The 72,089-nt window shown below is 41.5% G+C and overlaps 2 protein-coding genes across 2 annotated transcripts; both read left to right on the forward strand.

Moving 5' to 3' along the window:
- Positions 1-16,374: 16,374 nt before the first annotated feature.
- LOC144893058 (sodium- and chloride-dependent glycine transporter 2-like) lies at positions 16,375-26,391 on the forward strand. The gene is made up of 4 exons (XM_078782680.1): positions 16,375-16,698; positions 18,869-19,004; positions 25,940-26,071; positions 26,186-26,391. The coding sequence occupies exons 1-4, from the start codon at positions 16,387-16,389 to the stop codon at positions 26,389-26,391; spliced, it is 786 nt and encodes a 261-aa protein (XP_078638806.1). The 5' UTR covers positions 16,375-16,386.
- Positions 26,392-26,891: 500 nt separating this feature from the next.
- Positions 26,892-56,254, forward strand: SLC6A5 (solute carrier family 6 member 5). Its single transcript, XM_078781599.1, has 11 exons — positions 26,892-26,988; positions 39,686-39,818; positions 40,782-40,916; positions 41,039-41,142; positions 43,009-43,133; positions 43,355-43,467; positions 44,542-44,673; positions 45,874-45,973; positions 49,037-49,137; positions 51,927-52,094; positions 53,352-56,254. Exons 1-11 carry the CDS (start codon positions 26,900-26,902, stop codon positions 53,505-53,507), a joined length of 1,356 nt encoding a protein of 451 aa, XP_078637725.1. The 5' UTR covers positions 26,892-26,899; the 3' UTR covers positions 53,508-56,254.
- Positions 56,255-72,089: the final 15,835 nt, after the last annotated feature.

A 72,089-nucleotide genomic window follows, 5' to 3' on the forward strand; every position in this document is an offset into this window, starting at 1 on the left:
GTTCTGTGATGGAACACCGAGTTAATCTTCATGTTATGTGATGGAATACCGAGTTAATATTCATGTTATGTGATGGAATACCGAGTTAATCTTCATGTTCTATGATGGAATACCGAGTTAATCTTCATGTTATGTGATGGAATACCGAGTTAAACTTCATGTTCTGTGATGGAACACCGAGTTAATCTTCATGTTCTGAAATGGAATACCGAGTTAATCTTCATGTTCTGTGATGGAACACCGAGTTAATCTTCATGTTCTATGATGGAATACCGAGTTAGTCTTCATGTTCTATGATGGAATACCGAGTTAATCTTCATGTTATGTGATGGAATACCGAGTTAATATTCATGTTCTGTGAGAGAATACCGAGTTAATCTTCATGTTATGTGATGGAATACCGAGTTAATATTCATGTTATATGATGGAATACCGAGTTAATCTTCATGTTCTATGATGGACTACCGAGTTAATCTTCATGTTCTGTGATGGAATACCGAGTTAATATTCATGTTCTATGATGGAATACCGAGTTAATCTTCATGTTCTATGATGGAATACCGAGTTAATCTTCATGTTATGTGATGGAATACCGAGTTCATCTTCATGTTCTGTGATGGAATACCGAGTTAATCTTCATGTTCTGAAATGGAATACCGAGTTAATCTTCATGTTCTGTGATGGAACACCGAGTTAATCTTCATGTTCTATGATGGAATACCGAGTTAGTCTTCATGTTCAATGATGGAATACCGAGTTAAACTTCATGTTATGTGATGGAATACCGAGTTAAACTTCATGTTCTGTGATGGAACACCGAGTTAATCTTCATGTTCTGAAATGGAATACCGAGTTAATCTTCATGTTCTGTGATGGAACACCGAGTTAATCTTCATGTTCTATGATGGAATACCGAGTTAGTCTTCATGTTCTATGATGGAATACCGAGTTAATCTTCATGTTATGTGATGGAATACCGAGTTAATCTTCATGTTATGTGATGGAATACCGAGTTAATATTCATGTTCTATGATGGAATACCGAGTTAATCTTCATGTTATGTGATGGAATACCGAGTTAATCTTCATGTTCTGTGAGAGAATACCGAGTTAATCTTCATGTTATGTGATGGAATACCGAGTTAATATTCATGTTCTATGATGGAATACCGAGTTAATCTTCATGTTCTATGATGGACTACCGAGTTAATCTTCATGTTCTGTGATGGAATACCGAGTTAATATTCATGTTCTATGATGGAATACCGAGTTAATATTCATGTTATGTGATGGAATACCAAGTTATTCTTCATGTTATGTGATGGAATACCGAGTTAATATTCATGTTATGTGATGGAATACCGAGTTATTCTTCATGTTCTATGATGGAATACCGAGTTAATCTTCATGTTATGTGATGGAATACCGAGTTAAACTTCATGTTCTGTGATGGAACACCGAGTTAATCTTCATGTTCTGAAATGGAATACCGAGTTAATCTTCATGTTCTGTGATGGAACACCGAGTTAATCTTCATGTTCTATGATGGAATACCGAGTTAGTCTTCATGTTCTATGATGGAATACCGAGTTAATCTTCATGTTATGTGATGGAATACCGAGTTAATATTCATGTTCTGTGAGAGAATACCGAGTTAATCTTCATGTTATGTGATGGAATACCGAGTTAATATTCATGTTCTATGATGGAATACCGAGTTAATCTTCATGTTCTATGATGGACTACCGAGTTAATCTTCATGTTCTGTGATGGAATACCGAGTTAATATTCATGTTCTATGATGGAATACCGAGTTAATCTTCATGTTCTATGATGGAATACCGAGTTAATCTTCATGTTATGTGATGGAATACCGAGTTCATCTTCATGTTCTGTGATGGAATACCGAGTTAATCTTCATGTTCTGTGATGGAATACCGAGTTAATCTTCATGTTATGTGATGGAATACCGAGGTCATCTTCATGTTCTATGATGGTATACCGAGTTAATCTTCATGTTATGTGATGGAATACCGAGTTCATCTTCATGTTCTGTGATGGAACACCGAGTTAATCTTCATGTTATGTGATGGAATACCGAGTTAATATTCATGTTATGTGATGGAATACCGAGTTAATCTTCATGTTCTATGATGGAATACCGAGTTAATCTTCATGTTATGTGATGGAATACCGAGTTAAACTTCATGTTCTGTGATGGAACACCGAGTTAATCTTCATGTTCTGAAATAGAATACCGAGTTAATCTTCATGTTCTGTGATGGAACACCGAGTTAATCTTCATGTTCTATGATGGAATACCGAGTTAGTCTTCATGTTCTATGATGGAATACCGAGTTAATCTTCATGTTATGTGATGGAATACCGAGTTAATATTCATGTTCTGTGAGAGAATACCGAGTTAATCTTCATGTTATGTGATGGAATACCGAGTTAATATTCATGTTCTATGATGGAATACCGAGTTAATCTTCATGTTCTATGATGGACTACCGAGTTAATCTTCATGTTCTGTGATGGAATACCGAGTTAATATTCATGTTCTATGATGGAATACCGAGTTAATCTTCATGTTCTATGATGGAATACCGAGTTAATCTTCATGTTATGTGATGGAATACCGAGTTCATCTTCATGTTCTGTGATGGAATACCGAGTTAATCTTCATGTTCTGAAATGGAATACCGAGTTAATCTTCATGTTCTGTGATGGAACACCGAGTTAATCTTCATGTTCTATGATGGAATACCGAGTTAGTCTTCATGTTCTATGATGGAATACCGAGTTAAACTTCATGTTATGTGATGGAATACCGAGTTAAACTTCATGTTCTGTGATGGAACACCGAGTTAATCTTCATGTTCTGAAATGGAATACCGAGTTAATCTTCATGTTCTGTGATGGAACACCGAGTTAATCTTCATGTTCTATGATGGAATACCGAGTTAGTCTTCATGTTCTATGATGGAATACCGAGTTAATCTTCATGTTATGTGATGGAATACCGAGTTAATATTCATGTTCTGTGAGAGAATACCGAGTTAATCTTCATGTTATGTGATGGAATACCGAGTTAATATTCATGTTCTATGATGGAATACCGAGTTAATCTTCATGTTCTATGATGGACTACCGAGTTAATCTTCATGTTCTGTGATGGAATACCGAGTTAATATTCATGTTCTATGATGGAATATCGAGTTAATCTTCATGTTCTATGATGGAATACCGAGTTAATCTTCATGTTATGTGATGGAATACCGAGTTCATCTTCATGTTCTGTGATGGAATACCGAGTTAATCTTCATGTTCTGTGATGGAATACCGAGTTAATCTTCATGTTATGTGATGGAATACCGAGTTCATCTTCATGTTCTATGATGGTATACCGAGTTAATCTTCATGTTATGTGATGGAATACCGAGTTCATCTTCATGTTCTGTGATGGAACACCGAGTTAATCTTCATGTTATGTGATGGAATACCGAGTTAATCTTCATGTTCTATGATGGAATACCGAGTTAATCTTCATGTTATGTGATGGAATACCGAGTTATTCTTCATGTTCTGTGATGGAATACCGAGTTAATCTTCATGTTCTGTGATGGAATACCGAGTTAATCTTCATGTTCTGTGATGGAACACCGAGTTAATCTTCATGTTATGTGATGGAATACCGAGTTAATCTTCATGTTCTGTGCTCATGGAATACCGAGTTAATATTCATGTTCTGTGATGGAATACCGAGTTAATCTTCATGTTCTGTGATGGAATACCGAGTTAATCTTCATGTTCTGTGATGGAATACCGAGTTAAACTTCATGTTATGTGATGGAATACCGAGTTAATATTCATGTTCTGTGATGGAATACCGAGTTGAACTTCATGTTATGTGATGGAATACCGAGTTAATCTTCATGTTATGTGATGGAACACCGAGTTATTCTTCATGTTATGTGATGGAATACCGAGTTATTCTTCATGTTATGTGCTCATGGATGACCGAGTTAATATTCATGGTCATGGATGGAATACCGAGTTAATCTTCATGTTCTGTGATGGAATACTGAGTTAATCTTCATGTTCTGTGCTCATGGAATGCCGAGTTAATATTCATGTTCATGGATGGAATACCGAGTTAAACTTCATGTTATGTGATGGAATACCGAGTTAATATTCATGTTCTGTGATGGAATACCGAGTTAATCTTCATGTTATGTGATGGAATACCGAGTTATTCTTCATGTTCTTTGATGGAATACCAGGTTAAAATTCATGTTCATGGATGGAATACCGAGTTAAACTTCATGTTATGTGATTGAATACCGAGTTAATATTCATGTTATGTGATGGAATACTGAGTTAATCTTCATGTTATGTGATGGAATACCGAGTTATTCTTCATGTTCTGTGATGGAATACCGAGTTAATATTCATGTTCTGTGATGGAATACCGAGTTAATATTCATGTTATGTGATGGAATACCGAGTTAATCTTCATGTTATGTGATAGAATTCCGAGTTAATATTCATGTTATGTGATGGAATACCGAGTTAATCTTCATGATCTGTGATGGAATACCGAGTTAATCTTCATGTTCTGTGATGTGTTATGGATTCGGCCCTTCCGTGGGTGTGGTTGTCATCCACTTATAACCTTGTTGGTGATGTAGCATTATTCTTGTAGGGGTTGGAAAGGAAACGGCGGTTATTATTGTTTAAAGGAAATGGGTATTGTGGTGAAAAGGTTCAAAAGCTCTCCTAGTAAAAATGTGGCCGGAAATCGGATCGTGAGCCGGAAGACGGAGGGAGCGTAGAGGACGAGGCGTGGAGAGAAGTAAAAAGCCGATCTTGGTGGAAGCTCCGTACCGTGCAGTCGAGCGTACAGTGTGAGTGAACTTTGAGTCCTTGAAAGGAAGTTCGTGTGATAGGTGATATCGCTGGAGTGCTGTGGAGCCTGCGTAGTCGGGTATCTGCATTGAGGTTCGAGAGTATCCTTGCCTCGAAGCCCCGGCTCGAGTGAAAGCCGTCCGCCATTTCGCCACGCGCGCTGCCTTCAGTGAAGGAGGTTTTTTGTCGCGTCGGCCGGGCATTATTCCCCGGTGGGTTGCCGGGGACGGCTGTGCCAGAAAGTGGCTTTTTTTTTTTTTTTTTGTATACAACATCGAGGCTCGTGAAAGAGCTAAGCTTTTGGAGGATTATCAGGAGAGGAGGATTATCAGGATTATCAGGATTATCAGGAGGATTATCAGGGCTTTTGGAGGATTATCAGGAGACTTGCTGATTGAACCGCAAACGTGTACGTCGGAGCGCGTCTTTGGGAGGTTTTCCATTCCACCGCTATTTTGCTGGGTGTTGGACCACGTGACCTCTGGGATGCTTCGATCGTCCACGCCTCAATTGATTTTGATCGGACATTGATCCAACGATCGCTGGAGCGAATCGACTTCGCCTTGGAGGGGTGCAGAGACATTGGGGGAGTGCCATGAGTTTGGTCTAAAGGAGTAGATAAGGTGGTACCATCTTAAGATAGGGATTGTAGGGTGAATTGCTATTATTATTTGTGTCGTGATTCCGGTGTGATTTATAATATATTATTGTTTGTTCATAACCCTTGGTGTGGTTTCATTCTTGATTGATTTCAACCAAGGATAACATATCTTTCTGCCGGGGACCCCCTACTTGGGGTTTGGAGGTTTACCGAGACCAGGGGATAGGGGAGGACCCCGTAACAGAAATTGGGGGCTTGTCCAATTGATATTCGTGGGCTCGAAATTCGGTCTGCGTCCGGGATATAAAATTTCCTAAATTTAATCCGGGAAAGAATTCCCTAACATTCCCAGAATTCCCAAATTTGGAACCTTTTCCAACATTCCCAAATTTAAAAAAAAATTTTTTTTTTTAATTTCTTGTGTGAAGGTTAACAAGTGTTAACAGTAGTCACCATGGAGTTTGACGCAGAGAAGTTTGCAGTAACCCCTAGTGAAGCACAGTTCAGAGCGTTAGTAAAATCGGACCTCTTGAAATTGGCCAGACATTTTAGCTTGTAGGTCCGAACTAATATGAGGAAGGCAGAGATGCAGACAGAGGTGATACAATCTATGGTGGGATTAGGAACATGGGAAGAGGTAGCCCGGGATTGGTTACCCGAGGAACCAGAAGAGGTGGAGCTCTGGAAACTGGAGTTGCAATTGCAGAACGAGGAAAGAAGAGCCGCACAGGAACGAGAACTCCAGGAAAGGCTAAAAGCAGAGGAAAGGAAAGCAGAAGAGAGAAGAGAAGAGAAACAAGCAGAGGAAAGGAGAGTGGAACGAGAACTCCAGGAAAGGTTAAAAGCAGAGGAAAGGAAAGCAGAAAAGGAAAGAGCAGAACAGGAACGAGAACTCCAGGAAAGATTAAAAGCAGAGGAAAGGAAAGCAGAAGAGAGAAGAGAAGAGAGACAAGCAGAGGAAAGGAGAGTGGAAAGAGAACTCCAGGAAAGAAGAGAATAGGAACAAGCAGAGGAAAGGAGAGCTGCAAGGGAACTCGAAGCAGAGGAGAGAAAAGCCGACAGGGAGTTAAAAGACCGTGAATTGGCGCGTCAGCAGGAAATTAAAGTCAAGGAGCTGCAGTTAAGGAGAGAATGGGGAGAGGTACCATCCCTGCTGACTGGTTCGACACCTAGCCAGAACACCTGGGATGTTGGCAGACATGTGAGGCTGGTTCCACCCTTCAATGAAAAGGAGGTAGCCAAGTTTTTTCCACACTTTGAGAAAGTGGCTCGACTGTTAAATTGGCCTGAGGAGTACTGGTCCATACTAGTGCAAAGTGTTGTGGTGGGTAAAGCTCAAGATATTTATTTGGCTTTACCGATTGACCAATGTGCAGATTATGAGGTATTGAAGAAACACATTCTCAAAGCCTATGAATTGGTCCCGGAAGCTTACCGGCATCAATTCCGGAATGCCGGGAGGAGGGAGAGTGAGACGCATGTGGAGTTTGCCAGATTGAAAGAAACCATGTTTGATAGGTGGTGTGATTCAAAAGGAGTTGGGAAAGACTTCGAACTATTGCGACAATTGATCCTGGTGGAGGAATTCCAACAGTGTGTCCACGAGGACATTAAAGTTCATCTGGAGGAAAGGAAAGTACCAAAGCTGTATGAGGCAGCAACCATGGCAGATGACTATGCCTTAACACACAGGATGGGGTTCCACAAACCGAACTTCTCGCCCAGACCTAGCCAGGGGAGCTATGGTACATCGGGGGCGGAGAACGAAAATTCATGGGGGCGGCCTCGAGATGAAAATGAGGACCACTCTGATAACACGACTTCTAGAAATCAGAAGACTGCGGTTCCAAGACAGACCTATCGTCCGGGGGGCTTGAGGCAGGCCGCCGCCCCCATGCCTTGGCAGACCACGAGGTTCTCCTCCGGGCCGACTTGCCCTTTTTGCCATAAACCTGGACACTTGATGTCCGACAGTTATGCTGTGGGAAAGGAAAATCAGGAGCGGAGTTCGACTAGTACGACTCCAAATGCAATGGCCATTGTGAGAAATCGCCCTCGAAAGGGTTACCAACCATTTATTTCAGAGGGGTTTGTGTCGCTGGATGGAGCCTCGACTAACCGGAGACCTGTTAGGGTGTTGAGGGACACAGGAGCACATCAATCTTTAATGCTTGAAGGCATCTTGCCATTGTCAGAGGAGACGGCAACTGGTGATAGTGTTCGTTTACAGGGGATTGGTGGCTGTGTTAGAGCTCCACTTCATGCCATCCATTTGGAGTCTGATTTGGTATCAGGACCGGTCACCGTAGGTTTACAAGCCACTCTTCCTGTAGAGGGAGTATCTGTTGTTATCGGGAATGATTTGGCCGGTGGTCAAGTTTATGGTAACCCGATGGTTGTTCAAAAGCCCAGTAGGGAAAATAACACCACCCCAGTTAGGGATGGCGACAAATGTAGCATGTTATTTGTCGGGGGACTGAACTTCAAAACAAAGGAAGATGTTCTGGAGTCTGTCTTCAGCAAATATGGACCGCTTTTGGAAGTGCTGCTGATAAAAGACAGGGAGACACAAAAGTCAAGAGGGTTTGGCTTTGTCACGTTTGAAAACTCAAAGGACGCCAGAATTGCAGAAAAGGATCTGAATAGCAAGGAGTTGGTTGGTCGGACCATCACAGTAGGGAAGGCATTTCCTAGGGGTCGAGGGGGCTACAGAGGAGGACCACGGAGTAGTAGTGGTGGTGGCCGCAATCGATATTATTATGGAGGCTTCCAGAGTTATGGCAGCTCCCGAAGGAAGGATTATCAGAGCAGTGGCCGAGAAGGAGACCGCCATTCATGTGACTACAGTGACAAGTGGTCCAACCGTAATTGTTAGGAAAGTTAGAAAGAGTTGAAGCACTGAATGCTGCGGAGCAGCCGAGCCAAGATTCCTACACGGATTAACCGTGAACTCCACGTTCCTAAAGGCGTCCATGTAGTGAACTTTCCTGCACGGACTAACCGTGAACTCCACGTTCCTAAAGGCGTCCATGTAGTGAATACTTCCAGGCCTCACCACCCAACCACCATGGAACCTGGCTTTCAGCTCGGCCTCCCGGGAAAAGTGCTGTAGATTTGTTTGAATTTGGGTTTTTGAGTACTACCCCTTGACCTTCATTAAAAAGAAACAAAAAGTAAAATCAGAGGGTGATGAGATGGAGTTTGGCTTGGCAAGAGTCCAACGGGGAAATTGAACATGTAAAGGGCAGGGACAATGTCGTGGCGTTGTCCAGAGTCAATTAACCTTGGAAATCTCTGTGGGTTGTAAAATTTTGTTGCTTTATTTTTGAGATGTTTATAATTGTTGGTCACAGGAATTGGTGATTTGGGGTTGTGAGTTTCTTTTTGTTTGTTTAAAGAGTTTGCCGGCAAAGAAAGTTTCGCTGTGTTCAAACTTTCTTTCTTGAGGGGGGGAAGTGTTATGGATTCGGCCCTTCCGTGGGTGTGGTTGTCATCCACTTATAACCTTGCTGGTGATGTAGTAATATTCTTATCGGGGTTGGAAAGGAAACGGCGGTTATTATTGTTTAAAGGAAATGGTTATTGTGGTGAAAAGGTTCAAAAGCGCTCCTGGTAAAAATGTGGCCGGAAATCAGATCGCGAGCCGGAAGACGGAGAGGGCGAAGAGGAAGAGGCGTGGAGAGAAGTAAAAAGACGAAATTGGTTGAAGCTCCGTACCGAGCGGGTCGAGCATACAGTGCGAGTGAACTTTGAGTCCTTGAAAGGAAGTTCATGCGATAGTTGATATCGCCGGAGTGCTGTGGAGCCTGCGTAGTCGGGTATCTGCATTGAGGTTCCGGAGTATCCTTGCCTCGAAGCCCCGGCTCGAGTGAAAGCCGTCCGCCATTTCGCCATGCGCGCTGCCTTCAGTGAAGGAGGTTTTTTGTCGCGTAGGCCAGGCATTATTCCCCGGTGGGTTGCCGGGGACGGCTGTGCCAGAAAGTGGCTTTTGGAGGATTATAAGGAGACTCGCTGATTGAACCGCAAACGTGTACGTCGGAGCGCGTCTTTGGGAGGTTTTCCATTCCACCGCTATTTTGCTGGGTGTTGGACCACGTGACCTCTGGGTTGCTTCGATCGTCCATCCCTCAATTGATTTTGATTGGATATTGATCCAATGATCGCTGGAGCGAATCGACCACCTTGGAGGCGTACAGAGACATTGGGGGAGTGCCGTGAGTTTGGGTTAAAGGACTAGATAAGGTGGTACCATCTTAAGATAGTGATTGTAGGGTGAATTGCTATTATTATTTGTATCGTGATTCCGGTGTGATTTATAATATATTATTGTTTGTTTTAACCCTTGGTGTGGTTTCATTTTTTTTTTTTTTTTTTTTTTTGTATACTGAATTGAGGCTCGTGAAAGAGCTGACATTTACTTCACAAACAAATCAACCAGACAAACAAAATATATAAAAAGAGGGAGCGGAAGACAAGAGAATGGGAAGCACACAAACACTTGAGAGCACACAACATTTAAGAGCAGGGAGATGTGTGGGAGGGAGAGGGCTTGGGGGGAGGAGGCGTGGGAAGGGGGGAGGGGGGGGGAGTATAAAACACAAGGACACCAAAGACTTCCAGGACAGAAGTTGGTATTTCAAAAAGTGGAATTGGGGTGAAATTATCGGGGATAGAAAAGATCAAGGTTTTGGATGGGGGAAGATAAGAGATTGTGGTGAACAGCTGTTTTAAAGACCTGGAGGGTGGAGTGGGATTGAAGAGAGTGAGGGAGTTTGTTCCAGAGGTGGGAGAAAAGGGGATTGAAGGAGTGAAGGTGAGCAGAGAGTCTTGATTTTGGCAGTTTAACCATAAGAGGGTTGCAGGCAGATCTTGTGCGACCTGTAGGAATATTTGTGGGACAGAGCCCAGAGAGAGCTGGGGGGGGCAAGGCCAGAGATGAGTCGGTAGAAGACGGAAAGACCACCAACCTGCCTGCGGTGAGTGAGTGAGAGGCCCTTGGAGTTTGCTTCATCGCGGGAGATTCCAATGATTCTGAATGCTTTGCTTTCAACAGCGTGAAGACAAGCTAGGTGTGAGGCAGGAGCACCAGCCCAGAGGGGAGAGCAGTATTCCATTGAGCTGCGGATGAAAGCCTTGTATGTGGTGAGGAGCTCAGGTGTGCCAAGGAAGGACTTCGCACGACGGAGGATGCCCAGTCGGCGACTGGCTTTGGAGGCCAGATTTGAAATGTGGTTTTCCCAGGAAAGATCATGGCAGATAGTGAGACCCAAAAGTTTGAGTGACAGAACTTCTTGGAGAGGATTATTCAGAAAGTAGATGGGAGGGTTGTCCAGTCGGTCTTTTCGGAGAGACATCGTAAGAGTGTGAGATTTGTCAGGATTGAAAGACATGTTCCACTTGTTTGCCCAGTCTGTGATTTTGTCCAGGTCTGCAGAGAGTGAGGAGGCTGCAGACTGCCGATCTGAGGGATGAAGAATGGAGCGACAGAGAGTAGAGTCATCAGCAAAGAGATAGAGAGGATTTTCAAGAGAGTCGGAGAGATCATTGATGAAGACCAGAAAAAGCACAGGGCCCAGAACACTGCCTTGGGGAACTCCAGCCTGAACAGGAAGAGGAGATGAGAGAAACCCATTCAGGGCCACACGTTGACTACGACTAGAGAGAAAGTCCGCCAGCCATGCGTGGAGATTTCCATGGATACCAACAGAGGAGAGTTTGGTGAGCAGAGATTATTGATTATTGATTGATTTCATTCTTGATCAATTATTGATCAATTATTGATTGATTTCAACCAAGGATAACATATCTCTCTGCCGGCAACCCTCTCGGGGTTCGGAGGTTTACCGAGACCAGGGGATAGGGGAGGACCCCATAACAGATGGAATACCGAGTTAATCTTCATGTTATGTGATGGAATACCGAGTTAATCTTCATGTTCTGTGATAGAATTCCGAGTTAATATTCATGTTATATGATCGAATACCGAGTTAAGCTTCATGTTCTGTGATGGAATACCGAGTTAATCTTCATGTTCTGTGATGGAATACCGAGTTAATCTTCATGTTATGTGATGGAATACCGAGTTATTCTTCATGTTCTGTGATAGAATTCCGAGTTAATATTCATGTTATATGATGGAATACCGAGTTAATCTTCATGTTCTCCGCTCATGGAATACCGAGTTAATCTTCATGTTCCATGAAGGAAATACCGAGTTGATCTTCATGATGTATGCTTAAAGAATAAGAGGTTAATCGTCAGCTTTTTTGATGGAATATCATGTTGATCTTTATGTTCCACTGTGGAATTGGCATACAAATGTAATCCTCATGTTTAATCATGGAACTGATGAACACCCCACTGCAGGTTGCTTGCTAAATTTCACCAAATGTCCCTGCTGAGTGAAAATGTGAATAAACATACCCAGTAACTATACATGCAGGATGAAAACAGTGACCTAATATGTATATATAATACCCAAAAGAATGTGAGGACCTAAAATACCCCAAGGACCCCGAACACCCAACATACCCAAAAGACCTAGAAGACCATGAAGACCCTTAAAAACCCCAAAGACCCAAAAAACCCTGAAGACCCAAAATAACCCAACGATCCTAAAGACCCAAAAGACCCCAAAGACCTCAATGATCGAAAAGATCCTTAATGACCCTGAACACCCAAATGATCATGATGACCCTTAAATACCCCAAAAACCCAAAAGCCCATGAGGACCCCAAAAGACTCAGATGACTCAAAAGAACCAAAAGACCCTGAACACCTTTAAATACCCAAAAATCCACAAAGACCCCATAAAAACCCTTAAATACCCCAAAGACCCAGAGGAAGCAAAATACCCCAAGGACCCAAAAGACCCAGAGGACTCAAGACCACGAGGACTCTGAAGACCCAAAATACTCTGAAAACCCTTAAAGGCACCAACAGCGTAAAATACCATGAAGACCCTTAAAGACCATGAACACCCAAAAGACCACAAAGACCCAAAAGACCCTTTAGACCGCAAATACCTTGTAGACCCAAAATACCCTGGGGAATTTCTAAGGGCCCCTGTCTTTATGCTGTTAAAGGAGATTCCTGTCAAACTCCCAAAATATTCTACGTTATATTGCAAACGAATTCACTTAGAACAGCCCGATGAAACCCGGTTATGTGCTTGTTCTCTATGAAGGCTAATATTTCTGAGAGAGGGAAAGTGAGGTGGTGGAGGGATGAATACATATTTTTGTTGGGACAGTTTCAGGACACACCAGGAAAGCCCTTCCTGTTCACGCCACTGCAGATAGAAAGGTAATGAGCATAACACAATGACGTTTTACATCAGCATGATAATATTTATACTGTAAGCTAAAGAACAATCACATCAGAACATTCATATATTCCAAGTTTCTTCTAAGTTGCAATTTAGGGAATTCACCAAAACACTCGAATTGAAGTTATTGAGGAGCTTATGCAATGCCTTGAAGTTGTAAATGAGGAATTCAAGAAACACACTTGTGCATGTAAACGCAAACACACACACACACACACACACACACACACACACACACACACACACACACACACACACACACCATGTATTCATAATATGAAGGAACGAGAGCAGCACTCTCGGTAGAGCGCATACCTCCGCCAGGCTGAGTTTTGTATCCCACTGATAGGCCGGATCTGGATCCAGACCTGAACCAAAAGCTAATCAAAAGCTTTTGTCACCTACCCAACTCATTCACCAGGTTTAGTCAGAATTTGTCTGTTTTTGTCCACAACATTTTGAGATACCTTGCGATATATAATTTCCCCCCACCTCCCAATGCTGAAGAATCACTTAAAAATCATAGTATCCTGATCCTTATCTTCACCAAAATCGAATGAATTTGTCCTTGTTACACACCCAACCTGTCCCCAAAGTTTCATCCGAATATGTCCATAACTTTTTGAGATATCCTGCTCACAGACAGACAAACAGGAATAAAAACATAACCTCCATCCGCCTTTGATGGCGGAATGCATCATTCCTCATGCAGAGTACAATCCGAAGAGATACGATTGATTTGTGAAAAGTCTTTGGTGCTTTCAGTGAAAAATGTTGTGCATTTTCCAGGCAAGATAGAAAATGATGCGAAATGTTTGAACAACTCACCCTAAAGGAACTCAATTCCCTCTTATGGCTTTGTCCACCATTAGTTGCAAAAGCCCCGGGGTTACTCTGTTATGGTCCTCGACTTCCAATAAGAAGATGCTCCAGCTTTGACAGGATATTTCACAGATGTCATCTTCAGCAAAACAACGAATGATCCTTGGGACAGATTGTGTCGCACTGGTTGGAACGACCTTTCGAGGCCATTTTCCCCCGCAGAGCAGGGGTTGGTCCTTTTCCGGGCACCTTGGTCCCCTTTTTGAAGCAATGTTTTATGGCCGGATACCATTCCTGCCGCCAACCCTGTTAGTCGCCTTTTGCGACACACAGGGAATTACCAGTGAACTGGTACTCAATTAGCCGACCTCGGAAGGATGACAGGCCGAGTCAACCCCGCTGGCACTAATTCAGCGATCGACCGGGATTCGAACCGAGGATCCTAGGATCCCAAGCCGGCACCCTAACCGCTAAGTGTCGCACTGGTTGGAACAATGTGATTGAAAGCTCTGACTAACGTCCGGTGTTATTTCTGCAGAAGTCGAGGCATGTGGAAGAGTGAAATGACAGCGATATTGACGGTGGCTCAAAGGGGAACTCGAAAGAGCAAAATATTGCGGACCTTCACCAGGACCTGTTTTGTGAGGCGTTCGTGTGGTTTTATAGTACGTACTTTATAGACGTACTCACAATCTAATTGTGCATACTTTATAGAGGTACTGTGTTGAAAAAGGATAACGTGGAATACTGGCCACCACGAAGTGGAGTTTGTGGCTTCGTTAGCACATTCTGTGCAGACAGACACAGACAGACAGAAAGACGACAAACAAACAGATTGAAATGTAATACTCTCTCCTCTGGCGAAGATACAAGCAGGCAAAAGTCACGGACACAACACGACCAAGTGGTTGACATGAATGAAGAGGATGAAGTTTAAACCTATATATATATATATATATATATATATATATATATTTATATATATATATGTATACATATATATATATATATATATATATATATATATATATATATATATGTATACATATATATATATATATATATATATATATATATATACATATATATATATATATATATATATATATATATATATATATATATATATATATATATATATATATATATATATATATATATATATATACATATAACCATAAATTGGAGTGGGAGTAGTTTGGGGCTGGACAGACGGACGGACGGACACTCCTGTTTTATAATATATATATATATTTACATATTTTATTCCAAAATACAATTACGTGTGTGAAAAAATAATAAAAGTTGTTGAAGTTGAAGTTGATAGTCAGTGAGATAGAAGAGATCATGGGTGGGCATGGGACAAAGCTTGGGGTGACATTCTTGAAGCACGATGGAAGTTCCAGAAATGAGAAGAGACTAGGGGGAGGAAGCCATATCTGGGTTTCCCGAAGAACATGTGCGATCCAATTTGGGGTGCGAGCGGGTGAGGAACAAAGTGAAGAGAGGCCAGAAGTGAAGAGATTATAAAACTGAGATGCCATCAATATTGGCTGCGGTGGGTGAGAAGCAGGTGACATGAAACATGACTGGCTGTGAGAGATAGGCCTTGAAGCTCAAAGGATTCTACCGTTTCCAGTGATTAGCGAGAGAGAGAAGCAAAAATTGGGGGTTGGACAGCCAATCCTTGTGGAGGCAGGGTAACCATGGTTGCCTTCACTATAGCTTCACTCACAACTAATCTGTTCATATTTGTCTCCGTATTAAATTATTCCACTGGTGGCATTTAAACTCACTGGGTTGGAGTCCACCGTTGTCGTTGCTCCGCACTTGCTGATTTGCGCATGAGCATCATCTTCTTTTATTTATTCTCCTTCTTCCACAGCGCAATTCTTCAAGCCTTTATCGAATCAGCGCTTCCAAATGGGCGCATTATCTTCGTAGACCGATGAAGTTGTACGTCACGCTCTGCCTACCAACAAGGCAGCGCATTTGCAACGCGTGTTTGATGATGGACCTTCATTTGAAGACCCGATAGTTCTCTGGTTGACTGAACACCACGGGATCTGCAAATTGCATTGCGCGTTCCTCATTACACCGTTATGAAGTTTAAAAATCGTAACTCACTGTTTAATTCCGGTTAGAAAATGGACGTTATGATCTCTCAATTAATTTCGAGGACAACGTGATGTAACCTTGCTGCGGAGGGTCCGACGTAGGACAAAGGTTGAGGCAAATTGGAGGCACTGGAGCCTGACGACTTGCGGATGTGGAGGTTTTCATGAAATGTGGCTCCAGGCGACTAAACGGATGGCAGCCGACACATTTGTATCCAAATCTATGAGGAGTACCGATTACTCCCTCTGCCCTTATACTCCCCCCCCAAGTTTTCAGTTTTTCTTCCTGAGAATATCCATCTTGTCCACCCCATGCATCCTTTCCTACCCCTCATTCCTCCCCACACTCATTGCTTGTCCAAGTCTCCCTCTATTTTGTCTTTCAACTCTGCTGTTGGTGTTTACCCCATCCCTCTCTACCGTTCCTTCCTGTTGCGTCCTGATCCGTTCCGAGTTCTTGCTCTTTCACGAGCATTGACTCTGTAAACAAAACAAAAATAATAACAATGATAAAATGTATGTACAAGTTTTGTTTGGAGGACATTAACCTCACTTCCTGAATCTTACCCCTTACCCCTTGTCTCCGAGCAGGTCTAGCGTAACCCAGAGATGTTGGGAACAGATGAAGAAAGAGGTCCATCTAGTAACTTCGATCCCAACCCCGACGGTCCAAAGAACAGCCCATCGTCTTGTATGATAGACAGCGATGGCTCTGCCAGCCACCTTCCTCATGCTATGGCACATCCGGTCACGTTCTCGGAGGACTGTCCTCCGGCCGATGGGCATAGAGGATCTTGCCGACAGAAAGCCAGCATCGTGTCATGGCGTGAAGGTGGCGAGGCATGGCATGGAGGAAGTACCACCTTGACGGGTGCCCGAGGCAGCGTGACCATGTTATCGAGCATCATGACTCGTAAGATGGTGAGATGATGCGGATTGCGCCTTGCTGAATATTCATTACAGCTGTGAATCCTAAAGAGTGTGTGTGTGTGTGTGTGTGTGTGTGTGTGTGTGTGTGTGTGTGTGTGTGTGTGTGTGTGTGTGTGCGTGAAGGGTTGCTTTTGGTCATTATTTCTGCTTCACATGACATCTGAAAGCCGACACTACCACTGACAAGTCTTCATTTTTAATAGCGGAGCGGTTCATTCTAGCTCATTCAGGAAACCACAATTTTTGAGCTTGTCATATCATTATAAACACAGAAGAGGCCAGTTGAAGCTCCGTATTCAAAAAACACAAAACACCATAAAAAAATTTTGTGTGTTTATTGAATTCCCAGCATCTATTGGGCTGTTCTGTATTTCTAATGAATATTATTGATCAAAATGCCTAAATTACCACATTAAAAGAGCCACGTTTGCCATTCCATCTCGATGTACAAACCAACCAGCACTCCAAATCATTATTTTGTTCAACAGGACCATAATAACGGGATCATTGGGCAGGGATGGTTTTGTGGAATTAATGACATGGAACCCTAAAAATAAACAAACATTTATTATCATATCTGTAGTCCGAATGAATTGCAGTCAGATAGATGAAAATATAATGCGTCATTTTTGTTGCTTCGGGCAAGCGAGTGAAAAGCAATCCTATTTAGGCAATTGTGTTTATACATTGTGACATGCCTACACACCATCTGAGAGGCAATCAGCCTGCGTTGACTTATGAATGATGAGATCCTTTTGGCTGAATCATTGTCTCAAAATCGGAAAGCATGGGAAGTGCGGGGGGTTGAGGACACTGCGGTCATGTGAAGATGTCCACAACGCATCACCACAACGTGTCAGAGTACCTGGCTAATGAAGATCTTTTGTACAAGTGTGACATGAAATGTAATTTGTTTATTCAAAACGGGGAATGTCTGTCCTCATTGGATTCTTTGCTCTCCAAGTCATGATCGCAGTGGTGCATTACAAGGCACAGGCCTCAGCAGCACTTGTCACAGCTTGAAACAGGAGTCGGATCAGTTGCTGTCACAGATCTTGTAGTTATGATCTGTCTAGCAAGGAAACACCACCATGGGTCCTAGCTCCACAAGGACTTCACTCCCATTTTTTCTCTCTATCCCTATCTCTCGAGTTCAGTGTGGACCTCAATACACCAGGACCAATCGAGAAGCTTTCTGATGACCCATTGCTACTCAGGTCCGCACATGCGCTGTGCAGGGTATGATCTCACACTCATAATCAGGTGAAGTTAATCACGTGTCCATTGAATTAACTTCCCAAAGATGGACAGAATGTGGCTCCATTTCAATCCCATAATGGTCACGCTTCCATCACCAGCAGTGAAGCCACACGTCTGCTGGTTACGACTCACCCTGTACAATCGAATTCAACCGGATAACAAGAAGATAAATAGAAAGTAAACACTTAAAAAAGCAGATCTGTACTTTCTAACGAGAGGGGTGGCCGGAGGGGGCGTCGGAGAAGGGTCTTTTATTGCAGGAAAAAATAATTACATAAGAAGAAAGTACTTCCTTGTCCAAATGCAAGTACAACTACAAAGCATCTGCTTTGTACTCGAACTAATCTTAACAAAAACAACACCTCAAAAAAAAAAAAGGAAAATTTCTGAGTTTGTGTTTTCCATGTTTTCTTAATAAAGGATTGTTAAAACATTGGTGAAAAAAGCAAAATGGTAAATGAAAGAAACACAGGAGCGATTGCAAGACCCGGCCTTCCCATGCTGCCCAGCAGATGATTAGACAGCGATGGCAGCGCTGCTCGCTGCCATACGTACCTGATGTACCTGCTGCCATCGTACCGTACCGTACCGTACGTGATGTACCTGATGTACCGTACCTGATGTACCTGATGATGTACCTGATGTACCTGATGTACCTGATGTACCTGATGTACCTCGTACCGTACGTGATGTACCTGATGTACCGTACCTGCTGCCATCGCTGATGATTAGACAGCGCTGCTCGCTGCCATACGTACCCACTTATAAGGCCTATTTATACTCGTGCTGTATGGGCTAATCAAACAAAAGTTACTTTAAATTTCATTATTTTGTCGGTATTTTATAACTTTTTTCAATTGAAGTAATTCTGCTCCTTTTCGAATTGTTATTTATTTTTCAGAGTGATGCAGGAGATGAGAACCAAGCAAGGGGGAACTGGTCCAACAAGATGGATTTCATCTTGTCCATGGTGGGCTATGCAGTAGGACTGGGGAACGTTTGGAGGTTTCCTTACCTCGCTTTTCGCAATGGGGGAGGTCAGTATCTCCACAACTCGCCCCATTTTCCTTAACTTACATTCTTGACTTTCCATCCACATTATATCTGGTTTCTTCTTTCTTTTTTTCCATTTCATGATTACTCGCTTGAGAAACTACACCACCCAGCACTAAACCCTCATTCTGTCTGTCCAAAATGGAAATTGAAAGCTTGTCTTTTTTACAGCTTCCTCCCTTAATCAGCTCCAATGGAATATTACATGCCTGCTCATGCAGTTCCTCTAAGATTTGGAGGAATCATTCCAAATTTATGATTTTCCTACCCCTGCGTACAATGGGACGAGGTGTTATGAAGAAGAGTCTGGTTTTTCAACCTATAAACTATGGAGTATTATTCATTCACTGTTGAGAAGACATGGTCAACTTAGACTACACTCTGTTCCTTGTTATAGTAAATATTTACCTTTCCGTGGCTTGGAAAAAGATTGATGTTCATGACAAAATTATTTATATATATATATATATTAGCCATAGTAAGGTTGTGGATGTAATGTGAACTTTAGAATATATTCTGAATTTATATATACTATACAGTGCATTCAGAAAGTATTCAGATCCCTTCACTTTTTTCACATTTTAAACTCAACTGGACTATGTCCAGCTGAGTTTTTGTCGACACCCAGTGTTCGTCGTCCGTCTGTCGTCTGTCTGTCTGTCTGTCGTCTGTAAACAATTCGACGTCTACGCTCTAAAAGTCACAAATATTGATCAATTTTGATGAAACTTGTTAAGCAGCATCTTTAAGACATAAACTAGTTTGGGATTGCATTTGGGATTTGATGAATGAATACTTAAACCCTGTTGAACACTGTGGTGAAAATGTACCAAAGTTGAACCCAGGTGTGATGCTCACTTAAACCGCTGGGCGGTGTCTATAAGACCTCGGACGTCCGCGACTCGAGGCCACTCCTGCGACTTTATACAATGACATGTAGAATTGAATGGTACGTACCCACTTATATTCTAGGCTTGCTTGCATTGACTGATATATCCAATCTTTCTCATATGATGCCTTGATCCTGACATATATATTGCATGGTGTATTTTACAGGATGATGTAAAGATCTTATTGAGATTAAACCTATCTATGGGACGAGTTGTGGATTTGGTTGATTTTCACAACACTTAATCTCAATAAGATCTACGGAAATGGTGGGACACGAGTCTGGCGATGGCCGGATGAATGCAGATCTCAGACGAGCGTTTACCGACATTCTCCGCGCTCCTGCGAGGCCCACCTCGGAGAGGAATGACCGGCGGAGGACCCGTCGAGCTAGCTCCAGCTACGGAGCTCCGACTACTCTCGCTGCCGGTCTGCTTCGAAAGGACCGGATGCGATGGGACCTCGCAAGCCTTTTGCGGGACCGCGTCGTCAAAGCGCGAACTGCTCTCCTGAGGCCCGAACGCCGGAGCAGGCGTGACGGACTCCGGCAAGATGCCTGGAGAACGATGCTACTGGGCAACGTCCTGCGGCCGAAACCCCGTCGGAACGACGGACCCGCTTGGAGCCGACGGCCTACCCGACCAACTGATTTGCATGCCTCGGCCCGAGATGAGATGTCCACGCGAGTGTTCACGACTCCCTTGACTGTCATGCGGCACTCGGCCGGCCTACCCGACCGATCGCTGCTCGGAAGCACCTCCACGCGCAAATCGCGCGCGCGGCACCCGTCGCGTGCACTACACTGTGCCCGACCGATCGCTGCTCGGAAGCACCTCCACGCGCGAATCGTGCGTGCTGCACCCGTCGCGTGCACTACTCTGTGAGGCCTACGATTCCGATCGCTGCTCGGAATCACCTCCTCCCACGCGACGCTGCACGCTGCAACCGTCGCGTGCACTACTCCGTGAGGCCTACGATTCCGATCGCTGCTCGGAATCACCTCCTCCTACGCGAAGCCGCACGCTGCGCCCATCGCGGGCACCACTCTGCGAGGCCGGCGATTCCAATCGCTGCACGTCGGAATCACCTCCTACACACGAATCGCGCACTGCCCCATCGCGGGCACAACCCGACCAATCGCTGCTCGGGGGAATCACCTCCTACGCGCAAATCGCGCACTGCGCCCTTCGCGGGCACCACTCTGCGAGGCCGGCGATTCTGATCGCGGCTCGTCAAAATCCCACCTACATGTGGCTACTCAACGAGGCCGGCGAACTCCGCTGCCCGGAATCGCCTCAATGGAGGCTCGCTTGGCACCATTCGAGGACTCGCCGCAGCACGGATGAGTTTCTAAGGACGTCGAGCGGGACCTTCATAGCCTTTCACGGCACTCGGGCTTATGCTTATGATAGATGATCGTATACCATATGTATTCTATATGACTAACTATGTCTAAAACTCCGGACAAAACACGGCCCGAAAGCTACACAAACGAGACGCTACTTCAGGGCGTGATATGTATTCAGGGCGTGATATGTATTCGATCCTTTGACCCGAAAGCTAAACAAACGAGACGCTACTTCAGGGCATGATATGTATTCGATCCTTTGACCCGAAAGCTAACAAACGAGACGCTACTTCAGGTCGTGCAGTTTATCGCTGCCAAGCATGCTCGCCCACTCGACTCGGCGTGCTCGCCCTCTCGACTCGGCGTGCTCGCCCTCTCGACTCGGCGTGCTCGCCCTCTCGACTCGGCGAGCCGCACTTGATCAACGGGCCGAGCTTGACTTTCGGTTTCCCTCGTACGCAGTGCGCCCTAGATAATACATTTCACTCGTCGGCCGGGTTCGTATTTCGTACACCAATCTCGAGCCTGCTCGAATGCTGGTGCCCAATGGACGCGAGACTATAGATTTCGGTGTGCTACTTTACTCCTTCTGGGAATACCGCTCAGCTGGAACTCGCCGTCAAACCCGCCCGCACGCGCCCGAACCAATTGATGACGTCATCGACTAAATCACGCGTTTGCTCTACAGCGCCATTAACTGCTTCCCGCGCTTGCGTCATCAGAGTACGTCTACCTGAGTTCGTCTACCTGGGTACCTCTACAGATAGCAGAAATACTCAATCTGACCGCCCCTGCCCGAAAGTGCGTGTCATAACGTGGCGACCTTCGAGGGCGACTAGCCAACATCGAGGACTTATGCCGTTAATCGATAAGGCACGGGGCATTTGGGAGTGCACGGTGACCCCCATGAGACGGTAACATTGAGCGTTGCGCCCGACTCCCTTGTCTCCTGAGCAAGCCACGTGGGCACCGGCCCGCCGGATCGCCCTTGACTCTGGGCTTGTTGCTTCTAGGACAGGTCTCTTGGCTCGCCTCCACGACACATTTCGAGACTGAAAAGACGCCTCGCCCGGCCGCTGCCTGTTTGCGTTCCCTCTGACCCAGACTGTGAAGGTCGCTCGACTTCGGTACGCGGTGCGCGGCTGCTATCTCAAAATTAACAACGGGGGGGGGGGGGGGGGGGGGGAGGGATGGATGAGTGAGGGGGTGAGATGATGGTCCATCCATCCGGGCCATCCTCTCGGTATGTCGATCCATCCATCCGGGCCATCCTCTCGGTATATCCTCTCAGTATGTCGATAGGACGGGCCATGGATGGCCAATCCATCCGGGACGTTTTCCATTTCTCGATCTCGACGTTTTCTCAATCCATCCGGGACAATCCCTCCGGGACGGTAGCCGGTATAGCCGCATAGTCAATAGGATGGGCCATGGATACAATCCATCCGGGACGTTCTCTCGGTAGCCGGTAGCCGGTATAGCCGATCTTCTCAGATCCTCTGAGCGCTGTGCTGCAGGACGGGAATGCGGAGATTCTGCGCGCTTCGCTGGGAAGGCGCATTTCGCTCGTTTTGTGCATCGTCGTAATCTGCCATGCCGGTCGTTCGGGCAGCCTTCGGAGGGCACTCGTGGCAAACGTTTTGCTTGTAAAACTATTTGCCGGAGCTTGTAATTCGTACGCGCTGCCGTGAGAGGGCGCTCGAGTCTCGTGATTTCAAAAAGGGGACTCCGGGGTATCGTGTAACTCTCGTTATGGCTCTCGTCGGTTCTCTCCCTCGGCAATTCCATGACATGGATCTAACGTGGATCGACCATGTACCCTTGGGAGCCATAGCAGGTACAGACTTACTGTAATGGACTTACTGTAATGGCCTCCTGTCATGTAATCTTACTTACTGTTACAACTCCTAGGCCGGTACAGACTTACTGTAATTGACTTACACTGTAATGGCCTCCTGTCATGTAATCTTACTTACTGTTACAGCTTACTGTAAAGAGGCTTACTGATTTACACATCTTCCACATCGACACATCTTCCTGTAATGTGTTGCATTGCGACGAATAGACATGGCTTACTGATTTACACATCTTCCACATCGACACATCTGCCTGTAATGAGTTGCATTGCGACGAATGGACATTCGCTCTTCGACAAGGTACACCTTACATGCAAGGTACACCTTATGTAATGAGTTGCATATCGACAAGGTACACCTTGACAGCGAGCACACCCAAGGTACACCTTATCCAGCACATAGGCCTGTGAGACTAGACTATTGTGACCCACAGGCTCATGGTCTGCCGGTATCGGACATGTTTGCTAACCAGGCTATGAGTGCGCCTCGGGAACATCTGCCGTCCCTCCCTTCGCCTGATACACCCCTGCCTGAAGCGGTGAGGGCACTGAGGTGCCCCTCCGACACCTGCCTCCAGCGGCTACTCCGAAGCAGGGGACTCCGGGTTTGGGGACGTCGTACCCGGTAGTTTCCGAACCTGTGCTGGCAGGGTAATTCGCCACACTGACCGTTACGGATGGACCGACTGACCTGTAATAATGATAATGGATTTATTTCATATAGCGCTTTCCAGGAAGCCCTGAAGATGCTTTGACAGAGTGCGAAACATAAAACAATTGCGCAGAGACAAGAATCAATAGGAATATTTCTTTGACACCCCAATAATGATATAATGACTTCCTCTACCCATTAATGCTGACGCGCGCTCGCTTCCTGCCTAGTGGCAGCATAGTTCTAACGGCGGGGAGAATGTGGTGAAAATGTACCAAAGTTTAACCCAGGTGTGATGCTCACTTAAACCGCTGGGCGGTATCTATAAGACCTCGGACGTCCGCGACTCGAGGCCACTCCTGCGACTTTATGCAATGACATGTAGAATTGAATGGTACGTACCCACTTATATTCTAGGCTTGCTTGCATTGACTGATATATCCAATCTTTCTCATATGATGCCTTGATCCTGACATATATATTGCATGGTGTATTTTACAGGATGATGTAAAGATCTTATTGAGATTAAACCTATCTATGGGACGAGTTGTGGATTTGGTTGATTTTCACAACAAACACATCTATTGAAATATTCAACATATCTTGATTCAATACCATACATGTATATTGTTTGACCAAGTCTTTCTAAATAAATTCAACTCTGAAATCTGAGAAAAGTAATTGTAGTTTTACTTTTCATGCCTCACTTAAAACTCAATTTTTTTCTAGTTTCCTGTTTAAACATGAGATACCTTCAGCGTTACTGTACCTCTTTAGCACATATAAACTATATAGTTTGTGGTTCTATTATGCATATTCTAACCATATTGATATAGACCAGTTGAGTTCAGGTTCCCTGGAACCTCTTGTGTTATATTGCAGCCTTATGCTGAAATCGTTTAAATTCATTTTTTCCCTCATCAATCTACACTCAATACCCCATAATGACAAAGAGAAAACAGGATTTTAGAAAGTTTTGCAAATTTATTAAAAAGAAAAAACTGAAATATCACATTTACATAAGTATTCAGACCCTTCGCTATGACACTTGAAATTTAGCTTAGGAGCTTCCCATTCAGGCACCATTCTGTCTGTCTTGTTTCACAGAATCTTGTTTCTCACACTCTGAGAGTCCTTTAGATGCTTTTTTGCAAACTCCAAGCGGGCTTTCATGTGTCTTTCACTGAGGAGAGGCTTCCGTCTGGCCACTCTGCCATAAAGCCCAGATCGGTGGAGTCGTGCAGTGAAGGTTGTCCTTCTGGAAGTTTCTCCCATCTCCACACAGGATCTCCGGAGCTCAGCCAGAGTGACCATCGGGTTCTTGCTAACCTCTCTTACCAAGGCCCTTCTCCCCCCGATTGCTATGTTTGGCTGGGCGGCCAGCTCTAGGAAGAGTCCTGGTTGTTCCAAACTTCTTCCATTTAAGAATTATGGAGGCCACTGTGCTCTTGGGAACCTTCAATGCAACAGAGATTTTTTTTGGCTTCCCCAGATCTGTGCCTCGACACAATCCTGTCTCTGAGCTCTGCAGGCAGTTCCTTCGACCTCAAGGCTTGGTTTTTGCTCTGATATGCATTGTCAGCTGTGACACCTTATATAGACAGATGTGTGCCTTTCCAAATCATGTCCAATCAATTGAATTTACCACGGGTGGACTCCAATCAAGGTGTAGAAACATCTCAAAGATGATCAAGAGAAATGGGAGGTACCTGAGCTAAATTTCAAGAGTCACAGCAAAGGGTATGAATACTTATGTCAATGTGATATTTCAGTTTTTTCTTTTTAATAAATTTGCAAAACTTTCTAAAATCCTGTTTTCTCTTTGTCATTATGGGGTATTGAGTGTAGATTGATGAGGGAAACAATGAATTTAAACGAATTCAGCATAAGGCTGCAACATAACAAAATGTGAAAAAAGTGAATGGGTCTGAATACTTTCTGAATGCACTGTATGGTACAGAGCTGTGAATTGGAGGTTCAGGCTTTGGTTCTGGTTCAGGGGTGTGGAGGGGGTGGGGGGGGGGGGTGAGCAGTTGTGGGGAGGGTATTTTTGCCATAGGGTTGGGAAGGGGAGGCTGAGTACTTGTGGTTTGGGAAGGTGGGTTGATGATGGGGTTTGTGAGGGGGTGGGGGGAGAATTGCAAGATGCAAGACGTTTTTATGTTTGACTCACCAGGGGCCTTCCTCATCCCATACTTGGCTATGCTTGCTTTTGCTGGTCTTCCCATCTTCTTCATGGAGGTGGCAATCGGCCAGTTTGCCAGCCAGGGACCCATTTCCGTGTGGAAAGCAATTCCTGCCTTGCAAGGTTCTATTTTTCTTCCCAATATGTGGTGCAACATTGTCATTGGAAGTGAATTTGCATGAAATAACGAGCTTGTCAGAATTTCACAATCGGCTAATGATATGCAATGACAAACAGGTTGTGGTGTTGCCATGGTGATCATCTCCATCTTAATTGCGATCTACTACAACATCATTATCTGCTATACACTCTTCTACCTCTTTGCTTCCTTCACGAATGTGCTGCCTTGGGGCTCCTGTTCAAATGATTGGAACACTCCTTTTTGCCGTGCCAAGGAAAGTGCTTTGGGTATGTTGTTATTCACTCAATCATTCCATAATTGATATAATCACAGGCATTCTTTCCAAATTGATTCACTTTTTGGGGCAATGCCATTCTTTCAGTCGATCCATATGAAGTAATTATTTTGAATTTCTAAAGCTCAACTGACCTGGGAAGTTATAACGAGTTCCCTGTGCAATGGTTGCCAACCTATGGTTGTTTCTCCATCTTTTTTCAATGATGAATGTCAAGCAAGGACCATTTTAAAAGTCTTTGCTATGACTGCTGGGGTTGGAACCGCCGACCTCCCAGACTTAGAGCAGACGCTCTCATCGTTACACCACCGAGTCTGGCCATTAATTTGGACAAAAGTCAATTTTTTTTTACAGACAAAAGTTGTTGCTGGGAAATGTTGGAATTGTAATTGGAAATGAAATATATAAATGAAATGAAAATTGGAAATATATAACCTTGGAAATGGAATTTATCGAACACGTCACTTGTTCACAAAACTGACCGAGAACACTGGCAAATGCTTTTATATCCCCCCTCACAGCACAATGTCTGCACATGAACGTCACAAACACTACCACGAATATGACGTCTTGCTTCGCCAATGAAAACATCACAAGCGTCAGCGGCAGCGAGGAGTACTTCAAGTGAGGTTGGGGAAGTGGTGGGGTTAAAGTAATGCAAAGGACGCTTGCATGAACCCTCCTTTTTTCACACCCCTTGATTCCACTTTCCCCTTCCATGACTTTTGAGATCTTTTGAAGAAAATATCTTATGTATTTCAACATTTCTTTGTTACATTTTACTAAAAGATGGCTTATATAATTGCAGGCACTTGTTATTATTGCTCCATTTCACCTGCATTAGTTTGTGCGCTTGCCACTGTTGGTGCATTTGTTGGTAATGTTCACTTATGCTGTGCACATTTATGCTGGTAGAGCACTGCAAAAAATCAAAAGTTAAGACTATGACGTGAGCCAGAAAAGTTTGGATTAAAATTTGTCAAATAATTTTTCAATGTGGTACAATGTGCTGGGGAGCCCAGTGTACTTCTCAGGATCTTGGGTAATCGGAGGGGATCGTGAGGTCTCGCAAAATATTATATTTTCATATATAAACCATTTATGCATCAAAATATAAGAAAGAATGACACATATTTTGCTGACAATCGACTTGTTTTATTTTGCCGTTCAATTAAGGATATTCTATAAAAGTAAAATAAAATATTGTAGCTTAATATTGTTATTTTGCACCTGCTCTCCTATACTATCATTCTACAAACCAACACCCTCCTGACACACAAACATATGTTTGTATGTATATATATACACTACCGGTCAAAAGTTTTAGAACACCTCAATTTCTCCAGTTTTTATTGAAATTTACACAGTTTAATGTCTCAATGTACTCTGAAATTAAGCATAGAACAAATAAACAATTGGAGATAAAAAAATAAATCATAGAATCATTTTGTTTAACAAAATTTAATTTAAATTTTTAACTTAGCAAAGTAGCCACCTTTTGCAGGTATAACCGCCGAACACACTCGTGGCGTTCTTTCTTCAATGGAAATCAAATATTGTTCGGGAAGTTCTTCCCAACACTGTTGCAGAAGTTCCCACAAATGTGTTGCACTTGTAGGTTGCTTTGCTTTCACCCTTCTGTCCAGTTCATCCCAAACCAGCTCGATGGGGTTTAAGTCTGGAGACTGTGCTGGCCATTCCATGATTTGAAGCCTACCATCTTGTTCTTTTCCTCGAAGGTAGTTTTGACATAGCCTGGAGGTGTGTTTAGGGTCATTATCTTGCTGTAGGATGAACCCCTGACCAACTCGGTGTATACCAGAGGGTATTGAATGGCGCTGCAAAATGCTGTGGTAGCCCTTTTGGTTCAGGGTGCCAGTCACTCTGTGCAAGTCGCCGACTCTGGATCCAGCAAAAGAGCCCCATGTTTGACCGTTGGTTTTACACACGGAGGAACCATCCTTTCACCTACTCGACGGCGCACAAAAACCCTGCATGACGAACCAAAGATTTCAAATTTTGATTCATCGGTCCATAAGACCTTCTTCCAGTCTTCAGTAGTCCACTGGTGGTGCTTCATAGCCCAGGCAAGCCTCTTTTTCTCATTTTACCATCTTAGCAATGGCTTTCTTACTGCCACTCGACCTGTCAAACCTGCAGCTCAAAGTCTTCTCTTCACAGTTGAAACTGAGCCTTGCTTACCTTCGCCAGTGTTAAGCTGTGCTTGAAGCTGTTGTCTTGTGAGCCGCGCCTATCATGCAAGCTGATGACTCTCAGAAACTTGTCTTCTGATTCTGTTGTGGCTTTGGGTCTGCCAGGCCTCTTCCTGTCAGAGTTTCCTCCAGTTTCCAATATACTACTTCCTGCAGTGCAATATTGTCCAAATAATGCTTCAGAGGGTGTAATAACAGTCTGTTCCAATACTGCTTTTATACAGACAGGTAGTATCCCTAACTTAAGGTTCATTTGTGAAAAATTTTAAAAGAAGCTAATTTCAACTGATTTGGGTAGGTATGGGTATGGACAACTACCAAAAAAAAGTAAGGAGGGATAGGGGTTGGGGAAACCTTTTTATTAGAGGTCAAAGGTCATTGACCTCTGCCTAAATCATATAAAATTGTATTTCAGCAACAAAATATGGTATATAGATGATCTTGGTGTCAAAATGCACAGGATTACGAAAGAAGATGACATAGAATAATGACTGACCCATGGAACCAATTACTGACCTCCGAAAATGAGGTCAAAGGTCAAAAATAGACGTCTTATCACCAAAATATCATATCAAATATCATATTGGTAACAGTAACAGAATTATACCAAGATACAAACTAAATATGAAATGGATTCTTCACCACCAAAATACGAGGTTAATGGTCAAAATAAGCAGGGGGGGGGGGGGGTAAAGTTCATTAGTGTCAAATAGTTTGTGTATGTAAAGTATATGTGAATTTATAATCAACAATTTGCAGAATACTACTCACAACTTAGAACTTACAGTATCTATCGGCAACAACAAATTAATAATACTCAGTCTGTTTCCTCTTCATCGCTACCAATTACTTCTTCTGCATCTATGCTATCTGTTCCATTGTCGCAATGCCCACAGCACACTCCACATGCAGATACACACGACATGCGAGCTTTCATGCAGCTGCATCTCATTGTTTGACATTGCCTCTCCCCTTCCTTGCAGTTGCAACAAATTACTTTCAGAAGGTTGTCTGGCGCGATACCAACAGATAGCATTTTTGGTCTCAGTTTTCTGTTGGAATCTAACTCCCATCCTCTTCCTTTGGGATCAAGAATAGAGGTGTCAAGATGCTTCCATACCACAACTTGAAGATGGACACGAAGGGAATGTTGAGCTGTTGCATCTTCCGTTGGTGGTAGGCGGTCAGGATCGATTTTGCCCTTGGCTGCTTGCTTCTTGAACTTCATGTAGCGAGACTTTTCTAGGGGAGTATCCCCACAGCCATATGTGATCTGCATGGCTTTTAATCCAGCTGTTCGAATTATGGAGTCGGTTGAAGTGGGACTTGTGAATGCAGTAATGACACTGGCAGGAAATCTGCATTTGTAGAGAGCACATTTGGTATGTCCATGAATGCATGAAACAGTGTCGTTTCCAGACCAGCCATACTTGAAGAGGAACTCTTCTTTGTCTCCGATGTGTATGCTAGAGATGTCGTAAAGACCACCAAAATCTGCTTGTAAATAGAAATTAGTACAGTGGATAGGCCTATGATAGCAGAGCAATATCAAAATATCAGTGTCCTGGGCGACAACAACAACTGGGGATTTAACACTTGCGACCAAGTCCATTGCAGACCTAACAATCAGCGTGTCACCATCATCTTTTGCTTGGCGTACAGTGATATTGTGGCTTGCCATCTCTGCAGATATCATCATGATTAAGGCTCCTTTGTTCTTCTCATTTGCCAGGAAAACCTCTCTGTCACATGATATAGTCAATTCCGGTGTGACCCTCATGTCCGGAGAAACCTTCTTCCCAGCCATCCGCCGCATATGTTCATGGTCTTTCGTTGATGATTCCTCCCCGTAGCCATCAAACACTACAGTAGCATCCTTGAATTTGTTGTCAACATATCTGACATATGTATCAACTATAGTCTTGATGGTTGCACCGCTGGACCACTTTACCTGATGAAGTAGCCACCCTCCATCAACAACATGCATCTTGCTGTTTATGTCCACGTCAAGTATTGTAGCTGTTTCCTTGAGCATCTTGCCAAATTCATGCTTTTTGGGTTTTCTCATCATGCATTGATCCATTGGATCCATTTGGATCCATTGTGAAGAGAGATGTTGGGACCGGGGTCAGCTCAAATTTGAACATGTGTTCGATCCCTTCATCTCTCTCTGCCATGAAAATCAGTCTATTGAAAAGAAGGGTCTTTTCGATGTAGATCCTCTTGTCGCCTACCTTTACTTTCTTCTGAAGTTCAGCCAGATTTTTGCATTTCTTTGCTGTCTTCATGCTCTTAACCGGTGACTCATTATCAAGATCCTTTTGCATTTCATGGCCTATCCTCACTGCATCATCACAGTTGACAATTGACTTGTCGGTAGTTATTACTCCACTAGACAGCGAAGTAATGGTGTTGGGGTCTTTTACCTGAAATGAAAAATGAAATATTATTTTACATAGCTAAGATGATAAGTAAATGTTCCACAAATAGTAACTGAAATGTGGAATGATTTCTGTGCTACTATCAGTAAATGAAACAGATCTATACTAACCTCTATGAAGGGGTTATGAGTTGAAAACCATGCAGAAATCAACTTGACGTGCTGGCTGTCTTTCTCTAGACGCTTTGCCCCAAGGTCTGTGTGGGTCCTCTTACTCCGCTTTCCACCAATCATTTCTTCCATCAGGTCCCCCAGAAGCTTGAGATGTGAAAACGTACCAGCCCATACTTTCACAGAGCTCTCGTTGCGCATTCTTCCTCTTGTTAAGCCTCCATTTGACTTGGCTTTCCGCATGAGTGTCTCTTCGATGAAAGGGTTCGGCATCTACGATGGACTGTCATAGGAGTGTTGCTACTCTATTTTTGTTCCAATCGCTCCAATAATGAAGAGTTGTTGATAAGTCTACACTGCTCTATTAGATTCTCATATCCCTTTCTGTACAACCTCTGTAGCTTTCCTGCTTCTGAAAAGTCCTCACTACATATTTCACATATATCCATCCTGGTAATTTTGTTATTTTACAGTATTGTTCCAAAGGCCTCAGGGAACTTTTGGGACATCTCACTGCACTGGGGTAGTCAAGGTACATGTAGGCTAGCTAGGTTTTCTCAGTAATCACTCCTGAAACAAAGACAAAACAAAGACTTCATTCATGCAATATATAGTGTTTTAGTCTAGGGTCAATGACATTTGATCCCAAGAAAGGTAATTTCCCCCTCCCCCTCTGCTCTTGGAATAAATAATAACCCCCATATCCACCACGTAAGTTGAAATTAACCTCTTCGGTTTTTTTTTTGCTCATTTTTATATAATATGGTAATTTTCCTGTTATAAATATGACATTTTAGTGATAAAACAGCTTTTTTGACCTTTGACCTCATTTTCAGAGGTCAGGATTTGGTCCCAAGGGTCAATAATTATCTTATGTCATCTTCTTTCGTAATCCTGTGCATTTTGACACCAAGATCATCTATATACCATATTTTGTTGCTGAAATACAATTTTATATGATTTAGGCAGAGGTCAATGACCTTTGACCTCTAATAAAAAGGTTTCCCCAACCCCTATCCCTCCTTACTTTTTTTTGGAAGTTGTCCATACCCATACCCACCAAAATCAGTTGAAACTAGCTTCTTTTAAATTTTTTCACAGATTGGCTAATATATGGCTAATTTAGGGTTACTAAGGGGGTTTGTAATCAATAATAATCAGCAGAGGTTGGGACACCTGTAGGAATTGTTTGCATCGACTTGCAAGGCTTAATTTACTTACATTGCTGCAGAACAGCTGTAAGTTGTTAACCCATTACTTGTTCCCTGAAGAAGGCCTTTTTATTTTACAACATAACTGTGCAATTTACATTATTTTCCCGTTTTTGCTAACCTAAACTTTTTTTTAAATCTCGAGCAGTTTACTGCTTACCTTTGTACCATTTCAGGTTAATCCCTGGACATTAAACTGCATAAATTTCAATAAAAACTGGAAAAATTGAGGTGTTCTAAAACTTTTGACTGGTAGTGTATATATACATCAAGCTAAGCTCAGACTTCCTGTCAGTAGCATGGCCTGAGCAGTACTTCCAGAACGTTCCACAAGTTGATGAGAACGACCGGGCCTGTGATCCGAACCTACGTTTGAGGAAGCAAGCAGCAGAAGCCACACTAACTATTTTGTCATGTCTTAAAGAGAAAATAACGAAAATTTGTCATGTTTCGAAGAGCGAATAATAAAAATTTCGAAAAATTATTCTTTTTATTTTTTTCATTCGTTTGCTACCCTATTACCCAATTTTCAAAAAATATATACATTTTTTCCCATTTTGAATCCACCGTATTTTAGAGGCCATTTTGGAATCTGTGACCCTGAATTACTAAACAATTCGTGTTCTTCCTTTTATAAAAATCGAAAAATCTCACATTTGGCCAAAGCAATGCATTAGTGGTGGGTTCCCCATTTTTACCCTATCCTGATGGCTGTCTCCACAAAATCTAAAATCTGAAATATTTTACAGAAATGCTATATAGGGCTAGTGCAGCAAAAATCAAATGACTAGATCAATATGAGAATTTTTTTTTTTTAAATGGGTCGTTTGATAAACCCTAACCCATAAGACCCTTTAAGACCCCTTCAAGTCTCTCTCGGAAGGTAGTGGCAACAAATACAGGAGATAAGTTGAAAGTTTAATTCGTTAGATACCTAGAAGCATTAGAGATAGAGGGGCACAGGGATATTGCCAGGACTTGTAAATTTTTGGTGTATGGCTAGAATCTAGCCGCTAGATGATCGAGTACATCTGCGCTGAATGTGATGTCTGTGAGAGGGTCTCCTCAAGGAATATTGTGTGGCTGGTGTTGTATATTCTTCACCCTAATACTACCTCCGCCCACCCATGCCCCCAAGAAACTATAAAAATTGAAAGAAAATACACACACACATATATATATATATATATATATATATATATATATATATATATATATATATATATATATATATATATATATATATATATATATATATATATATATATATATACAGACTTGGCATTTAATATGGAATATTTTTTTTGTGGGGGTGAACTTACTTTTCAAGATGTCTTAAAACCAAAAGTTCATTGGAATTATGTTGAAACTATTCTAGATTTTGTTAATGTGACCTTTAAAAGAAACAAAAACCACATTTGACATTTTGAAACAAATAAATTGATCCTTGAAAGTGATGTAAACTGATATCGAACTCAATTCATGGACAGTACTGTGTTAAACTTCTGTACGTTTTCCAGAAGTATCTCTTTATTTTGTGCATTAGCCAAAAATTTTTTTAACAAAAGTTAAATTACGACTGGGATTACGGACAGTAAAATTACAGTTCAGTACTTCATGTAACCCCCACGAGCATTCAGGAGAGCACGTACACGTTGATGCATGCTGTTAACGAGATTTGCCAAGGTTTGGACAGGAATCGCTTGCCATGCAGTGACAATAGCCTACTGCAATTCACGCAAAGAGGTCGGCTGTTGGTCCAAGTGGTCGATTTGATGCATTAATTCTGCCCACAAGTTCTCTATCGGATTCATATCCGGGGACATGGCAGGCCACTCCATATGCTCTACACCATGGTTAGCAAGAAAGTGTTGGATCATGCGAGCACGATGAGGCCATGCATTGTCATCTTGGAAGACAAAGTTTCCTCTAAAGGCTGCACGAGCAAATGGAAGCAATGTTTCTTCCAGAATGGCCCTGTACTTGAACTGGTTCAGGTTTCCATTCAGAACAACCAGGTCAGTTTTGCCCCCTGCATGAAAAGCAGCCCAAACGGTCACCCCACCACCTCCAGCTTGGACTCTTGGCACTATACAATCTTTGTTGTAGGCTTCATGCACTTGTCTGCGCACTCGGATGCGGCCATCTTGACGATAGACCAGAAATCTAGACTCGTCACTGAAGATCACGCGATTTCAGTGTCCTGGCTGACATTGACGGTGCTCTATGGCCCACTGCAATCGGCGCTGGCGGTGTTGTCTGGTCAGGCGTGGCTTTCTCAGGGGATGCCTGGCACGATAGCCTGCTTGAACCAGTCGTTGGTTGACTAGCCTTCTGGATACAGGCACATTTGTCAGTTGCTGCCACTCAGCCCTAAGCCGATTAGCTGACTTGGTACGGCCTTTGCGGACTAACCGGTGCAGCTGGCGATCATCCCTCCTTGTGGTTCTGCGGGGACGTCCTGGCCTCGGTATTGGAGTGGGGACACCCCTCTGAGCATTTCGTTTCAGGATCTTTGACACCTGACCTTGAGTGATGCCATACTGCCGAGCATTAGCACGCTGTTTCATTCCGTAATTTCGTTAAGCCACCACTCCATGACAAACAGCATTGTCGAGTTGACGGACCATCTCCAGAGGAAGCGGCAATAACTTTTGGAGATGTGCAGCAGTTGTTTTCCACTAATACAGAACGCAACAATCCTTGTATACCCGACTGTGAATCCAATCATCAAATGCACCTGTCTGTACATTTTGCCATGCCACCTGTGATATAATCCTGTTGTTGACTTCTTGCTGCGACAGACAATCAGTGACATGGTTCTTTTAACAAATAAATCACCAAAGTGTAAAAGAAACTCACCAGATTGATATACTGAGTTAAGAAAGTAAACCCGAGTCAAGAAAATTTTTTTATTCCATATTAAATGCCAAGTCTGTATATATATATATATATATATATATATATAATATATATATATATAGTTACGTTAGTGATTATTTGTTACTATGGGGTAGGTTACATATGGGGTAGGCAGTGCAGTGATTACCTTTGTCCCGGTAAAATTGCATAGGTAGTGTGCTCCGACTGTCGTGAAGAAGAAGAATGCCGATGTATCATAAGTAGGGATCCGGTAGACCATATGTCGTGGAAGAGCGTATCTTCGTTCCCATCACGAGGGGTGGGGTTGTGTTAATTTGTTAGGAATTAATGGTAACTCCCCTGTATGCAATCACCTCTGTTATTTTTCCTCTGTTCCTTATGATATCAGCAGCACACACACAGCCAGGAAATTGCGCATTTATAACATTAAATAAAAGCGACCGGAACCGGGACATTCAACTACCACTGGTGCCGCAGCCGTCACATCACAACACAAGCAGGCAGGTCCGGGAGGCCATGCCCCGAAGATCAGTGATTGATCCGGGATTGATTGGCGCAAGGACTGTTAAGATGGGACTATGGGATTGGTGGAGCAGGCACAGATGTTGTCAGAGCCTTGAGTATAAAAGAACGCTCTCCCCGACATTTCACCCTCTTGACTTCTTCTTGGCTCGTGGTTTCCTTTGACTTCCTCGCATCTTCTGCCTTTGGTGGTGAAAGGTGACGATTTCATATCTCGCTCTGCTTCGGGATTGCACGGCGAGCGGTCGGAGTTCATAGCGGTACTGAGCGAGGGGAATTCATTGACAAGCACGTGAACATTTTGTAGCGCTCTTGTGCTGGGGATATTGGAAGTCTGGACGATCGGGAGGATGAGTGCGGTTGAGTGAACGAGGGCGTGCTAAGGCCTACTTCCCGCTCGCAGAAGTGCAGCCTGTGGTTCTTGCACAAGGACATTGGGGCCTGGACGATTCCTGACGAGATTCAAGAGCAGCTCGGAGCTAAGTGTCCACAAAAATAACGCATTTATTTTCACAGTTATTTTTCCCTTTGTGTGTAATCGAGTCTGTATGGGGATGTCCCGCATAGGAATCACAGTTTTTTTTATCGTGCATTCTTTGTTACTGGCATTCTTTAATAAAGCCGGTAATTTAGTACAGTTAAATCCTGTGTTGGTTTCAGTTAATGGTCACAGGCTCGAAGATGTCGGATGGAAGCCGTCTCGGTAAGTTTGCCATCCTCCTTTCCCTCGCATGTAAAGAATACCGTCATCATTGGATTGAACGCCTCGGAGCGTTAAGCTTGTTTGGCTAATCAGTCCGAGACCGGTCTTTATCTGCCACAGACAGGACGATATATATATATATATATACATACATACATATATACACAGTGCATTCAGAAAGTTTTCAGACCCCTTCACTTTTTTCACATTTTGTTATGTTGCAGCCTTATGCTGAAATCGTTTAAATTAATTTTTTCCTTCATCAATCGTCACTCAATACCCCATAATGACACAGAGAAAACAGGATTTTAGAAAGTTTTGCAAATTTATTGAAAAGAAAAAACTGAAATATCACATTGACATAAGTATTCAGACCCTTTGTTATGACACTTGAAATGTAGATCAGGTGCCTCCCATTTCTCTTGATCATCTTTGAGATGTTTCTACACCTTCATTGGAGTCCACCTGTGGTAAATTATATTGATTGGGCATGATTTGGAAAGGCACACACCTGTCTATATAAGGTCTCACAGCTGACAATGCATATCAGAGCAAAAACCAAGTCATTAGGTCAAAGGAACTGCCTGCAGAGCTCAGAGACAGGATTGTGTCGAGGCACAGATCTGGGGAAACCTACAAAAAAAATTCTGCTGCATTGAAGGTTCCCAAGAGCACAGTGGCCTCCATAATTCTTAAATGGAAGAAGTTTGGAACAACCTGGACTCTTCCTAGAGCTGTCCGCCCGGCCAAACTGAACAATCAGGGGAGAAGGGCCTTGGTATGAGAGGTGACCAATAACCCAATGGTCACTCTGGCTGAGCTCCAGAGATCCTGTATGGAGATGGAAGAAACTTCCAGAAGGACAACCATCACTGCAACACTCCACCGATCTGGGCTTTATGGCAGAGTGGCCAGACGGAAGCCTCTCCTCAGTGAAAAGGCACATGAAAGCCTGCTTGGAGTTTGCAAAAAAGCACCTAAAGGACTCTCAGACTGTGAGAAACAAGATTCTGTGGGTTTTCATATGTCTTTCACTGAGGAGAGGCTTCCGTCTGGCCACTCTGCCATAAAGCCCAGATCGGTGGAGTGTTGCAGTGATGGTTGTCCTTCTGGAAGTTTCTCCCATCTCCACACAGGATCTCTGGAGCTCAGCCAGAGTGACCATCGGGTTCTTGGTCACCTCTATTACCAAGGCCCTTCTCCCCCGATTGCTCAGTTTGGCCGGGCGGCCAGCTCTTGGAAGAGCCCTGGTTGTTCCAAACTTCTTCCATTTAAGAATTTATGGAGGCCACTGTGCTCATGGGAACCTTCAATGCAGCAGAAATTTTTTTTGTAGGCTTCCCCCGATCTGTGCCTCGACACAATCCTGTCTCTGAGCTCTGCAGGCAGTTCCTTCGACCTCATGGCTTGGTTTTTGCTCTGATATGCATTGTCAGCTGTGAGACCTTATATGGACAGGTGTGTGCCTTTCCAAATCATGTCCATTCTCAAAGATGATCAAGAGAAATGGGAGGCACCTGAGCTAAATTTCAAGTCTCATAGCAAAGGGTATGAATACTTATGTCAATGTGATATTTCAGTTTTTTATTTTTAACAAATTTGCTAAACTTTATAAAATCCTGTTTTCTCTTTGTCATTATGGGGTATTGAGTGTAGATTGATGAGGGAAAAAATGAATTTAAATGATTTCAGCATAAGGCTGCAACATAACAAAATGTGAAAAAAGTGAAGGGGTCTGAATACTTTCTGAATGCACTGTATATATATTACTCGTAAATGGATGTGACCGCTTCAACACGCATACGCATCACGTGATACACAACACTGTGAGGTGCATCACGTGATATGGATCGGGTGAGCTTTGCTCACTGTGCTGCTTGCGTTTGTCTTTGCAATAGTGCAGTTCACAGAGGATATCGTGCTGTGCACTTGTATTCTGTCTGTATCTGGAGATTCGGCAGAATAAACAAGCAGTTTGATGAAACCGGCAGCATTCTTCAAAAACAGTCACCAGGTAGGCCTCGTGCTGTTCGAACTGAGGAAAGCAGAGCGGTCATTCAACAACAACTTGACAGTAACACACCATTACCAACTCGTTGTTTATAAAAGGTCACCAACATAAGTCGATCATCGATTCGAAGAATACTAAAAGACCTTCATGCGAAACCATACATACCCAGATTAATTCACCAACTATCTGATGATGATTTTGACAGGCGTGCTGAGGCATGTGAGACATTGCTTGGGTTAATGGATATGGACAATGATTTGCAGAACAGGATCTTGTGGTCAGATTAATCCAAGTTTACTTTATCAGGTTCTGTGAATCGTCATAACATCGTGATATGGGCAGTGGAAAACCCACGATTTACTGTTGAGCACAACGTCCGGTATCAAGCTAGTGTGTCCGTCTGGGCAGGCATTTCTTCTGGAAGCATTGTTGGACCAATATTTTCCAAAGGAAATGTGAATGCTGCAAATTGCCTTCTAATGGTGGAGCAGCATGTATTTCCACTCAATGGTGGCCAAATGTGGTTCATGCATGATGGTGCGCCTGCTCATTATGCTGCCAGTATACGCCAGGCCCTTGATTTGAACTTCACAGACAAATGGATTGGCCATCATGGTCCGGTTGAATGGTCGCCATGGTCTTGTGATTTAATACCTTGTGATTTCTTCCTTTGGGGTTTCCTCAAACACAAAATGTATGCGAGGAATCCTACAACCCTTAGAGACTTGAAACAATTCATCCGTAATGAGACTGCTGCCTTAACGACTGAAACTTGCAGAACTGCATGTCAGAGTGCAGCTTGAACATTTGAACTGATCTGTTTAATGTATATTAGACTAATTAGACTGTTTAATGAGTAATCATGTTTTGTTTTGCACCAAATAACAATAATAAACTTAGTTGTTTGTTGCAGGTATCGTCTTCAAAATGTGCCCAGAGTTTCTGGACCACTCTGTATATATATATATCGCCCCCCTCCCCCACTTTTTAAAGCACCCTTGTGATATCCGTGGGTCTGCCACACTGTAATCCCCACTCCTCCCCTCATTCCTCCAATGAAATTACATCATTTTTGATTGATTTATTTAATCTGGTATTGGTGTGGTGTCGCATGGTGGGCTGAATGGCCTCTCTTGTGTCTAATTACCTTGGTCTATGTGTGCTTCTGGCGTAAAGGCTTCGTCAGCAAAATAAAAGATGAGTACAGTGTAGATATATCTTTTTCAGGTTTTACGTGCTTAAGATTACTGATGGAATCCACGAACCAGGTTCCCTGCGTTGGCACCTGGTACTTTGCCTACTTCTTGCCTGGATCGTTGTCTACCTCTGCCTCATACGTGGGATTAAAACCTCTGGAAAGGTGAGATAAATGTGTTGCACAATTATTTTCATGTACACACACAAAGATGCACACAAGGAACTTCATCGCATGAAGAGGCCATTCGGCCCATCATGCCTGTGCTGCACCAACCCCAGGATCTATGACCCTGCATCCACATACAAGCTACCTACGAGTCCTGCCAATATCCCCATGTCCCTCTATCACCAATGCAAATACGTACCCCCTCCAATACCACTACCTTTTCTGGGAGACCATTCCATGCATTAACTACTCTGACTGAAAGACCCCTGCCTTTAAACTGTCCTAAATGGCATCTTCTTTACCCTCAAGCTATGGCCCAGATTCGGATCTTCACCAAAATCAATTCAATTCGTGTTTGTCACACACACAACCTGTCCATCGAGTTTCATCCGAAACAGTACATAACTTTTTGATGTATCGTACTATTTATTGTTTTTAGCCCTATCTGATGTCAATGGTGAAGAAGCACTTAAAATATTCTCGAACCTGGATCTTCACCAAAATTGAATCAAATCTTCCTTGTCATACACCTAACCTGTCCAACATGATTCGTCCGAATTCATCCACAACATTTTGAGATATCGTGCTATACATCGTTTTGACCCTATCTCTCATTGATAAAGAATCACATAAAATTCTAGTATCCGCATCCGTATCGGGATCTTCACGAAAATCTAACCAGTTCGTCCTTGTCAAACACCCAACCTGTCCAACAAATTTTGTCTGAACCTGTCCACAACTTTTTGAGACATCGTATTCACAGACAAACAGACAGGAGTCAAAACAGAACAGCCCACCTTCCGTGGCGGAAGTAAAATTTGTGGGAAAATTTTAGTAGATTTTTACATTGGCGGAAGTAGATCTTTTTTGTCTTGTTTTTTTGTCAAACTATTGAATGAACAATTTGCTCGTTGCTCGGGGAAATGGAAGATAATCGTCTTTATTAACATGTGGTGCCAGGTGGTTTATTTCACAGCCACGTTCCCCTATGTGGTGCTGATCATACTGCTGGTTCGAGGTGTCACTCTACCTGGTGCGTTTGATGGTATTCTCTACTTCATCACTCCACACTGGGACCGCCTTTTTGAGGCCACGGTAAGCTCTTTATTTGTTTTTCCATTTCCTTAGTCTGAGTACGCATGGTAAGTGTGTGAGCGACACATTTTTTAAAATGTGCTTGGAACATGAGTGACATGAATGCTGCCTGAAATGCGCAGGTTTGGAAGGACGCTGCTACGCAAATCTTCTTTTCCTTGTCAGCTGGCTGGGGTGGCCTCATCACGTTGTCTTCTTACAACAAGTTCCACAACAATGTCTACAGGTTTGCTCCGCAGTTGACTAAACTAAAGTCTTATTACTCTGCGCTCGCGAAGCGGAAAGCGGGGTTACACGATCGGTTGCGTACGTACGTATCTGCATTTAAAAAAATCATTTTCTCCTCAAATATTGCTGCGATTGACACCAAATTTTCACCATAGTATGCGTCTCCTCATGTGGAATTATTTAGTGATAATTATGACCGCATAGGTCACGTGGTACAGGCACCATTTCGTTTGAACCGCCTTTAGAGGCCATTTTTCCCTGCAAAGCAGGGGTTGCCTTTTTCGGGCACAGTGGTCCCCTTTTTGAAGCAATGTTTTATGGCCGGATGCCCTTCCTGCCGCCAACCCTGTTAGTCACCTCTTGCTACACACAGGGAATTACCAGTGAACTGGTACTTCATTTGCCGACCTCGGAAGGATGAGCAGGCTGAGTCAACCCCCCTGGCGTTAATTCAGCGATCGACCGGGATTCGAGCCCAGGATCCTAGGATCCCAAGCCGGCACCCTAAACGCTAAGCCAACACCAGGCCTAGGCACCATCTTGCTTCAATTAATTAATTCATTTTCTCGACAACCGTTGGTGCGATTGACAGAAATTTTTAACCATAGTGTTTGTTTACTTGTGCAAAAATAATTAGTGGTAATTATGACGTCATAGATCACATGGTACAGGCACCATCCTGGTTAAATTAATTTATTCATTTTCTCGGCAAGCATTGGTGCGATTGACAGAAAATTTTAACCATAGTATGTGTCTACTTCTGCAAAAACATTTAGTGATAATTTTGACATTATAGATCACATGGTACAGACGCCATCTTGAAAAACCCGAAAAACTTTGGACCTCTATATCTCTAAAACTGCTCCATGGAAAAATTTGAAATGTAGCTCATTGTAAAGAACTGCACATGTGGAACAAGTCATAATGACGATGTCATTGTCCCTCCATTATCACATCATGATTTGACGAGTACAATGCTCAGACAGATGAGTTTGAAATGTCTTGATCATGATCGACACAACAAATATACGTATTGGAGAATGTAAATTAATGACACAATCGGTCATGTGTTCTGGCAGCCATATGAATGAATGAATGAATGAATGATCGTTTTAAGGCCATTTTTCCCCGCTAGAGTTGTTAGGGTTAGCCTTGCGGACCCCATGACAATCATGGTTCCCTGTTTGAGGCAATGTTTTTATGGCCGGATGCCCTTCCTGACGCCAACCCTTGGTCGCCTCTTACGATGCGCAGGGACACAGTGTACCTATTCTAAATCGGGGTACATACCGTGATCATTCATCCCAGCAAGCTGGTGCTCAATTTGCCGACCTCGGAAGGATGACAGGCTGAGTCAACCCCCATGGTGTTAATTTAGCGATCGACCGGGATTCGAACCCAGTATCCTAGGATCCCAAGCCGGCACCCGAACCGCTTAGCCAACACCAGGCTATTGTTCTATTGTCCAGGCTATTGTTCTGGCAGCCATATTGGATCAAATAAAAAATTCTAAAAAAACAGAAGAGTTGGCTCACACCAAATCGACTGTGCGGAGTAAGTATTCTATGAATACCATCTCGTTGCTTGAAAGTATCCGGGCTGTTTGTTGGCGATAATGACCTTTGTTCATTGCACGCTGCATGTTTACACCCGACCACGAAGCCTTCACTTTAAGCATTAAACTATCAAAGCAAGTTTCATACTGACATTTCTACTGACACCACTGAACCCTCGTCACAAGGATGGAACAATGGCTGATTGTGTTTTGGACAATGGCTGCACAAGGATGGAACAATGGCTGCATTGGAGTTTTTTTTTTAATATCCTCAAAGTCTTTGTCTAATTCTATACTGTCCATCCACAGAGACACCCTCATCGTTACTTTTGCAAACAGCGCGACAAGTGTCTTTGCTGGATTTGTGATATTTTCTGTCATCGGTTTCATGGCCAAGTCCCTGAATGTTCCTATCCAAGATGTTGCAGATGAAGGTTTGTTGGTTTGATCAGCTGCGATTGTAATGCGTAGTGGTGGTGGTGTTGGTGGAGAGAGAGGAACCAGAATGGGTGCGAATTGTGGTGGCTATGAAGAGAGGATGAGAGGGAGTGGGAATTGCGGTTATGCTTGAGGCAGTATTTTACTGTGGTTTATTACTCGTAAGGAACGTTTTGTGGGTAGAAATAACAGTGTCCGCAATATGCGGTCTTCGCAGGTCCAGGCCTGGCCTTTGTTGTTTATCCCGAAGCATTGACCAGGCTACCCATCTCTCCACTGTGGGCCATACTTTTCTTCCTCATGTTGCTTACACTAGGCCTTGATACAATGGTAAGTCAAAGTTACATTATATATATATATATATAGGACAAAACATTTCAAAACGCCATGCCACTGCATGTAGACTGGGATAGAGCGGCACCTGGAAAATATATACATTTCAGGAGAATATTTGGACAAACAAAAAAACACTAATAGAGCGAAAAAAAACAACTGATAGTGATCTGAACGAGTAATCCTAACTTTTTAAAACCCCATCAGAGTTTCATTTTAACCTGGTAACACCTTCACTGGGTTCTAGTAAGCGGTGGCGGCTGTCAGCGTAATCAACATGAAATGATTTCTGGCTGGCATTATCCCAGGAATGATGTGTGATTGTTGTTACATATTAATGTTATTCGAGTACAGTTGCTATTATTAATTTACGAATTCTTACTTGCAAAATCGAAGATTTTTCGAGTATATTGGTCGGTTAAGTTTGTTATTCTGTCTGTCTGTTTGTTTGTCACTGGCCTACAGGTCACAATTCTAAACCGATCGTCATGAAACGTCACCAAGTTGTAGAAGTCGTCACAATTGAGAAGCCTTTTGATTTTGAGGTCAAAGGTCACCTGGAGGTTAAATTTCGAAAAATCGCCATTTTTTTATCCGATTGACTTGAAAATTGAATGGCATTTGTATATTGCGTCATTGAATTGGAAAACCAACTATTTTTGAGATCAAATGGTTGAAGGTCAACTCAAGGTCAAACTTCCAAAATCATCCATTTTCATCTGAAAAACCATCAATTTTCATCCGATTGACTTGAAAATAGAACAGCATTTGCATAGTGCGTCACTGAATTGGGAAACTAACTATTTTTTGAGGTAAAAAGGTCAAAGGTCAACACTAGGTCAATCTTCTAAAATCAAATTTTCACCTAAAAATCATCACTTTTCATCCTATTGACCCGACCTTTGATGAAGATCGTCAATTTTGATATTGATGAAATGGACAATTTGCGGATCAATTGCAACCTTTTTTTCAGGGGGGGGGGGGGGTGGGTGGATTTAGTAAAGTATCATGCTCTGCATGACGTCTTCTTGTTTATTTATTATTTTGGTCATGTTGTGGTGGTATGTGCAGTTTGCCACCCTGGAGACTATTATTACATCTGTGTCAGATGAGTTTCCTCACCTTCTACGGCCCAAGAAGCCGCTGGTTACACTCGTTGCTTGTGCGTTCATGTTTCTGCTTGGCTTCCCCATGGTCATGGAGGTAAGACGTATTCTGGGAAATTCTTATGGGATCACATGACTTGCACTCCGTTTGAGCACCCTGAATAACTGTTGTGTAAAAGTTTTAGTGAAAATGCTTGTTTCAATAAATATATATTTTGACTTTCTATTGTCCTTCAAGGAGTTGAGGTCAAATGTTTCGGACTATGTTGTTTTTAAATTTTCAGTCAACAATCATGCGTGGATGGATATTAAGCACACACACACACACACATACACACACACACACACACACACACACACACACACACACACACACACACACACACACACACACACGTGGATACTTTGAGACATGGTAGGTCTCTGTTCTATCTCCTGGAACCCACCCACGTGTGGAGATAACGGTTAACAACAGCAACTTTCATGCACATACACTTACGCATATACATGCAAACACTCCTATACACACACACACACACACACACACACACACACACACACACACACACACACACACACACACACACACACACACACACACAAACCAAAGTAAAAATTATTCCAAGCAGGAACTTTACTGTGTTGAGGACGTTATAAAGGACACAAACAACAGGCACGATGAACTAATGCGATGTGTTAAATATGGTGATGTAATAGACACTGGTTAATTCTGGGTTTTACCACCATTTTAATTTATTTGTATGCCTTTAAATCTCTTTAAACTTTCATTTTAATTGAATTATATACTTAAACACTGTAGAGCACAATTCGCCTTCATAATGCTTCCTTATCCTGCCAGTTTTGCAGTACTCGGATATGTTCTGTACTGTCGGGTGGTTTATGTAATAGCAGTGTCAAGCGCAGCCCCTGGGAAGTGTGAGGGGCATGTGAGCAGCAGTATCGGGGTGAAGAAGAAGCCGCCAATATGGCTATGTACGATGCCGATTGACGCTGTGTTTGTTCTATGGTGATCAATAAAGTCTCCAACTCCGAATCTGTGACTCAACACAGTCTTATTGCGGTGTATAAGGATGGTGTATAAGACTGCTTCAGTGGTGATAAACCATACAGATGTGTTACAACAATCTTTAAAATCATTATTTTATTCAGGTGGAAGTATTGTACTTGAACACTGCGTTGGGATATCGTGTTTTCTGACCTCTCTAGTTATAAAATGCAGTCGAATAACATTCTTATACATTTGTCGAAGCTGTACAATTTTTCTGTCTGTCTGCAGAGTGGAATCTACACTTTACAGCTCGTCGATACTTACGCTGCATCGTATTCTCTGCTCATCATTGCCATTTTCGAGCTTGTAGGAATATCCTACATTTACGGTAACACACGCTACAGTTAACATTCCCATCTGAATTCCTGGCTCCATGATGTGGTGAACCCAGTTTCAAATCCCATATACCATATGTATTTGTCCATTGTCTAATAATATCCATGTAATTTGTGTAAAAGTTCACTCATTTATACTCATGTCATCCTCCTCCATGTGAGTTATGTACAAACTCCACGACGAGCCTTATATTGATATAATAATAAATAAGTTTAAAATTCGCCTGAGTTGTCTCAAATTCATGATGTGCAACAACTTGTAATGAATGTAATTTTGTGGTTGGGGAATTAAAACCAGGTAAAAATTAGAAAACATCTGAAAATGCAAAGCCCGTCCTCGTCAGTTTGTATTCAGATGTCTTCTTCTTCTTCTTCTTCTTCTGCTTCTTCTTCTTCCTCTTCTGCTTCTTCTTCTTCTTCTTCTTCTGTATGCTCAAAATAAAGAAAACAGTTTAATAATACAAAATGAAAATTGATGATTTTATGCAGCTTTGACCTTTAGATAAAAAATCAGCTTCTAGCTTTTGATTGGTGAACCAATTCAGTGACCTAATATGCAAATTCTTAAAATTTCAGGTCAATTGGATGGTAATTGGTGATTTTACGCAACCTTCACCTTTGACCTTTTGATCTAAAAAAAAACAATCGGCTTCTAGCTTTTGATTGGTGATCCAATTATGTGACCCAATATGCAAATTCTTTAAATTTTACGTCAATCGGATGAAAATTGACGATTTTATGTGTCGTTGACCTTTGACCTTTTGACAAAATTATTTGTTTGTATTCTCCATATTATCATAACAAAGCTTTGTTGAAAATGTGGTGACACAACCCAAATGGTAAATTGAAATTTCAGGTCAATTGGATGGAAATTGATGATTTTACGCAACCTTTGACCTTTTGATCTAAAAAAAACAAAACAATCGGCTTCTAGCTTTTGATTGGTGATTCAATTATGTGACCCAATATGCAAATTCTTTAAATTTTAGGTCAATCGGATGAAAACTGACGATTTTATGTGATGTGACCTTTGACCTTTTGACAAAATTCTTTGTTTGTATAATCCATATTATCATAACAAAGCTTTGTTGAAAATGTGGTGGCACAACTCAAATGGTAAATTGAAATTTCAGGTCAATTGGATGGAAATTGGTGATTTTAGGTGACGCTGACCTTTAACCTTTTTGACCTTTTGACAAAATTATTAATTTGCCTTCGCCATATTATAATAACTAGGGCATGCCCGTACTATATCTATATCTAAAATTATATCCCCCCCCCTCTATTTACATGAAATGGTTTGGTCCAAAGCGAACGGCTTGCGAGTGGTGACAATCCCCCCCCTCTATTTACATGCAATGCTTTGGTCCAAAGCGAACGGCTTGCGAGTACGGTGACAATCCCCCCCCTCTATTTACATGAAATGGTTTGGTCCAAAGCGAACGGCTTGCGAGTGGTGACAATCCCCCCCCTCTATTTACATGAAATGGTTTGGTCCAAAGCGAACGGCTTCCGGAGTTTGGTAAAGAAATCGCCATCGCGTGCACAAACGCGCAGGAAAGCGAATGAATCGCAAATTCGTTTTTATTAGTTGTAAAACATAGTTTAACGCCAACATAGTTTGCAAACGTGAAATAAATGAATACGCTGTCAAATGTGCCATCCGAGGCAGAGTGTGCCCGCCACGTTCGGCACACGCGATCGTTCGCTGCTCTCTGATTGGTTGAATCGTTTTTTGGACATAGCTCGGTAAGTAATTGTCCGATTAATATGAAACCTTGAAAAGGCACATCCTCGGGTCCCCAGCAATATACCTGGCAAGTTAAAAGTATATCGGACCCGTGGTTGTCGAGAAACAGCGGTCACAGACAAACGTACAGACGTACAGACAGACAGACAGAGATTACTGGAATTATAGATAGATAAAGATTTGTTGAAAATTTGATGACAAAACTCAAATGGAAAAAAAGTTATGGATAGACACAGACACACACAGACACACACACACACACACACACACACACACACACACACACACACACACACACACACACACACACACACACAGACACAGACACACAGACACAGACACACACACACACACACACACACACACACACACACAGACAGACACACACACACACACACACACACATACACAGACACACAGAAATGATTGCAGAAGCCATGCTGCGCAGGGGATGGGCTAATGACTCCAGGTCAGGTCCAGCACCAACACTCTGTGAGAATGGTGTTTTTTTAGGCCAATGGAAGAGTACCGCATTGAACCCATGATTGAAAATAGCTTGTAAACTTGTGAAAATATCATGTGTGGCAGAAGTTGGGTTTTTTTGCACAAAGAAGTGCAGAAATAATTTTATGTGATTGATGACTTGTTGGTATAAATCTATATTTCATAATGGTGATCCCTGGGCTGGATATATAGCAGCCTCTTTTTTTAGTGAGGTGTTGGGGTGGGGCAGGGGATACCAACTTTTCCTCGTGGAAGAGTGAGATGATGAAGGGTAAAAAGACAGGTCCAGGAAGTGGGGCCACAGTTGGACACATCAAGCAAGGGAATGAACAAGCAGGAAAAGAGAAGAGAAATGAGGGGAGGAAGCCCAATAACTTGTACGTAAGAGAATTGGATTCAGTATTGTTCATTGAAGTAAGAATATCAGGGTGAGGCGGGAGTAACCTGTGGAGGATGAAACGAGATGATGGTGCCACGCCAAGTTGAAGCCTTGGAAGGAAGTGTGGGATTGACCAGCATCAGGAAAGCAGTTGCAAAAATTGTAGGTTTTTGATAATTAATTAACATACCTATAACACTCAATGATGAGTTTAGCATGTTTTACAACCCTTCACACAACGTATTGCACCAGTATCTAAGGAGAAGTTAGCTACAGACAGCTCCATGTTGACGAGTATCTTTGGGTTCACGAAGTTAATCCACTAAAAAGATGATGCAATTATCAGGCTCTTGAACAAGACAGCAGTAATGGTGCCAGACACAATCAAATACTGACATTGTATTCTTCCTATACTGCCCCCAGGGCTGCAACGTTTCTGTGAAGACATCGAGATGATGATTGGATTCCAACCCAGCTATTTTTGGCGTATCTGCTGGGCTTTTGTCACACCTACCATCCTTACGGTAACAATTTCATAACTAACATCGTTGAACTAATCATGTCTGGCTTGCCACCCTTGAAATAACCATCTTACAGGTATTTAAAGGTAATCATGTTCACACCGAGCAACCTTATTTTATTTTATTTGATATTATTAGCCCCCTTGGACTTGGTCTTAAATGGGAGCTTGTGAATTTGGTCTCGTCCGTGCATCCGTGTGACCGTGCATCCGTGTGACCGTGCATCTGCAACCATATCTCGGAGATGTATACACAGATTTTGTTCATACTTGGCAAAAAGACAACACATAACGGCGTACATATGCGCATCATTTTGTTTCACAACGGAATCAAAGATGGCCGACTGACGGACATTTTAGTTGTAAAAAACCCAATGTTGAACAGGTCCTCAACCATTTCTCCGACATGCATTTACCGCTCTTGTTCAAACTTGGGACACAGATAAGGAAGTATGGCTTACATATGCACCTCATTTTTTTCAAGATCACATCCAATATGGCCGACTGGTGGCCATTTTGTTAATTAAATGTGTCACCCTCCATTTCTCGAACATGCATGGTCCGATTTTCTTCAAACTTGGCACAAGGACAATACATGAGTGCGTACACATATGCAGAAGATTTTGTTTTGTCAACCGACCAAAGATGGCCAACTGACAAGCCTTTAACTCTGTACAACAAAATTACTAAAACCACGGGGGCTATAACATTTTATGTCTTTTTCTCCCTGTTTATTTTATTTTATTAGAGATATATATATATACAGTCACGTGAAAAAGTAAGTACACCCCATGTAAAGTTTTGACTTTTTCAACATATTTCAACATATAGCTATTTGATCTTCATTTCACAATATTGATAGATAAAGGTGATATAATATAACAAATATCATGAAACATTTACATTTTGTAGTCCATTGTATAATTTAAATAAACATAAATGCAAATTTCGCATGTGGAAAAAGTAAGTACACCCTTGGCTCTAATAGGTGGTATTGCCCCCTTTGGCAGAAACAACCTCAAGTAGGCGTTCCTTATAACTGTCTACCAGTCTCCGACATCGACTGGGAGAAATTTTTGCCCACTCCTCCATGCAGAATTCTTTCAGCTGTGCGATGTTTGAGGGGTTTCTTGCATGCACAGCTCGTTTCAAATCCCCCCACAACATCTCGATGGGATTTAGATCCGGGCTTTGACTTGTCATTCCAGAACCCTCCATGTCTTTATTTTCAGCCATTCCTTGGTGGATTTACTGGTATGTTTAGGGTCATTGTCATGTTGCAAGGTCCACCTTCGGTTGAGCTTCAACTTTCCAACAGATGGCCTCACATTATCCTCAAGCACCCTCTGGTACAATGAAGAATTCATAGTGGATTCTATGATGGTGAGCTGCCCAGGCCCTGATGCAGCAAAGCTGTCACAAACCATAATATTTCCACCACCATGCTTTACAGTTGGTATCAGGTTCTTGTGGTCAAATGCTGTCTTTGGTTTTTGCCAAACATGTCTTCTGGTACTGCGGCCAAATAGCTCTACCTTTGACTCATCTGTCCAGAGCACATTGTTCCAGAAGTGCTGGTCTTTTCCTCGGTGTTCATTGGCAAACTTTAGTCTTGCCCTGATGTTCTTTCTGGACAGCAAAGGTTTCCTCCTGGCACACCTCCCATGTAGATCAAATTTGTGCAGCGTCTTTCTAATGGTAGACTCGTGCACTTTGACATCAACAGTGGCAAGAGCTACCTGTAGGTCCCGTGATGACATTCTGGGGTTCTTAGAGACTTCTTTCAGCATCTTGCGGTCTGCTCTCCGGCTGAACTTGCTGGGGTGGCCTGGCATGAACAAGTTGGCAGTTGTTTGGAATCTTCTCCACTTGTAGATGATCTTCCAGACAGTCGAATGATTGATTTCAAATTGTTTGGAGATCTTTTTAAATCCCTTCCCAGACTCGTAGGCATCTCTAACCTTCTTTCAGACGGCCTCAGAGAGTTCTTTTGATCTAGGCATGGTGACGCCGCACACTTCAACAACAAAGAGCAAACCAAACTAAATGTCTGAGGTTTAAATAAGACAGGTTCTTCCAAGATCCTCTCTGACGATTTTGTAATCACTTGCACCTGAGCTGGTTCACCTCATTCTAATTTTAGGTATTTGAAGTAGTGATAAATGAAGGGGTGTACTTACTTTTTCCACATGCGAAATTTGCATTTATGTTTATTTAAATTATACAATGGACTACAAAATGTAAATGTTTCATGATATTTGTTATATTATATCACCTTTATCTATCAATATTGTTGAAATGAAGATCAAATCGCTGTATGTTGAAATATGTTGAAAAATTCAAAACTTTACATGGGGTGTACTTACTTTTTCACGTGACTGTATATATATATATACATATTTGATAATAATATTTTTGTCATGATAATATTTTATTTGAATGTTTTCAGGGTGATGTGCACCTTTACAAAAGTCTCCTATTATTTCTTGTGAAATCTGGTGAGATTTTCATCAGGTCTCATGAGAAATTATTCCAAAGGTATTTTTACTTGGTTGTCCAATTTTATATACTTTCTACAGATTGTTTATTATAGTAAATTATTACTGCTATTGATATGGGAGAAATTTTGTCATGACAATAAAAATGCGTAATATTTGTGCACTCGAGTCACGACGTGATTAGTTGAACATTGTTAGTTTGATCGATTATTATTATTCTTCTGGTAATGTGAGTTTGTATCCTCGCTGTAATTAAAGCCATCACTGACATGGACCTAACTTTAACCCTTTGCAGTTCATTTTACTGTTCAGCTTCTACCAGTGGAAACCGATGACATATGGTGACTACAAATATCCTTCGTGGGCATTGGCTGGCGGTTGGCTCCTGGTGGCTCTCTCTGTCATATGGATCCCAATCATGTGTATTGTCAAGATGTGTCTGGCTCCAGGTGGATTTGTAGAGGTAAATACAGTGTGTTTGTAGAGGGTAGTGGGTTTAGGGGTGGGCTGGAAAGGTCTGCGGGGGGCGGGGGGGGGGTTGGAGGGAGTGAGGAGAGGACATAACAAGGAAGTTAGTCGAATGGACAGAGATATATGGCAATGGAAGTCTTTAATCCAGGAGAAAACTAATGCGGGATTAACAAAGAAAACAAAGTTTGAAGTTTCTTGACTTATTCTTTCATTTAAACTTCTTTCATTTAAATTAAACATCATTTAAACAAGAAGAGTTAAATTTTAGGATTAAAAATGAAATGTCGGTAAATACGTAATTGGGAAAAGGCCAATATATGTGCACTCTTGTTCAGGTAAACCTGTCAAATCCATGTAAACTTGTAGCATTGCTCCTTTTGGGTATTGCTCCATTGTGATGACCTGTGTTGATCCTTTCTAGCACAACATGCACAATGCCAAAACTTAGTGATGGTGGCAACGATTACAAGTGAAGTCAAAAGTAGAGAAGGACCCTCGACTCTACATACATATTTAAACAGGGTTCTTGTAAAATAACTTCCTTGTAAAGTAAACATTCCAATTCAAATTTGATCGGAGTATGTTTGTGGGAAGTGGGTGCAGCTGACCTATTGCTGATCCAAAATTATTCGAGGGGGGGAGGCAGGAGAGGAACGGGGTTCATCACCTTCGTTGAATATATGCTGGTGAATGTGGTGTTCATCACGTTTGAGTTAAGTGTGATGCCGATCAGGAAGAAGAACCCTTACTACCAAATTCGTACACTTCCGGAATTGTTTGATTTATTTGTGTTCAAATGTCTGTGATTGTTTTGTATTTATTTTTGCGAATGTGTACTTGTGTATAACTATCATTAATTTAAAAATGCTTAAGCACTATCGAGCGATTATTTTTAATTTTTAATTTTAAACAAATCCCAAAAAACGAACTTATTTTTTTCATAATTTTTTTTTTCGCCTATATCACTCCCAGTCACTCACTGATGAACCTCTGAAAAATTTACGAAGATCCGTTCAGCCATCTCTGAGAAAAATGGCGACACACAGACAGACACACACACACACACACACACACACCAACAGCTCTGTTATATAGCAGATGTATCTGCATATGTAAATGAAGTATTCCAGTAACTACCTCTGTACTCGCCATTTTGTTGAGCTAACTATGAAGTAAAGTGTAGTTTTAGGTACATATCACCTATTATATAAATCTATTGTATATCTCTTAATGTTTGCCTTCTTTGCAGCGTCTTAAGCTTGCCTGCTCGCCACAACCTGATTGGGGCCCATTTCTGGCCAAACATCGTGGTGAACGATACAAACATCAGATGGACCCTCTGGGCACATCCTCTCTTGGCCTCAAGCTTTCACCCCGTCCATCAATGATGCAAGACGAGCTGTGAGGCTACATGGGTCTGACCTCTTCTTGCAGCCTCCTTGTTACCCAACAGCTTTTGCAAAATATCTCTCAAGTTTCAATATTTACTTCCAGACAACCAATCTTGTTCTCATACTAATTTTCTCACGGATACTGGGTGACAGTGGTCATTTTTGACCGGTCATAATTCTCGGTGGAAATCCATGGTGGCAAACTGCACTGAGGCATCTTCTCAGGCAATACCCAATTTTGCTCTGTGGCTTCCAACCTGATGTTCAGTTTCTAAAGTCCCTCACTGTCATATTCCATGTTCATTCCTAACTTCCCAGGAGAAAGGCAGTGTGAGGATATTTTTATATCATCTTGGCACCTTTATGCCACTTATTGTTATATTATGTTGTCACTTTTTCTTGGTACATTGCCACTTACGCTTGGTACATTGTCGCTTGTCTCATACTTCTTGTTTATCGCAGTTATAATCATCCAAGTTGCTAAATGTTTATCACATTTAGCAACTCCTTGTTTTCACCCAACTTTATTTCTTAAAGTAGATCTTACTGATTTAGTTGGTGTTTATCGGAAACCAAGAATGAAAAAATCCGAAACTTTGCTGCTGGAGATTTCTTTAATTAATGTGAGCTGCAGGTAAGCCACCAAGAAAGGCCACCATGCGCAGTGATAAGTGATGAATTATTGTTTTTCAAATGTAGACAAAGATTCTATGCACTGGTAATGGATTTGATGTAACACTGTCTAAATATATATGCAATGAACATGCAAGCAAACATAATATCTCAACAAGAAAGCAGCCATTTTGTTTTTAACGAGCCCAAGGTGACGGCTCATGTTCTGTTCCGCTGATAACAGCAAACACGATCTTGGCAGCTCATGTTTGTAAAGCAATTGCTCTAAAAAGATAACAGCAATGCATTTATCACACTGCCAAGAACTAGATCACGAGATCTTTTCCAGTCAGGTTTATAAATGATAGGTTGTCTGGAATGTTGCGGATAGTGCGGCGTTGTTTGTTAACTCCATGTTTGTTAAAGAATGTTACTTGATATTTATTTATCTTAGCTCAGAGGGATCCAAACAACAACATAACAGTAAGTTTAGAAAAGATTATTTTATTTATTCAAACAATAATGTGAAAAAACAATAGTGTATCCGCATAGTCAAATAGATTACTGTGCGAGATAAATTATCCAAACCTTGATCAAGCCAAACCGCATTGGCTCAAAATGAATCCAATCCTCATCCTTATCCTTATCTTCTTCAAGTGTTTCCAAGTCCGAATATAAAGTAGCTTAAGGCCCACAGAACAAATGCCAATGTGGATTTATTGTTTATGGCGTCCATAACTACAATTATAACATTCCAACAAAGCAGTATTTCTAATGTAATTCATTAATATGTGAAGCATACTACACGTGTGCAATATATTTAGCTGAGAAACTTTCCTGATGACATAGAATTAAGTAATTTTGTCATTTTATTCCAAAATTCTGATTGTTTATCTAATACCTGTATCGTTAACAATAAACGTCAATTATAGTTATTATTATTCTAGTTAAAAAATCATTACTATATCAACATGAGAGAGATGTAAGTTGATCAGTAACTCGAAGCAATGTTACTTGCGTGGTTGCAAATTCGAAATTTACGAAACTTGTGTTGAATAATTTGCAAAGCTGAGTGGACAGTAACTTTTTTTGAATATTTGTTTTCCTCCAAACTTTAATTTTTGTTTTCCAGAGCATCAAGACAGGTCTTAGTCGAGACCTGTCTAAGTATGTCCAACAGGAAGTTGTGGTTGTGGTCAGTTGCTGGTTTTTTGGCGTTGGTTTTGAAAACCTTAGTTCCACGACCATACAATTTATTTATTTTTAAGATTTAACATAAATGAAGCAACAAGGTGTTGAAAGCATGCAGCCATATCACCTAATATTTACAATTCTACTTCACTTTTGCTTGGATAATCAGAAGTGACATAAAGCTACAGTTCACAGCTATTGCCGTGATCAACTGTGTTTTTGCTTTAAATCACAAAACATTCCTTGGCATAAAGAGCTTTGCAGCCCGTGATTCCAAATTGCACAGATGTCGGCTATGCGCACACTGGTGCAATGTACCGTTTATAAGCGACATGGTGCCACTGAGCAGGGATTAATATCAAATGTGATGCTTCGATGATGATGCGACGTGATGTGTTGCGATAGGGGGTCAATCTGGTACAGGTGGAGCTGTTAATTTCTGAAAAAAGCAGGGTTGGACAAACTTCCCAAGCATGTCCTGTTTCATTTTGTGTAAATTATTGAGGCTTGTTCTGAGTTTACAAGACAATGTGGGAGAACTTGAGAAATTTATGCGTAGTGGATTTTTAATTTGTGCAATATTATTGGTAGCATTGACGAAATAAATAATATTGTATTTTTAGCATCTCCCTACCCATGAACTTTTTGAATGATCAGAGTCATGCAATGGCTATAGCTTTAGAGTTTGACAAGACCTTAATAATCATGAACCTTCAGTCATGAAAGTAATTTATTTATTTTTTCATGTTATTGTATTATATGTAATTTATTTATTTTGTCTATTTGCAAATTGCAATGCAAAATAGCAAAGGCTGTTTGATTCTCTGTATTTTAAAATAAGATTGCAACTGTGTGCATTAAGCATAATGGAGTACTCGCCCAATTATTAAAATACTTTCAAAGGAGACGTAGTCTAATTAACCAGCCCTTACAAATGAAGATAATAAAAGAGAAATTCAAAAAAAAATCAAACATTAGAAATTAATCTCAGTAGCTCTGTTTGAATTGTTGTAAGGTTACCTTGACATCGAATAGTAGATCATAAAACTCGGTAAGGGTATATTCTCCAATAGCAGTATGAATCGTTGTCTGTACGTATGTATGGTTTGCATGTTACGTAAAAAGAGTGAATATTTTTTTTAAACAATTAATAACAATCATCATTATTCTCGGGAGCAAGTGGTTTATGTAAGGGAGGATTAATATCGCCGGTGCTTTGTGCTGCGGACTCATGCAATGGAAATGAACCAACCAAAGTTTAGCCTTTGGATTGGCCAGTGACGGTATATAAACCTGAGACGTTAAGTGAACAATCATGCTGCAGTAGTTCTAGTGATTTTAAAACTTTTAACAAGAGATACTCTATATGTCTATTTGTGTCTGTCTGTGAGTGTGTGTACAGGTGTGATTGTTTGTGTTTGGCTGTTTGTGTTTAAAATCGATCTGTTCTTGTCCTTAGTCTAATTTAGTCCAATTTACATTGTATAGAAACTGAGCAGAACTTGAGAGCCATATTTAGACAAAGGTTTTAGTATGTACACCTATTTAAACTAGCTGGACTCCAAACTTTTTTTTTTTAAATAATAGGAGTCCTTGGTTAACAGTTTCACACATATACAGTGCATGTCGACCCACTTGTTGAATTTAAGAGGTAAAACTGCATCGTCTGTGTTGTGTCTGTGCAAAGTAAAGACAAACATAAAGGTATATTTCATATATAGGTTTCTGGAACCTACATGTGCCAGAAAACAAGAGAGCAGGTTATAATGGAAATGCAATCTTTAAAAGGTTTATACTTAGAATCTTCACGATCGGATGATTCAGTTAAGGTTTGAAAGCAGAGGGACATATAATGTCACTTTATGAAGATTTGTTCAAATACCATATCTATTATTACGTGTTTTGCTGTTTCTGTATTATAATCCTATTAATCTAAATTTCTCACCCAAATTTAAAATGTGTAATGCGTCTCTTGATGTCTTCTTAGAAGTTCAAGTATCTTTTTTGCATTGTCTTACACAACTGCAATCATAGTCATCCTGTCCCTACCCCCAGCTTGTACCTCTCACATCATCCTCCGTTTTCCCTTCTACTTAATGTTTAAATCGTTGAATGTATCAAGAGGATGTGCAATATATTTCCCACACCAAGTGAATGCTACCAAAACAAGAATGATAAGTTGTCAGTTTAAAGATGCTAAAAAGGTCCTGTGAAAATAATTTCAGGTACGTAATTCGGTGAACAACATATACATATGTATGTATATATATATATGTGTGTGTGTGTGTGTGTGTGTGTGTGTGTGTGTGTACAACTGAAAAGTTTTTGTAACATGAGCAGTTACAAATATTTGAAATCTCATGTGGATTTCAAAAATCTGTGTACTAATTTGGATTGTGTCCTCTGCAGTGAGAACTTTGCTTTCATACTCTAGCTAAGAATTGTGTTTCCTTTACTCAAGTGATATTGTAGGGAATCCCATTTTAAATTTAAATGCTTGCCGACAGCTTGTAACTAGAAAGATTTTCTCACATAACTAGTAGGTTTGAAACTTTGAACTCATTCATTGTATTACATAGTTTACTATAATTCCTCGAAGCCATATCTGAAATTAGTGAGTATAATTTGTGACTTTGACGGCAACCATTATGGTCACCTCCTGTAGTTGGTCGGGAAATTGTTTGGCAAAAAGGCTTTCACGAACCGGTTGGCCCGGCCTGACATTTGACTGAGTAGGTTAGAACAGGAATTCGTAATTGGTTCAGGGTATCGGAGGTAGCTCACTTGTTCTTTGTGAAGGAAAGCGGGACGCCCAGTTTAACGTCCGTCCGAGGGAGGGACGGCACACACTTTGATGCTGAGGCGGGTGTTCTTACCTCTAGGTTATCCTGCTCGCCTATAATGAGTAGAATGTTAGCAAATAATCTGTTAAAACTTGTTAGCAAAAAGGATTAATAACATATTGAGTGACATATTTATTTATTTATTTATTTATTTTTTACCCTTTTAATCAATACAAATTGTGAATGCTAGATTGCATTAAGACAAGATCAAATCCAAAATACAATAAAAATTTTAAATGTGTGCACCTTTACAAAAAAAAAAATAATTACAAGCTAAAACTCATGAAGACCTTTCCTGTAATTATCTATGAATAGGAAATAAATTTAAACACCTGTTACCTTTTATGGTCTAAGTGCAATAAGCAATAAAATGTTATGCTCAGAACATATTTTTCCCCATTAAGACATTAAGACTTTCATTCTACATCACTCATATATGCTTTAAATGAAGTACCTGTATTTGATAAAATGAGGATTGATGCTGTGCTTCTATTTAAATGTTGTGTCTGAAATTAAGCTTTTAATTTGGTTTCCTAGTGAATCTTAAAGTGTGGAGTAATTATGACGTATTGTTTGTTCAAATGCATCTCCAAACGTCATGCACTATTATGATTATTTTTGCTATGCAATTTTGCAATAATTTTGCTATGCAAAACATTGACCTCATTGAATGCAAAAATTGCCGTCATCAACATAAGCATATCGGAGAGGAAGGAAGAAATCCATTCCACATCTGCATATCAGCTTTAATCTGCACTATACAGCATAGGAAAGAAGGCGGAAGGTTAAAAAGCCTGATGCGTTTGGAAGGTTTATTTTCATGAATGGGCCTCAGGATAAAATGATGCAAAAGTTGTAATTTTAATTACGACAGATATTTTCAAAATGATGAATAAAATCGCAATTGCAAGTCAGAAGCCATGTGTAGAAATGTATAATGTATTATAAATGTAGACTCAATTCCTTGTGGATATAAATGTAGTCAGGGCCATCTTGTTTCACCACAATGTCATTATTAGGCTTTATGGGTCGCTTATTAACTGTGTCTTCATGCTTAGGGAGGTAACGGTTCTGTGTTGTTGTGTAATCCCATTTCTTATGTAATCAACAACTTGTAAGTATTTGTCTTGTTCATCTGTGTGATCAATCTGTGCACTGTAGTTCAAATATGTGCTCCACAACCGTATGATTACCCCAACATCACTAAGCCAGATACACTTGTATACATACCAACTACGCAGGTTAATTTAGGCTTTTACAAACTCCATTGCACTTAATAATGAAATTATCTTAAAATGCAAACCCGTCCTCGTTCACTTTGTACACAAACTAAACTTGATAAAAAACAACAGTTAAAAAAGAATGTAAAGTTTATGAATTTGAGTTCTCCATATTCTCATAATAAACGTTTAATGAAAATTTTGTGACAAAGCTCAAATGGTAAAAAAGATATAATAGCCTGGGTGGGCACACACACACACACACACACACACACACACACACACACACACACACACACACACACACACACATACACACACACACATACACACACACACACACACACACACACACACACACAATTGCAAAACTCTGTCTCCCGCTGCATGGCAAACGGGCTATTTAAAATGAAGTTTCGTTTCAAAACACGATAAAGGCCAATGTTAAGTTTTGCAAGATACCAGTAGCTTAGCAATGTTCGATGCCACTATATGTATGTAAACAAAGTACGTATTTTTCTTTAAGATGCCATGGATGCTTTTAAGGGACCGATGATATATATATATATATATATATACTGTCACTGTCAGATGACAAATGTATGATGTATTATAACTAGCGATTACTTCACATTGACATATTATATTACTTGACAAGGTATCAAGCTCATCTGACTTATGGTTTGGCCTGCAGATCGATACAAAATTCATGGCATCACAATATTGATAAAATAAAAAAATGCAGTCAGCACTTTTTTAAATTGGCGCACCGTAGACTAATTAACAAAAAAATCAAAAATCCGAGAAAAGAGCGTTCTTTTCTGACATATATATACACTGTCAAATACAAATATATATATATATATATATATATATATATATATATGTATAAATAAATAAATTAATATATATATATTTGTGGAAATGGCACAGCCCAACTACATTAATGTAGTGCTATATGTTTAAATAAGTATTTATAGCTTTTAGTTGCAGTCTGTGAAAGACATTACCACCAACTGAACAAGCAGTGGATCAGCTCCTCATTGATACCTGCAGCAGCAGTCAGCTAATGTTAATTTTTTTTTCTTTTTAGCAACACCAGCCCACCCTACAGACAAGTTTCTGGCTCATCGCAATACACATAACATGTAGACTGTACTGAAGTGATCGTAAATACATTTATCAGAAACGTAACACAGTGTCACTTGCATGCTAATTGACAGTTTAAATTTAATTCACGCAAGAATGTCTCCAACTATCCCCTGCTGTCTGAGTTTAAATGGATTGGAGATGCAAGGCCTGTTGCCATCCTGTTGCAGCCAAATTGATGTCCTATTATTTTTCGCTGCCTAATATATGGTAATGTAATACTTACCCTCTCAGCCCTTTAGCTCTCACAACCCTTCACCAGGTTGCACACACTCATCTTACAGCCCACACCTTCTTCCCTTCATCGAATCAATACTACATCTAACCATTTATTGTCTTGTTTTGTGAAATAACCTCCCTGAGTCACCACTGTCTCATTATTCCCACCACTCCTTTAATAGGGCAAGACTCCAGCATCTGATATTGTCCCCTACTCATTCATACTCACGACCTTTTGTATCCTCATTGACTCTTCTCTCCAGTCCCCAGCACTTTTCTTTCACATTTACCTTGTTTGGCAGCATTTTATATCTGTTCACACATGCCCTTTATATACACTTGTCATTTTTTGTTCTGTTGTCCTGTATTTCCCACGAACACCTTTTCATTGTTTTACCAATAGACACCTTAAAGTCAGTCAAATATTAACTATATATATATACATAAATTGTTCTAATATGTTGATAGAATGCACATTTGTGCATTTCTAGAGTTAATTGTTGTTGAACAATTTGCATCTGTTTATAATTAAAGCATTTAATTGAATAATTTTATTCATCAATATGTTGCTCACACATGATAAAAAGGTGAGAATTGGTAGATGAGGGTGGCAAGGGTGATTGTAGTGTGGGTGTGAAGATGGTAGATGAGGGTGGCAAGGGTGATTGTAGTGTGGGTGTGAAGATGTGGTGATGCTGGAGGAGAGGGGTGGAAAAGAGTGCCAATAGGGTGAGGTTTTTGGACAGGTACTTGTTCCAGAAGCTTCCATGCAATGCCCATGGTCAATGCGGGTAGATAAAGTTACTTTGAACATAACAAGACCGATAATCTAACAACGGCATAGCCAGGTTTGGATCTGCTGAATGGAGGATCTGCTGTCCCCCCGTCACGTGACCAGATCCTCAGCTCTGATTGGTGGACGTTTGTGAGGGACGTACTTATATACACAAGTTGGACAGACAAATTCTGTTCCAGATGGCATTGCCCGATGGACTATGCCGTAAAAATTGTTAATCGTAGGCCAGTACACTTAAATTAACATGATGTCACAAGTACCATAAACATCATTTGATTGATATGTATGTGCACTTAAAAAATGGAAAATGGGGTTCGGATAAACACCAGAAATAATATATACATAAACAATGTCTTCAACCTCTTGCCACAATTCGTCTGGCATTCTGTCAACCAAGTCCAGCTCTGAAAAACGGTTTTTGCCTTTATTTTGTATTTTGTTAGATATCCTTTCAAGGTCATATCTCGTCGGGGTTTATTTTTTAAATATTTTTTTCACCTTTCTCAATTTGACTCATAGTTTTGCAGCAAAGAGCTTATGAAATGTCTCACATTCTGTGTCTGGCAGATTGCATTGTACTTCTCCATATTCTGTTGTCGATCAGGTGACCCTTCTCCATCTTATGTTGATTGACAGTATGCCAGACGAATTGTGGCAAGAGGTTGAAGAAATTGTGAAAGAAGAGGCCAAAAACAACATCCCAAAAGCAAGCAGAAATAAAAAGGCAAAATGGCTGTCAGAAGGCAATATATAATTTAGACAGAAGAAGCATCAAGAGAGGACATTAAGCTGCTCCTCTCCCCCCGTCCTTAACTGCGTGGACCTCAAACATCCAGGGCCTCTATTCCAATCTGACAGATCTCTCAATCCAGGCTGCTGCCAATAAACCAGAAATTATCTGTTTAACAGAATCCTTCCTCCCACAGGATGTCCCTGCAGACTCCTTAGTGTTTCTCCCTGGCTATTGTTCCCTCCGGTTCAATCTTCCCTTCTGGATTTGGTGATGACCAACTTCCCTGCCAATGTATCTTGCTCTTCCTCTGCCCCAACTCGTTCATCTGATCATGTGCTTGTGAGGGTCAACATCTCTCTGACCATTTTCAGAGAACAGCCCCAGCGCCAGCGAGTCTGGCAGTTTAATTCAGGCAAACTGGCAGTGACTGGAAGCAGCCATCACATTTCAGGACTCGTCTCATATATCTACCACCCCTGATATTAATTCAGTCTGGGAATTCTTCCACAGAAACCTGCTCTCTCTTATGCACAGATTCATCCCTTCTTCAGCTATCATACCCATATCTTACTCTTGGTACTCTAAATCCTGTGATGAGGCAGTTGCTTTAAAACAACTGACATTCTCCTGCTGGAAGGCTTTCATTCACAGCTTGATGGAGTACTGCCCTCCCCTTTGGGCTGGTGCCCCTGCCTGACATCTTGCTTAGCTTGACACCAAGGAAACCAAGACCTTCAATATCAAATTGGAATCTCCCCCAATGAAGCTGAGTCTATGGTCCTATCACTTGGCCATCGCTCACAGGTCGGTGGGGTCGCTCTGTCTTCTTCCACTTCATATTGCACCCTCTGCCCCCTCCTTGCTTTGCCTGCTTTGAAACACACCCTCAGGTAACTGCAGGATGCACGTGGTCCCCCAGCAACCCCCTCCAAGTGAAACTGTGTAAATCTATAACCCCATCTATAACCACATCCACTCATTTATTCCTCTTTTTCTTGCCTGTCGAACCACCTTCCACACTCTCTTCAATCTCATTCTTTCCTCCAAGTCTTCAGGTTCACCGCCATCTCAGGTCATCCCCAATCCAAATCCATGATCGTTTCTACACCTGTTAAACTACCCCTACCCATCCCAAAGTTTTGCTTATGCATCCATCTTGTCCACCCCTTTCGTTCTTCCCTACCGCACATTGTTACCTGTATCCTTTGTTTGTCCACCTCAGTCTACTTTATCCTCCATCATGCTGCTGGCGTTTCCCTTTTCAACTGCTGTTCCCTTTGTAATGCTGTGTACTAATATGTTCTACATCCTCACTCTTCCATGAGCCTACACGATGCATAAATAAATGTTGACTTTCAATGACAAGTTAGGAAAGACAAAGAGGAGTATTACAAAGAAGCCTGCAAAGAGGAGGAAGTGGGAAAGACGAGAGCAATTTGTTTTTTAAGATTAGAGAGATCACAGGAAAGTTCAGGTCTAGGATTGGGGTCCTTAAGAGTAGAACAGGAAAAGATCTGACAGAAGAAACACAGGTGAAAGAAAGATGGAAGGACTATCCCGAAACTCAAAACAAATGAGATGGCAATATGATGGACACCTTCGAAGAAAGAGAATATGAGCAAGAACCAATAGTGATAGATTGTGAACCTTGAAAGAGCTGGCAAATAGAAAAGTACCAGGTGCTGATTAGGGTAGTTGACTACCCTTTCAGGTAGTTGGGGAGGAGTCAGTCAAAGTTTTAGCAGCTACCTGTACACAGATCTGGAGCAGGATTGTATGGTCTAAAAGTTGGAAGCAGTCAGTATCCATATCATTGCCAAATAAATGGGATGCAAGAGAATGTTCAAATAACTGAACCATTGCCTTGATTTCACATTCCAGCAAGATATTACTAAATGTCATTCAACACAGAATAGACTTCATGAAGCGAGAAATGCCCATTGAGCAAGCAGGTTTCAGAAGCGGAAGTGGCACGAGAGATCAAATCACAAATCTGTGGTGAATCATGGAAAAAGCAAAGGAATACCAACGGAAGGAGTATCTCTGTTTTATAGATTATAGCAAAGCCTTCGTTTGTGTTGATCATGAATTGATGTGGATTATACTGAGAGACGTGGGGATGTTGGAGCATCTGGTATATCTGATAAGAAGCCCGACACAAAACAAGAGGATGGGTAAGAAGAGAATATGGAGAGACAATGGTTTTGGATTGGCAAAAGGGTCAGACGGGGTGCATTCTCTCCCCTTAGTTATTCAATCTGTATCGTGTGTACATCATAAGAAAATCAAGCTTGGATGACATAGAGGCTGGAGAGTCAGGGTTGGAGGAAAATGTGCAACTACCTAAGGTATTCTGATGATACAACTCTTGACAGAAAGTAAAGAGGATTGATGAAATTGGTACAGACAGTGAAGAAGGAAAGTGGAAAGGCTGGTATTTACTTAAAAATAAAAAAGACTAAAATCTTGGCGATTGAATAGATCTACGTGTTCAGATTGGGAGACGTGGAAATAGTGGAAAGTTTCATCTTCCTGGTTTCTAAGTTTGAAGTGAGTGGAAAATGTAGACAAGAAATTAATATACGGTTAGCATTGGGGAGAACAGCAATGTCAGAATTGATAAATATCTGGGAAGACAAAGATGGACAGTGAAGAAGAATGAAAGGAAGAAGATTGACAGTTTTGAAATGTGATGTTTGAGACAATTGTTTAAAAACTCCTTGGACTACAAGAAGAACGAACAAATCAGTGCTTGAAGAAACTAGACCAACATGTATTAGAAGCGCTAATGCTAAAACAGAAACTGTCATACTGGACACATCATGCGCGCAGAAAATGAAAGTCTAGAGAAGTCAACCGTGCTGGATGTGGTTGAGGGAAGAAGAGGAAGTGACAGCCCTTGTATGCGCTGGATGGATGGAGTAAAGACTACAACAAGATTTTTCGCCCAGAGCTTCAGGAAGCAGTGCAGGATGAGGATGTTTGGAGAAAGCTGATCATGAATATCACCAGAAGTCGGCTACAACTTGACAAAATTAGATAACTCGATAAGATCAAGGTTGGGTTATTTTGACTTTAGTAGAATATTAAGAAGATTGTTGTTCGCTAAGATTAAGTCATAAATAGGTAAAGCCAGGAAAAAAGTGGAAAGGGGAGAAACACACCAACAGCAGTGCAGAGGGATAAAACAGAGGGATAATTGGATTAACAATGAGCAATGGGAGTAAACGACCAGGAAAAAAAAATCGTCTGAGCCCAGATATGGATGTTTTACACCTGCAGCAAAAACTAATTTAGGTGTACAACACGGCAATGATGGGGCAAATGGCCTCCTCATTTCCTTGTTTAAGGTTATATAGGATCGTGCGTCCTCTACTTAGACAAAATAACGTGCCACGGAGATTATGGACCCTGTGTGTATTGATTTCCCTTCTGCATATGGACAATAGATATTTTAATGCAATCGATTTGATTCTCATCAGAGCATTGAATACGCAGGCGCAGCTCCGCCCCCGTCTTGGCCATGGTCGTCGCATCATGTACAATGCTCAATCTCCCAAAACACCGCTTTTTCTTGTTTTTACATCAATTTGAATTGAAAGTTTTAATTGTGACATTGACCTTCTGCATGTGAAAACAATGCGGTACGACAACTTGGCCCAGAAGTTTGGAAATGTATAATGAATAAATAAACAATGAACTTGGAGGTATACACTTGCATATATACGTATATATATATTAGGGTGGCACAAAGAACCGAATGTTTCATAATTTTAGGTCTCAGGGTCTGGTTTTGTTTGATCCCATGAGAAAACACTCTTGGTAAATTTTCAGAGTGATCAAATCGTATTTAGAGGTTGCTCACGGCCTCTAAAGTTTCTCTACTGGCGTGGTCAACCCAACACGCGCGGTCTAACTCACTCGGCCACCACGCTCCATAATAATAATAATAATTATAATAATAATAATAATAACAGTAATAATATTTATATATATATATATATATATATTTACATAATTATACAATTATACATATATACTGGCGGTGAGCAACCCCTAAATATTATACGATTTCCATAAAATTTTACGTGTGTGATTTCTACAATAAATGGAACCACTTTGAATGGTAAGACCATAATTTTCATGTTTGAAATTTTACCCCTATTTTAGTGCCACCCTATTACATATATATATATATATATATATATATATATATATATATATATATATATATATATATATATATATATATATATATACATACATATAAATATAAATATATACATTTACAGAATACATACATATTCACAGTGAATTAGTGGCAGTCTCCCCTGTTTGTCAAGACCCCTGCAGCAATCACCGGTGTAGCACAGATATATACACAAATAATTAAGTTAAGCACCCCCCCCGTTTTTTTACAACCTCGCACATTACAAGTTTGTTGTCGTCAAAACAGTGTAATATACCCATGATATTGCTATATTTTCTGGAGAAGTGATATTATGGTCACATAAAAACATAACAAGCATGCCGTTTTCAATATTTTATTCTGAATAATTTAAGGTGAAATTTTTTGGGAATTTTAGGCATATTTTCACCTCAATTTAAGTATGGAGCTATAGGTCCATCACGGACAGTGTGGATGACGTTTATGTTTTCTAACGTACAGTCATTGTTCTGAGAAGACCTCTAGCGATCTTTGCGTCAATAACGTGTGTAGGACCCACGTGATCGGATCACTACTCAACCCAACTCAACCCTACGAGTGCACTCATCTGCATTTCATCAATGGATAATTGCTAATGTCATACCAATCATTATTTGATCTCACATACCTTAGAATATATGCCAATGTATACATATACACAAAGAATATATATTAGGGGGTGCTTACCTTAATTCGTTGTGTAGGGGTGCTTAACTTAATTCTTTGTGTATATATACAGCATATTTTTCATACAGACACTTATTGGTAGGATTCATATACACATTACACCTGACACTCCCTCCGTCTCCTCCCCCCCCCCCCCCCACCCCTACCCTTCCACGTCCAAGCCTCTGAGCCATGCCATGCATATGAACAGATAACAAATTCATGAAGCATTGAATTTGTATTTCCTTTTCGTTGAACGTTTGCCTGTTATGTCAATTAGTTTAGTGAATTCATTTATCGAATCTGCTATACGTCTTGGTCACCATCTGTATCCTGATGCTATATGTCGTGTTTGCAATCACTGTTGTCAAAGCTAAACTTCCATCATGTTGAACAGTATCGATGTGTGTACATGGTTTTGTGAAATGTGTTTTCAGTTTCTGAGTGAAATATTATGCCCATCTACAAAAGCTTCCAAAAGCAATGTCAATGTTCTGTGTTTGTCATGTGCATTTGAGGTAGTGTTGTTCGCAAATGAGTGTTTTTACACAAACTGTTACATGACCCGTGACATGTGTGAATTCAAGAGTTTTTAAATTTTAACCCTTGTCTGGATCAATAAGGATCTCTGGTTAAGTTCATAGCTTCCTACATGTAACTATTATTTCAAAATTTTATCAGCACAATACAAAATTTTCAGCACAATTTATCAAACCAAGTCTTAAGAAAATTATCGTTTTGTTTTTGCTTACGTGGCAGGTAAACGTGATGGTGAATTGCAGGAAGGAAGTTCTTCTAGTTTAATAAATGTAACATAGATGACACATTATGTGACTTCATTAACAATTTCATCAAGCTTTGTAGGTATGTTCTGGACAATAACCTCAGCCAAACTGTGATGTTGATCAAATTTTAACAGATGACAATGGAACAATCATAAGGGGCACAGTTTCCTCAACCATTTCTGGTGGGATGTATATATATATATATATATATATATATATATATATATATATATATATATATATATATATATATATATATATACATATATATATATAATTTTTTTTAAGAAAGGTGCTTCCAACCAGAAAGTAAAACGAGATCCACTCCGCAAATTTGAGCAAATAAGCAAGAGCAGGCCCGTCTCAGGCGACGTTTCACCTGCTTCACAGCATAGTTTAGTGGGAAGAAAGGGGTATCGTGCACCCCCCGGAAATCAACTTCTAATCGACGTCTCGAGATCAGAAAAAATGCGTAGAAAACGATGAGCTATGTTAACAAATTGTAAAAATGTCCCACGTATCATTTTTATACAAATTAAGCCGCCATTACCTATATCTCAGCCATTACTGCAGATAACTGAACAAATAAGGTGTCTAGACCCATGTTTTGAGGGTCAAAGATTATAATAAAACTATTCTTGAAGTGACCACATGTGTCCGTAGCATACTACTATGCAAATTAGTGCCGCCATTACCGAAAAATCTTTTTTTTTGCCATATCTCGGCCAATATTGCACATAACTGCACAATTAAGGTGTCTAGACCCATGTTTTAAGGGTCAAGGATCATTAAAGGACCATTCCTGAAGTAACTATGTGTGTCCTTGGCATGTAAACATGTAAATTCTAAAGTGCCGGCATTACCAAAAATTTGATTTTTCGCTGTATCTTAGCCAATATTGTCGATAAGTTAAGAGGGGTTTTTCAGGGCAATGATTTCACAAATGGTGTTATTTTTGCGATCACAGGTCCACTATCAGATCAATCATTCATCGTCGCTTTCAATGAAATCATCAAAGTCAAACTCGTCCTCTTCTTCCTCCTCCTCCTCCTCCTCTTCTTCACGATCTTCAGTGTCCAGAAGATCAACCAGCGAGGTTGGTAGGACAGGACCGCAGGACCACACCAGTTCCAACATGCCTTCGTCAGTCCTCATCCATCCCTGCCCCTCATCGTAGGGTTTTGGCTTTTCTACAATGGGTTCGTCAGCTCGCTTGTACAAGGCAACACGGTGGTGCACACGCTGGATGTGCGGCTTCAGAGCAGACTGGCAGGGAGGAAGGCGAGCCAGGTCGACCTTCGACTTGGAAGTGAGTTTCTTGTCCTCCCCCACCATTTTGCGCAGCAGCTTGGTACGGATGATGTCCACTGAAGACTCTCGACTCTGTCCGTACATCAGGCAGGTGAACTGTTCCAACTGCTTCAGCACCTGTGGCTTGATGTTCCAGTCATCACCGAGTTGCCTGAAGGCCTTGTCAAACCTGGGGTTCTTCTCCAGCTTTTTCAGGGGCCCCACCTTCCCCTTGCCTTTGAAGGAACCTGTGCAGTCCTCTCCACTGAATACATAGAACCCAAGAAGAGTGCCGCAGTAGTCTTCTCCCAGGGATTCTGCGAGCTCAGAGAGGTTGAGTAGTTGTCGATGTTTCCCTGACCCCGTATCCAGTTATACAGTCAGCTTGATGGTGTGAGCGTAGTAGAGAAGAATCACAAAGATATCTGTGTCAGGGGTTCTGACCACAGCGTTCTTGTATCCGAGGGTGGCGGCGTGATGGAGGTACAGTACCACCCAAGTATCAGTCTCTTCCTGGTTGCTGTAGATTGTTGGGTGCTCAGGCACCTCCACCTGAAACACAAAGAGGCATTGGACTTTGAAAATTGAGGTAGAAAACTGCACACGAGCCAGAATGAAATTAAATCAACTTTGTCGTGATCGACCTTCGTGAATGAGACATGGTTCTTGATTGGGTCATTCTGTAGCCGTTTCAGTAGTTTCTCAGAGCGATAGTTCGAGTTCTCGTACCCATTCCGTTTCAGTTCTTCAACATAGAGCAAGCACAAGGAAGATAGCCGTAGGATCTCATTCTGCTGGACAACATGAGTTTGAATGTGCTCCAGTACCGAGACGAGTGCCTTGTTGTGGGTGGCTGACATGCGAGCATGCTCGGTATTAATTGCTCTTTCGGCTCTACGAATCCCGCGCTCATAGTTAGCGAATGCTGTGCGGAAAGCTCTCAAGCATGATGGATGGTGTTTGGCCTCGACAGCAAAGAGGTCTTTGTTTTTCACCCGTCGATGAAGTCGAACTAGACCCATTTTCTCGGCCCGTGATTCGATTTGCTCCCATGCATTTTCTTTGTTCTTCCAAGATGAGAAGACTTCCACTCGCTCAGTTTTGCGATCACCATCTTTGATCTTTGCTTTGTCACAGAAAATGCACTCTGGTGGGAAAATGGGTCCAGCGGAACCTGCTGAAGACAATTTACGAGGGGAGTGATGCCATTGCGAGGTTGATGCTTCTGGTTCTGTATCACCTCCCAGACGATTGAGGTTGCCAGTAAAGTGCTGATAACACTGACGGTGATACCCAACACTTTCCAGATCATCGGGGAGAGTTGTAGGAATCTGGTCGCACACTGATTGCATACGATATGGGGACTCATGTGATTGATGGAGACGTTGGTCCCGGATCTTATGAAGTTGCTGTAGTTTTTCACTTGCAGTTCCTTTGATTTTACTGAGGGGTGTAAAACTATCATCATCAGACGTGGATAGCACATGAAGGATGCATGTAGGCGGGGAGTGTTTGGGGGCTGCAGGATCTGCGCTCTGGTTACGTTTTCTTTTGGGCATGATGGCTTAATGTCCACTTCTATCACCACTGCTTATCTGGAAAGGGAAAGAGAATGGGAAAGAGAAGTTACATTGGTGAAAGTATTGCCCTAAAAAAACACTGAAAAAACCCTCTGTCAACTTATCTGCAATATTGGCTGAGATAAAGCTTAAAATCAAATTTTCGGTAATGTCGACACTTTAGAATTTACATATTTACATGCCAAGGACATGCATAGTTACTTCAGGAATGGTCCTTTAATGATCCTTGACCCTCAAAACATGGATCTAGACACCTTACTTGTTCAGTTATCTGCAGTAATGGCTGAGATATAGGTAATGGCGGCCTAATTTGTATAAAAATGATACGTGGGACATTTTTACAATTTGTTAACATAGCTCATCGTTTTCTATGCATTTTTTCTGATCTAGAGACGTCGATTAGAAGTTGATTTCCGGGGGGTGCACGATACCCCTTTCTTCCCACTAAACTAGCAGGCTTCCTCAGGCCAAGGGCATGAGACCGGGTCTGCTCTTGCTGATTCCCTCAAAATTGCAGACTATATGTAGTTTTACTTTCTGGCTAGAAGCTCCCTTCTTTCTTTAAAAATGTATAATCCCAACCACCCCAATCTTTTACCATGTATATATATATATATATGGTACAATCAAGTCCACCTCATATCAACAGTTTATGCCTTTCCATCCTATCAACAGTGTATGCTGGGTTGACTCAGCCTGTCATCCTTCTGAGGTCAATAAAATGAGTATTAGCTTGCTGGGATGAATGAGCTATTTTAGTATCCTGCATCGGAGTGGCGTCCCGTCCAGGATTGTGCCCAATATCCTAGGAAACTGCTTCGGTAACCATATGCATCTTAAAATGCAAAATAAGTGGTCTTCTTCTTCTTTCCTGTTAACCAACATGTTGATGTAAAGAATATTTGACTGTGTGTGTGTGTGTGTGTATATATATATATATATATATATGTACACACATATATATGTATATATATATATACATATATACAGTTATACACACACATATATGAAGTATATAATAAATGCCAGTCTTACTGCAGAGGTCAAGTAATTACCGAGCAAATCTCATGGATGTTTCGTGATGATTGGGATTTGGCTTTATTGATAACTTATCGGTATTTGGGTGGAAATGATTACGTTATTTGATGATGTTTTGCATATAGCTCTTGTTGAAACAACATGGCTCTTAAAAAGTGAAACAAAATGGCTCTTGTGACATGCAATTCAACATGATCTCATCAATGTGAATAAAGCTTTTTAAAGCATATCAGTAATTCTGTGCCACGTGCCATTCATGCTAAAAAG

The sequence above is a fragment of the Myxine glutinosa genome, chromosome 7, assembly GCF_964187855.1.
Source record: "Myxine glutinosa chromosome 7, kmMyxGlut1.1, whole genome shotgun sequence".
NCBI lineage: Eukaryota > Metazoa > Chordata > Myxini > Myxiniformes > Myxinidae > Myxine > Myxine glutinosa.

What these genes read in the sequence shown, in the direction of transcription:
- SLC6A5 (XM_078781599.1), top strand. Translation starts at nt 26,900, where the DNA reads ATGAACGTCACAAACACTACCACGAATATGACGTCTTGCTTCGCCAAT. An exon ending in CACTAGGCCTTGATACAATG is followed by an intron (nt 43,468 to 44,541) that starts GTAAGTCAAAGT and finishes TGGTATGTGCAG; the next exon opens with TTTGCCACCCTGGAGACTAT. An exon ending in TCACACCTACCATCCTTACG is followed by an intron (nt 49,138 to 51,926) that starts GTAACAATTTCA and finishes AACCCTTTGCAG; the next exon opens with TTCATTTTACTGTTCAGCTT.
- LOC144893058 (XM_078782680.1), top strand. Translation starts at nt 16,387, where the DNA reads ATGTTGGGAACAGATGAAGAAAGAGGTCCATCTAGTAACTTCGATCCC. An exon ending in CGCTTTTCGCAATGGGGGAG is followed by an intron (nt 19,005 to 25,939) that starts GTCAGTATCTCC and finishes TTGACTCACCAG; the next exon opens with GGGCCTTCCTCATCCCATAC. An exon ending in AGCAATTCCTGCCTTGCAAG is followed by an intron (nt 26,072 to 26,185) that starts GTTCTATTTTTC and finishes AATGACAAACAG; the next exon opens with GTTGTGGTGTTGCCATGGTG.